At 42.2% G+C, this 70,754-nt stretch overlaps 5 protein-coding genes and 1 long non-coding RNA gene across 8 annotated transcripts; 4 read left to right on the top strand and 2 right to left on the bottom strand.

Annotated features, from left to right (window-relative positions):
- Positions 1-5,199: 5,199 nt before the first annotated feature.
- On the top strand, positions 5,200-6,985 carry LOC133891915 (uncharacterized). Its single transcript, XM_062332625.1, has 3 exons — positions 5,200-5,339; positions 5,459-5,519; positions 6,623-6,985. Exons 1-3 carry the CDS (start codon positions 5,228-5,230, stop codon positions 6,780-6,782), a joined length of 333 nt encoding a protein of 110 aa, XP_062188609.1. The 5' UTR covers positions 5,200-5,227; the 3' UTR covers positions 6,783-6,985.
- Positions 6,986-13,920: 6,935 nt separating this feature from the next.
- On the top strand, positions 13,921-18,638 carry LOC133893060 (sphingosine kinase 1-like). Its single transcript, XM_062334030.1, has 10 exons — positions 13,921-14,405; positions 15,527-15,649; positions 15,742-15,842; positions 16,030-16,102; positions 16,379-16,465; positions 16,586-16,663; positions 16,809-16,879; positions 17,409-17,711; positions 18,033-18,155; positions 18,251-18,638. The coding sequence occupies exons 1-10, from the start codon at positions 14,030-14,032 to the stop codon at positions 18,446-18,448; spliced, it is 1,533 nt and encodes a 510-aa protein (XP_062190014.1). The 5' UTR covers positions 13,921-14,029; the 3' UTR covers positions 18,449-18,638.
- A 13,999-nt stretch (positions 18,639-32,637) lies between these two features.
- Positions 32,638-41,934, top strand: LOC133892056 (B3 domain-containing protein Os07g0563300-like). 2 transcript variants are annotated; one of them, XM_062332804.1, is made up of 12 exons: positions 32,638-33,084; positions 33,384-33,465; positions 33,563-33,664; positions 34,345-35,150; positions 35,302-35,398; positions 36,057-36,231; positions 36,707-36,783; positions 37,342-37,722; positions 37,955-38,004; positions 38,604-38,717; positions 40,306-40,373; positions 41,027-41,934. In XM_062332804.1, exons 1-12 carry the CDS (start codon positions 32,747-32,749, stop codon positions 41,599-41,601), a joined length of 2,865 nt encoding a protein of 954 aa, XP_062188788.1. In that variant the 5' UTR covers positions 32,638-32,746; the 3' UTR covers positions 41,602-41,934. The 2 variants fall into 2 exon arrangements, with proteins under 2 accessions (XP_062188788.1, XP_062188787.1); XM_062332803.1 differs by having other exon boundaries at positions 34,345-35,159.
- Positions 41,935-42,436: 502 nt separating this feature from the next.
- LOC133892057 (uncharacterized) lies at positions 42,437-43,845 on the bottom strand. The gene is made up of 2 exons (XM_062332805.1): positions 43,104-43,845; positions 42,437-42,952 (listed from the first exon to the last, which is right to left on the bottom strand). Exons 1-2 carry the CDS (start codon positions 43,693-43,695, stop codon positions 42,573-42,575), a joined length of 972 nt encoding a protein of 323 aa, XP_062188789.1. The 5' UTR covers positions 43,696-43,845; the 3' UTR covers positions 42,437-42,572.
- A 14,559-nt stretch (positions 43,846-58,404) lies between these two features.
- LOC133892331 (uncharacterized) lies at positions 58,405-60,421 on the top strand. Its single transcript, XR_009904368.1, has 4 exons — positions 58,405-59,359; positions 59,440-59,495; positions 59,713-59,816; positions 59,915-60,421. It is a non-coding gene; the product is annotated as an uncharacterized LOC133892331 (long non-coding RNA).
- Positions 60,422-60,590: 169 nt separating this feature from the next.
- LOC133892330 (ADP-ribosylation factor GTPase-activating protein AGD5-like) lies at positions 60,591-65,772 on the bottom strand. 2 transcript variants are annotated; one of them, XM_062333029.1, is made up of 11 exons: positions 65,493-65,772; positions 64,770-64,828; positions 64,255-64,345; positions 63,589-63,643; positions 63,404-63,494; positions 63,102-63,297; positions 62,112-62,349; positions 61,767-61,945; positions 61,417-61,659; positions 61,281-61,336; positions 60,591-61,121 (listed from the first exon to the last, which is right to left on the bottom strand). In XM_062333029.1, the coding sequence occupies exons 1-11, from the start codon at positions 65,541-65,543 to the stop codon at positions 60,965-60,967; spliced, it is 1,416 nt and encodes a 471-aa protein (XP_062189013.1). In that variant the 5' UTR covers positions 65,544-65,772; the 3' UTR covers positions 60,591-60,964. The 2 variants fall into 2 exon arrangements, with proteins under 2 accessions (XP_062189013.1, XP_062189014.1); XM_062333030.1 differs by lacking the exons at positions 64,255-64,345; positions 64,770-64,828; positions 65,493-65,772 and adding an exon at positions 64,119-64,211.
- Positions 65,773-70,754: the final 4,982 nt, after the last annotated feature.

The following is a 70,754-nucleotide window of genomic DNA, read 5'->3' as shown; positions in this document are numbered from 1 at the left end:
GCTGCTTTCGATTGGCTGCTCGGCGACGGGGAAACACACGAGCGCGGATCTCCTGGCCGCTGTCCAGTTCAGGTCCCATGCCAATGATGCCATGATGCGTGACCTGCGGTCCTCGGCTGCAGATCTCGAGGCGGCGAAAAGAGGAAGACCAGGTGAGGGCTGTCGTCGGATTCGTGCAGTGGTGCGATGGCGATCTAGCTCCTGATGCCGTCTCAGCCAAGCATCAGTTCTCGCAATGTCTCACCATGGATAGGGTGGTCCAACCATCCGAAGCTCCAAATTACAAGAGCTTTTTCACAGTAGTCTATACTATCTACAGACATGAGGTAGTATAAATTTAATCTGATAATCCACGTAATTAGATATTTGTAATTATGGTAATTTTGTTAAATTACCCACCATACTTTTTGCTAATGGAAAGATAACGCCGCAAATATCGGATCGCTAACCCTAGATAATGGGTATTAAATGAACTCTCATGCTAAATGCAGATTAAAATGTTAAAATGGCAATGAAATATTGCTCTATTTAGAGATATATAACTGCAGTTAATTATTTTAATGCCACGTATTTTTTTCCCAAAATAACACTAATACTACCATACTACTCACATATACTACCTATATTACCGGTGAAAAATAAGTAGTATTCTGACTAATCTGGACCGTTAGACTCTAAAAATAAATAACTCATATTAATTTTAGATCATCCTAAAATTTCTCAATTCCAAACGACAAATCAGATGTGATATTGTATCGACTCCCAGCCATGCTTTATTCAGTTACAATACTCCACGTAATAAGCGGTTGGTGACAGGATACTCCATTGTTATTACTACAAACCTTTTGATAAATTTACTTTTTTTAAGGAATTTTGACAAATTTACTACTACTATATGTTGAACCTTTAGGCTGTTCTAAAGTAAAATACAGCGTTGGGCTCAACAAAATAGATGATCTATTTGAAATAGATATTTTGATCTACCACTAACTAGCTTAATGATCAACAGATCATAGTGGCCACCTCATGATGAAGAAACTGCGCCAAGTACACGAACTGCTGCACCTCGTATGGGCATTGAGCCCAAATGCCGTCTTGAACGAATGATTAGGTGTAGCAAAGCTCGGTCAGGATCATGAGAGAGGCGCCATCATTGCAGGCCTTGCTTGCAAGTGAGGGCGCACCGGGAGAAAAACGGCAAGTCGCTTTAGTTTTGAAGTGATATCAACAGGAACAAAAACTTTTCGTTTCAAGATTCACAAAAATAGAGAACGAGCAAATCAAGTAAAAAGTATCATCCTAGGTAAGTACACTTGTAATATGATAGTATAGCAGGGTTTTTTTTTTTAATTTTTCGTCACTCATGACAATAGCAGATTGTAGAAGTGAGATTGAGAGGTACATGTTATATATACACGTTGTTCTAAAAATAATAAGGAACGGATTAGTATAATTCTCTAGATGTATGGTTGGTTGGGTGTCCCCCTCCTGATTTGAAGGGGAGTATTAAACTACTCCTATATTGGTAACCTTTTCCTTATCTGTGTTTAAGGTTTTTTGATGAATTGATGATCCATGTTTACAGTATGCAAGACGAAAACGACAGGAAGAAATACAAGTCACGGAGAAAAGGAAAAGACAGGAGATATCCCTATCGCGCACCGTTCCGCCGCGGTTTCTTCAAGTGGATTTCATGGCAGCTGCGTGGCCACTCAGACGACACGGACGGGTGCATGCTTCGCTTTGCCGTTTACGCTTGTCGCGGCCGGCGTCCACAGTGGCGCGCGCGGGTGCCGGAGCCCCGAAAGCGCACCACGCTGCCTGCTATCTATCCGTCCTCTCCTTTTTTTTTATAGGTCGGACGCATACTTACTCTTAGATATATGAACATATCACACTTATACTTGCATATATACATATAGATACATCTAGTACACGTTTAAGCATATGTTTGATTGAGTTTCTACATATTACTATTTTGTTAGAAACATGTTGCTGATAGAAATTAGAAAAAACTAATTCTAACTTCTATAATAATAAAGATTACTTTTACTCATCAGAACCACACATAGAAGTCAATAAAAACAGACTATTTATTTGGATTTTTAATTTTTAAAAAGCAAAAACTCAAACAAATATACTAAATAAAATTAAAGATAAGAATAAAACTCAAACCTTAGTGATACCTAACCAACTCAGCTATGCACGGTTATCTGCAGGCTAAAGGCTGCTCCAGGATTGGTGAACTCGGGCAATCGTGACGCGTCGGTCGAGACGAAAGCGACGCGGCTTGTGCCGTTTGGTGAGCGCAGCGCATGGCGGAGCAGCAGCGCACTCGCTGGGCCAGAAGGAAAAGAGACGGCAGGTGAGAGGCTGAGAACTCGTGGGCAGGAGGACCTGGTTATGGCGGTGGTCATCCGAAGGCCTGCGCACTAGATCGCATGCACCAAGTGGACGCGAGGCGGCTGTGCGTACGTCCGAGTGACCGGGCAGCGTTGCGTCGTCCTCGCTTGCGGTTTTCGTCGGGGCAGGCGGTGGTGGTGGAGGGAAGAGTCGGTTGGGACATATGCCTCGTATTTGTCAGCCGGCCATGCATGCACGTAGGTACGTAGGATTTTGATCTCTGCCTCATCATCTCTGGTGATGCATGAGGTCGAGCGTTAGCTCCGATAGCAAGGTCGCCAGAGTGCCAATGAGCTCACCTGCGTTCGAGATCCGCTCCACGCATGTGCCCGCCTGTGTTTGGGATTTGTTTCAAGATGCGAGCAGATTGAGGATATACACGGATGCACCTTTAGTAGTACCATATGTTTTTCGCACATCCAAGATCTATTGTTCTCTAATATCTCCTAACGTGTGTAAGGACATGCATGCATACGTGTGTATGTACGTGTGGTGCGAGTAAGTTGTGCGTCGGTTATGTAAGTCTTGAATGTACCTCTTTTAAAAAATATCTGATGATGCATACGGCTAGGATGTTATCTGGTGATGCATTGATATATCATATTCTATCTAGTTATAAATACTTATCATTTTAATTAAAATCTGATTAAAACTTTAAAATTTTGACCATCAATAGTTTTTTAAAATTTTGTTTGAAAACACAAAAATCGTACGTGTAGATTTATCTTCAAATATATTTTTATAATATTATATTTTTATTAGATATTATAACTATATTCTAATAAAAAATAATGATTAAATTACACATTAAAAATTATATAAAATTAAAAGCAACTAGTATTTATGACCCGATGAGTATATGAAACTGTAACGCAGTGCCTGCCCTCTGGACCGCTGAAAGATCGAGAAACGTTTTTTAGCTACCGTGGCGTAGGTTCGAGCTCAGACGTGGCAGCCGCGCAGCCAACATGTCTGACTTCAGGAGGGCAGGCGACAACACGATCTGGGGCGCCTGCATGATTGTTTCTCCCTGTCGTCGTCGTCGTGGTCTTCTTTCTGGTTCAGAACCGGTTGCCATGTGGACATCTGTAGAGAAGAGGCAGGCGCCAACTGTAAATATTTTTCATGCTTCCAATGGAACCTGTACTTCGTGCACACGTAAGCGCACTTTTAAACGTGTGCTTTGTGTGTCTGCGTGTAAATTAAGTTGTACTGTACGTTGCAAAACATGTTCAAAATACTGACATGCTCTTGAGAAAAATATAAAGAGATTTTTTTGTGTGCTACTTAATATCAACGAAATCATCGATTCGCCACTGAGAAAATCATATCCCTCCTATATCACCAATTTATTTTTTTTCATCCTTTAAATACAGTTGCCATCACTGTTGCCATCACAACAGAGATGACGATAGTAGCACACATGAGATGAAAGATTTGGTCTTAGTCTTCGGGACGGAGTGGAAGAAGGGCAGAGACTCTCCAACGAGGTAAGTTTTTTCATCTTATGTGCTATTGTCGTCAACTCCGTTATGATGGCAATGACACAGAAAAAGGAAAAAATAAAGTGGTGGTATGAGAGAGATTATGATTTTTCAGTGATAATCGAGAATTTTGTTAAAATTTATAGCCATAGGCGCACCGGGAATTATCTTAAATATAAAAGGGGAAAATTAAAAGGAAATGGTTTGGCGCACAGTTTGGGTTAGGCCCAAGCCAAGCATGGAAGGCAGGAAACACGCATAAAGCCCAGCCAAAGTCATCACACATCCCGGACGGATTTGGCCCATAGGCCCATAACCAGCAAGCCTCGTTGTACGTCGCAGGCTCGCAGCTTATAATCGCAAGCTGCAACAGCTTTCGCTTCCGAGACCGTTCCAGAGGCGACTGGAGCCAGCGACTCCGGAGACAAACAAGGCCATACGTTGGTATTCTCGGCCGGCCTCCTCGCCTCGACGTGCAGTTGGCGTCGAAGGTTGAGGATGGCCTATTTTCCTTGGTGGACTAGTTTGCTTCCCCCGTTTTTCATTACTTATTATTTTTATCAAACATACATATTAAATATACCAAAGATAATATCAATTTAAAATGAAAAATGATAAAAGTGTCTTTAGAAAATAGTCCAAATATTCTAAAACCTACTGTAAATAGGTGAGTAAGAGATATTTTATAAGAATAAAATTAGAAACTACGTCTAAAAAAACGTGAAGTGATAAGTATTTGAAAACAAATAAAATGATCAAAAATGTCAAGTATTGAAAAACGAAGGAAATAATTTATTTTCTTTCTAGTTTAGTTTCTAAGTTAGTTTAGTTTCTTCTGGTGGATTTAGTAAGTGATCCATCGATGTTTTTGCTTTTCTTTAGATTCTTTGTTGTAGAGGAATCTACGAGATTCTTTTGCTCTTGATCCGCTAGTTTATCATGTTAGTTTTTGATGGTGTCGTTGTTTCTATTTCTTTTAAAATGAGAAGGCGTATCCTACCCTTCTAATAGGTTGCCCGGTATGTTTATCGTTCTAATAGCGTTTTGCGCTGTTTATAGTGGCTCAAAAAAGTTAATGCTCTTCATCTCGTTGGTACGAGAAGTATTTACATCAGCTTTCTCGATCTAGCTTGGCAGTGGTATTCAGAGCATTTTAAGGGTGTTAGTATCTGAAACCTATGGTTATTTTATCTTTTATTTTGTAGGTCTCTAGCTGTGTTGTGTTCACGCTTAATCGAATAAAATCACCCATTATATATATATAAAGCTTTCGCTTCTGAGACCACTGACCCAGGGAAACCCTAGGATGGCGGAAGCGGACAAGTCTGCACCGCTCAGCCATGGCAAAGAAGCGGAACAAGAAGAACAAGGCCAAGAATGGCGGCGGCGCCACCACGATGGACACCTCTGAGGGAGGCCCCTCGGCCTCCATCGCCGCGGAAGCTCCGCAACGTAATTCCCCCCTTTCTTTCTATTTTTTTGAGAGGTTTCGGTGGTTTCTTGGTGTTCTCCTCTTTCGCTTCTAAGATCGCCCGGTCCAATGTTCTTTTTTTCTCCTCGTTGTTCCGCAGCGATGGATACATCCGAGGGGAAGCAGGCGTCTTCGTCATCGGCGGCACTCAGTTCGATCAGGTAGAGTGCCACTGGGTGGTCATTATTAACTTGTCGGGTAGTTACGGTAATTGAATAGTAGAATTCGACCAACATCTGTAACAACGTCATTGCGTGATGGGATTCTAATTTTTATCCTGCCATTTTATGCTGATTAGTTTGATAACATAGGTAGGGATTCCTTTTGATATGATCTATGTGATGGGTTCTTCCAGCATTTATGTGAATGTTCTTGCTATGATCTTTATATACATGTCGAAGAAGCAATTCTATACAAGGAACACATGGGCAAGAACTACCTCCACATTTGTCTGTGGAGTCACGTTAACCATAATAGTTTCTGAATTCTGAAATATGTTATTATAATGAGTCGATTCATTGTTGTTAGGCAGTAGTAATCTCGTTTGGTTGTTGGCAATATCAGAACCATATACACGAAATCATTTTAGTTATTCGAATCACATGGTGTTCGGATATCTTTTTCTGTGATAAATGAATTGAATAAAGAAGCCAGAGCTGATTGAAAGTAGATGAGAAAACGTCAAGTTGACAAAGGTTAAACAAAAATAAAATACTTGGCATTGACACCGGCTACGGACTGATTGTCCTAACAAGCAAACTGTAAACTTGTTGGTACTCCTCATTTTACCATATAAATCCGGAAAATTGTCTTCTGTACCGTATATTTCACTCATATTCTCTTGCCCAAATAGCCTAAATCCATCAAGCAAAAGGGTCAAATGTTTTACCAGCTTGATCTACCAATCCAAAAAACCTTCTTATCAGTGTCTCCTGAACATTCGCATGTCAGTTTGGGAAGTAATCGAATGTTGACGAGATATCAACCCAAGTCAGGCTAATTTGACATTTGTTTCCGCCTAATTAATGCATATTTCACTAGTAGACTCCTACCCCCTTCCAAAACTGCCTGTAAAGGTTTAATTATATATTGCTAGAAGGGTCTCAGCAAATGTTCTGCAGTAATGTATGTGCATTTGTGCTTCACTTCTGGAATACTGGCATGGTCTAGCTGTCTTCCTCGTAATCTGCTTTGTTGTGGCTTGATACATGTTGTCAGTTTGTGATGAAAATATCTTTATCCAAGTTCTTTGTCTCTTGACCAGGAAAATAAAAAAAGGAGTGCTGATAAAAAGGTCCATAAATGCAAGGAAAATGAAAGCAGTGGCCAGAGCCATATCGAAAAATGAAAAGTCCGAGGAGAAGATCCAGAAAGCGAAATGCAAGAAGACAAGGATTCAATCTGCCAAATCTTTGTATGACTGAAGATTCAGCTGTAAGCAGAATTTTCAATTTTGTGTACCCATATGTTTCTGTCTTGTAGAGGAACCAAATCAATGCGTTTGAAAAAAAAGGGGGGCTTGCTTAGCCTGCATAGATAGTTGTGAGCTTGTTTCCATGACTCCTGGAATCATCTGGCACATACTGCCTGGTAATAGTAGCATATTAGGTTTGATAGGTTTTTCTGTTGCATTCTTTGATATCGATCTGAGGATAGTGATCAGGTGCAAGGTTAATTCCAAATTTCTAATGTCATTTTCTGTAGCAGCAACAGATTCAGTGTTTTTCCACAACGGGTAAGTCCCGAATTTCATTACGCATAGGCAATGAAATTACAATAGGTTCCAACATACAAACTACCGGTACTCGAAAATAAGAACCTGAACATACCCCCAAGATCAGCGATGCAGCACACAGGGCTGCTCGACAACAAAACATGCCCACTAAACCCACATGAACGATCGTCAGACCACCAGCTAATAGGGCCAACAAAGGTCAGTCTAAAATATACAGATGCGGAAGAAAAATAGGTAGCAGGACATTTAGACGCAACCAAAGGTGGCTCTCAGCGACACTGCCCACCAGACATGACCCATCTAGCTAAATTTGATGATAGCATCAACTTGGTTGATTGCATTTCCATCATCTTGTTTCTTGGGGTGAAAGAGAAGCGTCGTATCCTGAAGAGTCTGGACGCCAGTTAATAGCATGGTCTGGTGATCCCCGTCTTGGAGCCCTACCCAATAACGCAAAAAGGAGCAAGCATAACACACAATCTCAGTTGGGGATCTAACAGTTTTTTTTTATCGAACACCACACTATTTCCCATTCGCCAAATTACCCAAATAACAGCCACTAAGCCCACCATGTAGAGTTTTTCAGCATCAGGAAGGAAGTGGCTAACCCAAATCAGGTATTGTTCAGTATTTGTTGGCCGGCAGTTAGCCCCAATCATCAACCCTACAAGGCTCCACACATATTTAGCCGTGGTGCAACCGAAGAACAGGTGATTAACACTTTTAGACTCAGAACAGAAAACACATTTGATGTCCCCTCTCCACTTTCTCTTTGTGAGATTGTCTTTCGTAAGAATAGCATTTTGGTGTAACAACCACATGAAAACTTTAATTTTCAAAGGAGTCTTGACTTTCCAAATAATGTTACGTGGCAACCCATTCTAATTTCTGCATAGGTGTTTATACATAGACTTTACAGAGAAGGTTTTAGCTCCCTCCCAGTCCCATATTGGTTTGTCCTCCTACTGAGACAGAGCACAAGTTGTTAGCATATCTCTTAACTTTCTAGATTAACACTGGAGGTCTTCACTCAGCCATCGTCTATAAGAAAGGTTCCAATGGTTCGAGGCAGCGTTAGCTACAGAACTGTTTTGCTCATTACAAATCTCAAACAGGCTCTTAAATTTGTCAATAAAGGAAACTTCCCCACACCAAGCATCACGCCAGAAATCGGTTTTCTTACCGTTGCCAATCCTCATTTTTCTGGCAGCAAGATATAAATCTTTAACCTTTAATAAGTCATTTCGCAACGGGTAAGAAAACCGTTGGTAGGCTGCAACCTACCCATAGGCAAACCTTTATGAAGCTTCACCATTGAGCTAATTCTGTGAGCCTGGAAGGTGATGTGGTGCCACTGGTGTGTACACCCATACAGGGAAGAACGCTTAAGCATATTCCTGGTGGAATATTAATTTTGTTCCTGGTACAAACGGCTTTAAGCAAATATATGTTTGCTGAACTGGCTTGTTGCGATGAAAAAGGTAAGACAAATCTCCTTTTGTCCCTTTGGCTAAGAATCCAAAGAGCTTTTCCTTGAATTCTTTGAAGATTTTCATCTGCGTCTAGGATTTAAGGGGTGGCTTATTCCTCGACGCTAATTTGGTGTTAATTTACATTATCGACTGTCGAGTGCCGGCTACGTCGTACTGTACATTTGTCCCTTGCTCTGGTCAGCTTGGACGGTTGGTTGCCCAGCTTGTCGGTTGATGAGAAAGTGAAGTGAGGAGTGTTCCTCTCGACCTTCTCAGATCCAGTTCTTACGCAAGAGAACTCATAAGTACACAATAAAGATGTTTAAATGGATCGTGTCTATTGGGCTGATCCGATGTACGACACTGTAGCTATGGTCTAGCCACGGTACGGTCCGGCTGAGTCGGATCGGCACGGGCACGGTCTAGCTCAGGCTGGCACGGTCCGGCCCGACACGCATGGACTCAGCTATTTTCTATTTTCTATATATATTTATAATTTTGTAGTTATTTTTATCTATTTTTTATTTATTTTTAAATTTTGTAGCTATTTTTATTTTATTTTTTCGGGTTGGCTGTGCCGACGGATCGTCTGTGGCATCGTACTCGCCGGATCGACCATACACACCGGGCCGAAAATCGTGCCCGAACCGGTTCAGCATGGCACGATGACCGACGGATCGTGCCATGGACCGAGAGGAGACACACGGACCGATATGACACGGCATGACCCGTTACAGTAACTGGACCGTTGAACGTGCCGAGCTGAATCCTACCAGACTGACCCAAATAACCTATTTAACCATCTCTGACACACAACCTATCTATACTGCACCTCCAGCAGAGCTCAAAGTCATCTTACTACTTTGACAAGCATCGGTCTCATTTTTTAGAGAGAAAATATAAAAAAGACGCATCGTCTCTTGGCTCGTTACCTTCGAGAGCACCTCGCCTTGTTGCTCGTACAGATATCATGAGGTGCATTTTTTCCCGGGTACCCGGAGGACGACGACGAAGGCGACAAGGATGGCGCCGTCTTTGTTTCTGCACCGTGAGGGCTACGGTGGGGATCGCCGCGTTCCGATGGAAGAAAGCGATCTCTTTCCTTTCCCTCTAGATTTTTTTTTTTTTTTTTTGAAAAGAAGATTGATAGGATGGCAACTGACCAGTGAGTGATTATGTGGCAGTGATCAATTTCCGATTTTTTTCACTTGGCTGCTTGGCTCGCCCGGGTCCGACTCATCATACACACATGCCTACCGGTTTGAAATGTTTGATTTGCAACGCTAATTGTGGTTTAGGACTTGAAGAAATGCATTTTGGTTTAATCTGTAATTCTTTCATCGTTTGAACGGCATTTCCAAATTTGATAATTTAACACCCATAGGGAAGGTCTCGTCTGCAGCACGATAATCCATTCCTTTCATGTGAAATGGCCTAGCTTGAAATAGGTCCTTAAAGTTTTTTTTTAAAAAAATAGAAGAAATTATTCGGAAGAAGAATTAGTGTGTAGTTTACCGGTTTAACCCACCAATCTACCACCCGGACGCAACACAGCTACTTTGTGCGGCTGCACTCGCTAGTCATGTGTCTGATTAATACGTTGAATCTGTGTGATTACACATAGGTTATCCAACGGTGGATACACCGGGGAGCAAGAAAGGTTTCACTTACCGATTGAGATTCGGTTATCGAGCCTATCCATTAATTGAAAATTTGTGATTATCACGATAACGACTCGAAATTCGGACAAAATTTATTTGCTAAAATTTGCAATTTGGTCAAAAATTTGTTAGAATTGTCTCTCGGTAACCGGTCGAAACGATTTTCTTGATTTATCAAACGGTTTTCTCAAATTTTTCGTATTATCGGTAACCGCTCGGTTTTCTCAATTTATCGAACGGTTTTCTCGAATTTCAGTGAAGTTAAAAAAAAACCCAAAAATTGGTTCAATATTGTAAAATCAATAACTAATTCATCTTAGTTTCAAATCAAGTGAAACAAAATTTGTTGGTTTCCTTGTAACATGATATCCATGATAAAAGTATTTATACTTATAAAAAGTTGAAAATTTTCTGTGAGAAAATGTATTTATTAAACCAAGTTAAATGCATAATTTACTCTTTGCTAATCCAAAAATCATGAAACTAATTTTGTTAGTCTTCTTACATGATCCTATGTCTTTTAAAAATACATGAACTCATGAATTAATTATTGTAACATGCAGGATTATGTAAATGTGTTGCGATTAGATTAATTCATAACTGATCTATCACACCTCTAAAATTAGTGAAACAACTTTTATTAATCTATTTATACTATGATTTATGTAGGAAAAATAATATTAGACATGAAAAAGTTAATTACAGTGATGTTTCTTAACATACTCATTTTATGCTCGTGAACTTTGTAAAAATCATAGAGAAATTAATAAAACTCTAAATAAAGTGAAATCAATTTTAAAGATCCTCTTAAGATACGTCATATATAAGAAAAATATGTGTTTGCATGTTAAGCTTTTTTTTAATATGAGTTAATAACTGAGCCGCACGCTTCAACTTTTTTCATTTTTTCAAACTTCCTCCCTGTAAGAATATGATGCAAACGATATTATTTTTGAATTTTTTTTACAGAAGGTCTTAGAATTGTGTTGAATTTTTTAAATTCAAATTTGGTTTCCGCTTGGTTTCTAAAATCGAATCGGAGCGGTAAGCTCGGTAATCGTGAATTTTGATCGATTATCGTCGGTAAATTGAAACCCTACTAGCAAGGGGAGTCTTCTTAAGCCCTTTTTAATTTTTTGGTATAGAATAGAAAGAAAAGAGAGAAAGGAGAAAGAAGCTCTCTTTAAGTTTTTGGCATAGAATAGAAAGATAAGAGAAAAGGAGAATGAGGAGAAAGAAGATAAGAGTCTCTCCCCTCTGTATCCGCCACTGAGATTATCCGTAGATCCATCTAGATGTTTGATAAATCTTCATACGGTGACTTTTGGTCAGCATGGGAGCGGGCCCCACGGCTGAAGCCCCCTTTCAAAGCTTTTATGCGGAGAGGTCCAGATGTCCAAGAAACACAATAGGTCATCCAACGGTGGATACACCGGGAGCAAGAAAGGTTTCACTTACCGATTGAGATTTGGTTATCGAGCCTATCAGTTAACTGAAAATTCACGATTATCATGATAACCACTTGAAATTCAGATAAAATTCATTTGCTAAAATTTACAATTTGATCAAAAATTTGTTAGAATTGTCTCTCGGTAACCGATCCACCGAGCGATTTTCTTGATTTATCAAAACGGTTTTCTCAAATTTTTCGTATTGTCGGTAACCGCTAGGTTTTCTTGATTTATCGAACGGTTTTCTCAATTTTCAGTGAAGTTCAAAAAAAAAAACCTAAAAATTAGTTCAATCTTGTAAAATCAATAACTAATTCATATTAGCTTCAAATCAAGTGAAACAAATTTTATTGGTTTCCTTATAACATGATATCCATGATAAAAGTATTTATACTCATAAAAAATTGAAATTTTTTTTGTGAGAAAATGTATTTTTAAACCAAGTTAAATGCATAATTTACTCATTGCTAATCCAAAAATCATGAAACTAATTTTATTAGTCTTCTTACAAGATCCTATGTCTTTTAAAAATATATAAACTCATGAATTAGTTATTGTAATATGCAGGATTGTATAAGTGTGTTACGATTAGATTAATTCATAACTGACCTATCACACCTCTAAAATTAGTGAAACCACTTTTATTAATTTATTTATACTATGATTTATGTAGGAAAAATAATAGTAGATATGAAAAGATTAATTACAGTGATGTGTCTTAACATATTCACTTTATGCTTGTGAACTTTGTAAAAATCACAGAGAAATTAATAAAACTCTAAATGAAGTGAAATCAATTTTAAAAATCTTCATATCCGTATCCGCCACTGAGATTATCCGTAGATCCATCTTGATGTTTGATTAATCTTCATACGGTGACTTTTGGTCAGCATGGGAGCGGGCCCCACGGCTGAAGCCCCCTTTCAAAGCTTTTATGCGGAGAGGTCCAGATGTCCAAGAAACGTGCTTGCGACCTGCCCTCGTCAACCTCCGCATGGCCAGTGGCTGCTAATCTCTGCACCGTAGGCCACAAGTTCAGCGATCAACGCAACTATTCAAACACAGTTTGTCTTTTAAAAAAACTGTTCAGACACATGCAACACAATTACTCCGTAGCAAGCATGAATGAAACAGCAGAAATGGATGGATCGTACAATAATATGCATATCTCACGGAGTGACTGAATTCATGCTAGCAGGAGTGCGATTATGTTGTTTGTAGCATGTGTTGATCCGTTACTTTAAACATCATTCTGGTAAACATCATTCTGGTTAGGCACGTATCACTAGCAGATAGCACTACAATGTCAGATGCAAAAATGCTACTTTGATCCGTCATCCGGTCATAAATAGTTACTGTTTTGATTTTTTACGATTTTTAACGTGTAATTTTTATTTTTATTTTTTACTAGAAGATAGTTTTTAAGCAAATTTATACGTATGATTTTTATATTTTTAAATTATATTAACGATTAAAGTTTTAAAAATTTGATCAGATCTTAATAAAAATAATAAGTATTTATGATAAAAAAATAAAAACTATCTTCTAGTACTACTTGTTCTGAATCTATGTGACCCATTAATAACTAATGTGCAGTCATGGTGAAGCAAAACAGAGCACAGACACAACCATGATACATTGATAATCACCTGGCCTAAATCCCCATCTAAAGGAAAATACTTTAGGTATTATTTGCTTATAATCTACTCCCTTGAAGAGTGTAAAGCGTATTTTGTATTGAAAAACTTAAGCTTCATATATTTTGATCGATAATTAGTTAAATTATCTGCATATTTAGTGTACAAACTTTATTTTAATATATTTATTTTTAATGACTTCTTCAAAATAAAATATGTCTTAAATTCTTGAAAGGAGGGAGTATTATTTAAATCATCTTATTTTTTTTATTGGCTGCCATTGAAGTAATTCCGACCCTGGGAGGAGTCCTGCTACCAATACGCCGAAACACCTGGACCTCTTCGCCAAACAGCTCCACTGATTATTACACACACAAAACTATACGTACAAACACAAATCACTATACTCCACGTACACATACATACATACATACGTACGTACGTACGTACGTACGTACGTACGTACGTACATACATACATACATACATACATACATACATACATACATACATACATACATACATACATACATACATACATACATACATACGGTGATACGGACCCATAGCCGAAAGGCGCCAACGACAATATATTAACCGCCCCGCCACGTCGCCTTCTTCCTCCTCCCAAACTCCAAAATCTTCGCTAGCTTCGCTTCGCTTCGCTTCCAACAAAATCGATACTTCCCAGCAACTGCAAGCTACCTCCATCCATCATGTCCGATCTGCAGCTCGAAGCTGAGGTCCTGGTGGAGCCAGTGCGGATCAACGGCGCGGCGGCGGAGGCCACGCTCACGGGCGGCGAGCTGGCCTGGAGCCCCGCCGGCGGAGAGGGGCGGCGGCTGGAGCTGGAGTCGGAGGTGCTCGGGTGCCGGGTGGAGGGAAAAAAGCTCAAAGTCTCGACCTTTTCTGCGAGGGGGGACGGCGAGGAGGCGGCAGTGCGGTCGTCGTCCTCGGCGCTGGGCTGCAGCGGCGGGGGCAAAAGGGGAGGGGACGGGAGGAGGAGGAGGGGGGAGGTGGTGGTGGAGATGGAGAGCGAGGCCGCCGCGGCGCGGTGGGGGGACGCCGTGAGGGATCGCCTCGCCTCGCTCGGTAATTCACTGCTACTAGTAGTAAACTAGTAATTCGACGATTTCCCCTGCATCTTGCCAGTACTGTTTGACTCGTGGTGTGATCGATTTGGTCACACAAAGATTGCTTTTTTATTCAATCCCGTGGTTGGAGTCTTGGGGCGGCGATTGCGTCGCGGACTTTGGTTTAAATCGTTGACTCGATTGGATAATTAGGAGAGAAGTGATGGGTAGTGAGGAAAAACCCCAATCTCAAAGTATCTTTCACCTGTTTTGATTCGATCAAATGATGATAACTTTTTTTGCGAAGACAAATGATGATAACTTGAAGTAATTGATTCTAGATTGTAATGGTCGTAGGCATGCACAGTCCTGGCTCCAAATCTTTCTTGGTATGCATGCAACTGTGCGGTTGGTGACTGTTCTGGGCATGCTATGGTCAAACCTTCAAATGTACAAATGTATTCCTTAAAAAAAACTGTAGGAATGTAGTATGCAACATTTCTTGCAGAAACTTCCTTTTTTTTCCCGAGTTGTCATGCCGATCAACTTTTACTACAGAACTTGAAATTCTCCAAAAAAAAAAAAAAAACCGTTTGGTCTGATCCAATTTTTATGTTTTGGATCAAACGGACAAAGTATGATGGCACACAATACTTTGCACTTCCATTGTTGGTGTATCTTGGGAGCCGTCTTTCAAATTGATGCTTAGTGGTCAAGGAACCGCTTCTACCTAATATCTGACGCCCTTTGCATTTTGTGGCAATGACTTCATTTGTAGATCCATCAGATTTGCTCAAATGTTCTTCTCACTGTCACTGTTGCCATTTTGTACAACCTAGAGTTTCACCAACTCTCAACGAAAAAAAAAAATCTAAGCTGACTCCTTGCGTGCCCATTTATTTATCGTTGTCATTTGATAGGACAGATCCAAGTTTTTTTCTAAAGGACTACATCAGATCTGCCGATCCCCCCCCCCCCCGGCATAGTTCTCATAAGTTCTAGTTTATTGGTAGTTGGTATCAGTTCCTGCTTCTCTGCATTTCTTCAGAGAAGCATATACTCCTAGTTTAACAACGTAATTAGAATAATAGCTTTGCCTGTTCATGAATTCTTATATATTCCTCCTGCTATATGTCATAGGCCGGCCAAAGAGATTGTTCATTATAGTGAACCCTTATGGTGGGAAGAGAAGTGGACGGAGTATTTTCCAGAATGAAGTCCTGCCTCTCATTGAAGCTGCTGGCATTCTTTATACGATGCAAGGTTGTGATCTATGTTCAGTATTGTACTTTTGGAATCATAAATGTGATGTCCTGTTACTCTGTATCTAATTTCAAATTTTGAACGGTGTTTAGAAACCAAGCATCGCCTTCATGCTCAAGAGATTTCCCATTCACTGGATCTCAGGAAATATGATGGTATCATATGTGTCAGTGGAGATGGTATCCTGGTAGAGGTTAGCAAAATTAATAATTCCTGTATGCAAATGCAGTTCTATTCAAATTACACTCTGAAAATTCATCTATAAAAAATTGCACTCTGAAAAATCTCATGTTTTCACATATTCGAGCATTGTTGATTCTAGTTTGCCTCCTCGCTGTATTCTGGTTCTATCTCTTATTGTTATTTTATTTTGCAATTAGGTAGTCAATGGTCTCCTGCAAAGGGAAGACTGGGAAACAGCAATAAAAGTGCCACTTGGAATCATCCCAGCAGGTATATGATAATAGCAGTTCCCTTATCCTAGCGGCGTAATGTTGCACATTGGTGGGCAGTACTATGCCTTACATTCCTTTCCTTCTGCAATCATTAGAACAACAGCATGACCAAGATTAGTTATGAGCTTATGCTCTGCTGGGAGTTAGCGTGTAACTTCTTCTGTTTTACTTAAGATTGTAGCATTTGTGTACTTCATTGTCATTAGTACTCTTTTTTTAAGTGGATTGTCATTACTACTCTGAAAAGACTTTTCACACGTTACATGTGCAACAGGTACTGGAAATGGAATGGCAAAATCTCTATTGCACGCTGCTGGCGAATCATTCTCTATATCTAATGCCGTGTTTGCAATAATCAGAGGTCAGTCTTTTTCCCCTTTATTTTTTTCACTATTCATCTGGGTATCCATGTCATGGACCTTAAAACCCCTCCTTCATTGTGTTTCAACAATTGCTGATACAGCTTCTTTCTGTTGCACAGGTCACAAACGGGCCCTTGATGTTACTTCTGTTGTCCAGGGAAAGACAAAGTTTTTCAGTGTCCTGATGCTTACATGGGGTATGTGGTGTATTATCATGATGCTAACTCTTCACAAATCACAGTTGATAACATGTGCCGCCCTCTTCAGGGATTGCTCTGCCATTTTCTCTTCTGTAGCAATAAAATTTACTTCACAAGCCTGAAAATGATCTGTGAACTGCAGGCCTGGTAGCTGATCTTGATATTGAATCAGAGAAGTATAGGTGGATGGGAAGCGCTCGCCTTGACTTTTATGTATGCCTTCTACCCTACAACCTTATATCAGGCACTTGGTTTTTTTGTCTATATGTTTTCTCTCTCTTCTTTTTGCCATCATGGACTGCAGCATCACCACATAACACATAGATGTGCTTCAGAAATTAGATGCCCTTACTGGCTAGACCTGCACCAGTGCGAAACCCTCACCTTAAATTGCATGTTCCAACCGTGGAAAATTACCTTTTCATTCTTGTAAATGGTGTATAATTGTATATACATATGTGTGCATGTATTGTGGTCCTAAAAAAAAGATTATGCATTATATACCTGAAGGAATGAAACTACGGTGCATGCTTAGTCCGCAGAAAAGATTATGCATTATATACGGAAAGAATGAAACCACGCCGATATACTGGTTGAGCTTCAGTACTCAGAATAGATGTAGAGGATAATAAAATCGTATGTCCTACGTTGTTGTAGCATCTTTGTGTTCTCTTTCACAGGGTCTTTTGGATCTGTAAAGTTCACACTGTGCTCTGCCATGTGCAATACAACTTCATTTCAGTTCCTGCTCCGCGCGCTGAACCTGCGACGGTATAATGGGCGTGTCCTTTTCATACCAGCCCCAGGATATGAACAATTTGGTGATCCTGTGGAGCAACCTACCAGTTGTAGATCCAACGGGGTTAGCAATGGTGTCGAAGAAGACAAAGCAAATGACAGTAATGGTGAAACGTGTGGTTATGCGGGAGCATCAATCCACGAAGGTGATCTCGAGTGGAGATCACTGACCGGTCCATTTGTTTCAGTTTGGCTCGGCAATGTCCCTTTCGCTAGTGAAGACGCCATGGCAGCACCACAAGCAAAGGTTAAGCTCTCTCCATTTCAGTTTATCTCATCATATGTTAATTCTCTGGTAACTAGAGCCTAGAGGCCGGTAACATATTGACAATGTTTTGGGATGCGCTAATCAAGCTAGAAATTTGCATGGTAGTTTCATTGAGGTTCCCGTTGGCTCCGCGGCTTGATTCTTTTTTTTTTTTACACCGGCCCCCCTTACCTGGGGCCTATATTGGAGGACAAATCGGGGGTATGTGACACCCGGGAATCGAACTCGGGTGGGCTCGATCACATCCTTGTGTCTTGCCTCGGAGCTCCGCGGCTTGATTCTTCTTTATCTTCTGTGCAGTTTGCAGATGGCTACTTGGATGCAGCTATAATCAGGGACTGCCCGCGGTGGGATGTTCTTGGGCTGATGTTCCAGATGAAGGACGGCGCCTACGTCAAGTCCCCATACGTGGAGTACTTCAAGGTACGTTACTTACCCCCATGCATTGTGTCCCTGAACTGCGCTAAAACATAACGACATGTACTGGAGCGCCGTCTCTGCACTTGCTGTGACAACAGGTGAAGGCTATCCGGATCGAGCCGGGCCTGCGCGTCGGCAGCAGTACCAAAGGCGGCATCATCGACTCCGACGGGGAGGTGATCGCCAGAGGTGACGGCTCCCACGCCGGCGACGAGCTGGAGCATCCGATGGCTTACGGCCCCCCTATCCAGCTGACCGTCGACCAGGGACTGGCCTCCGTCTTCTCCCCGAGATGACGACGATTCTTTCCGTTCTTTCGCCCTGTAGTTTTTATCCCCTTGACTTCGAACTGTTCTTGCCTCCTCACGTCTGAAGTCACCTGTTATCTGTAAATACTCACACCACAATGCAAGGGCCAGTCTGCCAGGGGCCAGATCCAGGATGCAGACCTCTCTTAGCTGGGTACAATTGAAGTATTTTAGCACTTTTTTTACTTCTCAACTGGGTACAATTGAAGTATTTTAACATGTGCATACACAGCCCCCCCCCCCCTCCCCCTCTCCTCCACACACCCATGTGCACACAACAAACCTACACACTACCCACGGTTTAGACAATCCGTCCTTAGTGAGATCGATAGATTATCTAAGCTTCGCAAGCAACGTCGTATTTTCATTGTGGCTTCATGCATTAGAGGCAACATTATTTTTTGAATCGGGATTAGTACTTAACTCATGCACATCTAAAGTACTCGCGAGCCTAATCGGAGAAGGAGAGGCTGCTTTTTTCATCTTGCAGCAGTGGAGCACGCGAGGGGCGAGGGGCGAGTGGAATCTGGCAGAAGGCCTGAAACGCAGTGCATGTTCTGCCTTGCTATATTTCTTTCATATTCTTTTTATTTTTTTTTATCTTCAATAATTTATTTTTGAAGGGAATGTGAAAGAAAATGAGAGAATCACAGGATGGAGAGAATGAGAGAGAATTTCGTGTAAAGATAACCGTAAAAAACAATGTTAAAGCGCCGAAGGGAATAAGAATTTATTTGCGAAAGAAAACCGTTAGAGATGATGTTATTCTTAGTTGGCGTGGTGGTAGTCTTTTTCGGACGGAAATTATGTGAGATCCTCTACAGAAAGATCTTCGTAAGATCTTGATCCACGCTGTTCCTTCTCAATCTAACGATATATTTAAATATATATAGGAGAAATAGAGGATACGTATCATACGAAAACAGGATCTTTCTGTGGAGCTGATCTGACATAATTTCCTTCCACCTTTTCCTCCTCGCAGACGGGAACGGGGAGCTCAGCTGGCTGGGAAGGGAGGGGCCTCGTCTGGTGGTGCGGATTGGCATCACGCGGCGCGGGGTTCTTGGCCGTGAAGGGAGGGACCTCGTCCCTTGATTGACGTAGTCGCCTTGCGCCAACGTGCACGCGGAGCGGCATTATTGTAGCGTGCGTAGCGTACCCGGCCTGGGAGGAGAGGTGGGAGGAGAATCTCTTTATTAGAGGAGGGTCGAGCCCAGCCGCAAGCTAGTGATCATCATATTCATATCTGTTTTGCAACTCAGGATCGATGGTGAAAAAAGAGGAATCCTAAACTATCCACAAATTAAATACACGAGCTTGAAGAACCATGTAATTAGTGGAACCCAAGCAACTTTTAGCTATTATAAGACAAAGACTGTCACGTCAGTTAGGCTCGACACAGATTGCCAATCGGATGATGATCCGTCCAGGAGAGTACGGGTTTCTCTTGTTGCTGAGGGGCCATGGGCCATGGCTCAAGCCTACATGTTGAGTTTTTTTATATATATACTTCAGAATCTCTCGATCACTACCAGGACATAAGCATGCTTTCACTAAGTAAGTGAGCGTCATCCAGAAAAGCTAGCCACCAGTCGGCTGTATGAACCAACAGATATCTGTGCAGCTTTTCCTGGAAGTATTTTTAGCATGCTCATCGGTGCATGCATACTCATAGGTGCATGCATGGAGTAGTAATTTTGCGTGTACTGATACAGTCATACTCATAGGTGCATGCATGGAGTAGTTGGGCGCAATAGACTATGCATGGTACGACGAGAACTAGGTAGCACATGGCAGGTGGCACATGCATGCATGCATGCCTCGCTTTGAAAAGGTCATGTGGCATGCATGCGCGCAGCTGGGCAAATCCCCCGCATGCATGCATGAGAAAGAGCTGCCGTGGCAGGGTCCTCCTCTCTCTCACCCACTCATCCGGGCTGGCAGCTGGGACCGCAATGGGAGATGGCTACAGATTCCGATCAGCTACGGATGAAAACGATCGAAAAATGTTATAAATTATTTTCACTTTTATATTTATTTTTAATTAAAATTAGAAATGATAATATCGGAAACGATAACGATATCAGAGATATCAGTAACTTAAAAATAAAGCCATCTAAACGAAAACATATCGACTACGGTCGAGAATCGATAGTTTAGATCAGAAACACCGCACCGTAGAACATGACTCAAACGACAAGTGTCCATACTATGTCGAGATACATTTAAGTTTTAACTCGACCATATAACGACATAACGTATAATACGTCTATACAATAACACTAGTCTTAACTTGAGTATTCGAATAAGTCTTAGCTTGACCATATAAGATACAATATATTCACACTAGATAGTTTATAATTCATTCAATATATTGATACTACAATACAAAACTATTCTATAAATACCACAAAATATACTACAACATGAAAATTATAAAGAACTCATCAATTATATAAAAAATTATAAATAACTAGAGTGCAACTAACCATCTTATTATTTTAAGGCATCTTGCTTAGTATAGAGTGAAGCGTATAAAAATTAGAGTGGTCAAAGTCTAGAAAAATAGAAATTATTCGGAGTTTACTCGAAAATTTTCGGTGAAATATGGTATTTTAAAAATATGAACGGAAATTAGGCTAGATTGTTTAATATTATGTTTTCATATTCGTTGATTCAAAATCGGTCTGATTTTATATAAGTTCAAGAGAAATCAGAAAATATCAGAAAAAACCAAAAAACGATATAGGTCTGCTCAGAATTTTACCTTCCGTTTTCATGCCTGGTCAGCCGATGCGATCGATCTCATCCATTACTTGTCCAGCTGACCAGTTCCTATTTATTCTGCAAACGTGCAGGGGCGGACATAGTTAGTATATGGATATGGTACACATGTTCATCCATTTTTTTTTAAAAAACACACAATTACTCCCTCTATTTAGAAATAGTAACGGTATTTTTTAAAAAATCAAATTTTGTATATTTTAACTAATATTTAATCAAATTATAAAAATATTTAGTGTATAAAAATTATACAACTAGATTTATAATTTAAAATTATTCTATATTATATAGGTTTTATAGCTATAAATGATATATTTTGTGAAAAAAATCTTAATTAAAATCTAACTGTAAAGACCGAATTAAAAAAATGCACATACTATTTCTGAACAAAGGGAGTAATATATATAATACATGTGTATACTTGTAACTGGTCCAAATATGTATATCTGAGCATAAACTTGCTAAATAACCCTAGCCATCTGTTGGGAGTGGTACCATGTTGGTCCCTATTAGTTGACTTTAGCCATATCACACAACTCTAACGGCAAAATAGTAAGACTAATATCGCAACATATATATTTTTAATATGCTCCGCAGGGATTAGGCTGAATGACGTACGTCGGAAGATCGGAGGTTTGGGAATTCAAGCGACAATCCTAAAGGGAGAACACGAAGAAAGGAACACTAAAGTATGGAAGTGGTAGCGAAGCCCGAACGTGAGGCACAGGCCGAAGACCAGGCGAAGAGCAGAGAACAAAGTCCAAAGATGAAGGGATACAACGAAGACCAAATGACGAAGGATGAAGGAATGTAGCGAAAAGATATTCGGTGAGAGAACGAAGCATACCCTAAGAGGAACTTTGGATAACAAGAATTTGGTGAGAAGATAACTACAACGAATTCGCTAGTAGCTTCCAAGGGAAGTCCGATGTGGGCCCCTTGGGACATTGGTCGAGTTTAATTAAGTTAGGGCTTTATAAATATATATTGACTATATCTCAGGAATATCTTATGATTATTCCTAGTGTCAAATAAAATATTTCTGTGGACAAATGACGTTAAGTGTAATAGTGATTGGTGGGTTGAGATATGACTATAAATATTCTCCATCTAATTAATATAATATCAAGTGAACAATTATTGCACACAATATTACGAGTTTATTATTCACTATGTTGCAATCAAGATCCCATCAATATCGTCAAGCTTCTCACGGTGCTAACGGTCAGTCGAGCATAATTTAACTAAATCGGCCCGAATTTGAGATACAGTATTCTCTTAATAAAATCTTAGAGGACATCCTTCCCTCTGTGCTTCTTTTTTTAGATCCCATCAATATCCCAATCAAGTTGACGCTCCTCCCTAGCCATATATATATATATATATATATATATATATATATATATATATATATATATATATATATATATATATATATATATATATATATATATATATATATATATATTCCATACACATATCTTTTAATGGGAAATTAACCATATTTATAGAACCTCACATCAAAACTTTTGTTGAGGTGAAAGGATAAGATTCCATTAACCAGTGTGAATGGATAAATCTCCGGTCAACACACATGTTACAAAAACTAGGAAGCGATCGAGCCCAACCTCCAACTCGAGCTCACTCTTGACACCAGTAGCTGCATTATTACATTCTCTTGGATAGAAAAAAAATTAAAATAGGAATCAAATTTTAATCTCTGTAAATATTGTACCTGTCGGGGCCAAATCGGCTGGAACTTATCAACACTTATTGGAGGATTTACGAGTTAGTCTCGAATATTACTTTAGTCATACCCAGTGAAAGGAATGAGATATTGACTAGAGGGGAGTAAATAGATGTTTTTGAAAATTAAAATTTTGTAGTGGATTAAATAGATCTGAAATTTACAGGTTCAATCTAAAACTTCTGGTCTTATTCGAAAGTTTCAGACTCAACCCGGATATTCCAGCCACAAAGCTCAAAATTAAAATTAAACTATGTCTAATGAGTTCTTGCTCAAACTAAATGAACTCGTGTGTTCCAAAAGATGATTCCAAGCTGATCCATGAAGCACCTGCAATCAATTTTACACGAGCAAGTAGATCAAGCAAATAGTCACAAATAGAAAGCAAGAACTCAAGAACAATCAAACTAAGAGAGGAGACGCGAGATTTGTTTTTCGAAGTTCGGATACCTCCATTTGAGGTTCCTACATCTCCATTGAAGAAACTCAGTCACACTTAAGTCGGGTCTTTTTCAACTATTTTTCTCACTAAGGTAACACCACCATACCCCTTAGATTTACTCTTGATTTTTTCCTTGTGGAGGCGAAATCAGACTTTTAAAAACTTCTCGCGACATACCATAAGCTTGGGTGCTCGTTTGCGACTCCTAGCTGTATAGAAGACCTTGATCTCTAAGAGTAACAAACACAATTTAAAATTTGCTTGCTATGAACTCAAGTTCTCAATCTCACAACCCAACTCGCTTCTCTTATCAAATCTCACACTAAATTGGAGAGAAGAGAACTCAAATGGCTTTGGCTTTGAGTATATTCGTGGAGAGCATCAGCAACAGCCAAAGGAGGGGGTGAGAAGGGTATATATACCCAAACCCCCAAAAACTAGCTGTTACAGTGAAATATGGCTCATCCAGAATATCCGGATTCATCCGAAACTTCCAGACTGTCCTGTGTTAGCTTCACTCAAAACCTTGACGATTTAACATAATCTGGAGGTTCTGGATTCACCCGAACTTCTAGGTCCAAAACTTAGTTCAACCCGAGGACCCCAATCGAAAACAATCTGGACTTTACGAATATCATGCCCAGAATCTAGAGATTCTGGATCCAATCCGGAACTTCCAGATTTAGAAAGAACTTTCACTCAAGAACCCTATTTCAGAGAAAATCCAGAGGTTCTGGCTATCTGGAACTTCCGAATGAGCACAGAACATCCGGGTACAGTTAGCATACTAGAGTTTTCCAGTGTTCATATGTTGTTTTGTGTCTCTCATCTTTAGGCTAAATGGATACTTTGAGCATTGAGACATAAACAAAATTATCAACGTTACATCCCCTTAATAGAATGACATTCCTATACTTACATTCAAATAGAAAATCAATACCAACAGGAACACCTTCGTGCCATCTTCTTTCTTCACCTTGAGAGGCATTAACGTCAAAGTTATTTCGTCATTAGAACTATTCACCTTATCACAACTCATTGAGCACATTAGTCTCATATCATTTATACCTTTGCCTTGAGCAATACCCATTTTGAATTTTTTGCTTGATGTTCATCAAGTCATGAAATTTAACCTCTTTTATATCTTCAAGCCACTTGATTTCTTTAAACATATGAAGTCCAATATTTGCATTTCACTCCATGTCTTATTGCATTATTCATATAATTGATGCAAATCATCCTTAGCTTCTTATGGCCTCGTACGATCCATTGACGTGAAGCCTTCACTCGTGCTTCATCATCGTATTAGTCCTTCGGCACCAAGCATTTTGCTTGCCCTTCACCATCGGATGGTCCATCATAGCCGAGTATTATTTGCCCTTTCAATATCTTGTCATAGAAAGCCACTGTGTATCTAGCATCTTCAATTTCTTCAGTTTATCATTTTAATCATCACTCGATCTCCAGAAACTTAATGAAGCTCTCTTGATAGCGTCACATGCACCGCGTAGAAGACTTCTCTTTTCACATCATCTTCATATGGTTCATCACCAAACACATGAACCGTAAGCATCAAATATATAAGTTGTACACTAAACTTGTCTTAAACTTACTCTTCCAACTTGATATATTGAATATCTTAATTCAACTCATGTATTCTTATAGAACCTAACACAACTCACTATTAAACACAAAGCACATGAGTTAATCCATAAAACACAATTAACAATCTCATACCTTCAGTCACTTAATATGCACAAATGACTTTATCTTCATACTTCTTATCAATCTTCTTGAGTTTATCTTTTATCTCGTGACTATTACCTAAAGCTCAATTATTTCGATGCATTTATTTAATCTCACGGTATTTCTCAACGAATCCATATATTATCACTTATACATCTCCTAGGGATCCACCTACTAACAATTATCAATATAATTGTTAATCTATAAGTATTATCATTAATTACCAAAACCATACTTAGAGGCTAGATGCACTTTCACCAGGTGATCAACTTCCTATACTGCATGCATAAAATATATCAATTTTGAAAAATCTAAATCAATATTATCAGTCTAAACATGTAGCCTCAGCTATTGTACTTTAGACAAAGCCAAATTCTGATAAACCACTATACATTCTCTAATATACACAATAATGCATTAAAAATCCAATATTGATTTCGTTCATAATTTTTAGAATAAACTATAAATGATACAAAGTTATCTAAATATTGATATTTTTAGTGATGTTTCTAGATAAAAGATATCTAAGCAGCAAAGAGTTTGAAATCATGATATATATGGTAATACTGCAACGGTTATAAGTTTTGTTTATGTTGTGAATTTTGTAAAAAAAATTGTTTATGCTGAACACGCTGCCATCTGAATCCCTAGGATCACCTCAGCCCTGCCAGGCATAAGTCACTATGCCTCCTCACTGGGCTCTATGCATCCCACCTAGACACCCTAATGTCGCACCTCCCAAATGGGCTCATCCACCTCGTGTAGTAGCTCAAGGACTAGACCTGCCCAAATGGGCCAGGCCTAATGAAATGGGCAGGGCCTAATAGGCTCGCACGTGGCCCAGAATTATGGGCATGGCCCAAACATGACATGGCCTATTTAGAATTATGTCAGGCCTGAAACGTGGCACACCAGGCAGCGCAACATGACCCGTTATAGACCAGGTCGGCACCAGCAAGGCAACAATCTGGCACCCCTCTCACCTTTCTTATATTCTTCTCGCAATCTTTCTCGAAGTGTTGCAATAATTTGCCAAAATTCTAAACATTCAATATCCGAAGTTCAACTTCTTTGAAGCAATTTATGTAAATATTTTGCATCAAATTTTGTTGTTTTAAGTTTTTTTTTATTGTTGTAGTCCTAATATTTGTAATTTTGTTTATCTAGTTTCATTCATGGATCCTACATCCATCGATGTTGATTTCCTGCTTCAAAGAGAAGGTTGGGATGCTGACTACCCATTCTTTGACACTGGAGATGCAAGTGAAGCTGAAGCAGTTGTGGAGCACGAGAAGTTGGATCATCATGATCTACAAGTGCACACGCGTCATCAAGCACCGGGGCAAAAAAGATCAAGAGCCAGTACATCCAAAGTTTGTCAAGAATTTAAAAAGATGTATGAAGAAGAAAAATATATTAACTATAAAGCCTTCAGGAGGAACAAGGGACTTGATGAGGCATGTTAGATCATGCAAAAAAAAAATGGAGTGCACATGAGATGGACAATGCTGCAATACAACTCCGATGGCAATGTTCGTCATTAGGAGTACAGCACCAACAATGCTCGTACAAAGCTCTACCACTTAATTGCAAGGGAGGATCTACCACGAAACTTCGATGAGTCTACTGCATTTGAAAAATACATTAAGCATGCTCATAATCCTAATTTTTCAATGTCTCGAGACAAACAACAATTAGAGATCTTGTTAAGTACTATAATGAATGCCATAGGAAGTTAAAAGATCCTTTTCAAACATGTACTTTTTCTATGGCTTTAATACCAGACATATGGTCTAATAGGGTTAGAGGTGATTATCTTAGTGTAGTTACTCATTTTGTTAACGATGATCGGTAACTAAAAAAGAGAATCATAGGATTTTGATTTATTGAACAATCACACATTGCTGAGAATATTGCAGCATGCATAATAAAAGTGGTAGAAGATTTTGTCCTAATAGATAAAGTATTTGCAATTACTTTAGATAATGCTAGTTCAAACACTAGGATAATGGATATTCTCACTCTAGTTTTTAGTAGTATGCTGGATTCTTCTTGTTGCATCAACAGTGCGCTTGTTATATCATTAATCTTATAGTAAAATCCGATTTTAAAAATGATACAACTGTGCCTTTCAGATTTTTTAGCTAAAATAATATTATAATTTCTAGAACTCTTTTTTGATTCTACAATTACTTTATCTAGAGTTTATTATCCTACCTCTTGTTTAAACATGCATAATATTCTTAAAATTGCTACTCACTTAAATAACTAAGAAAATGACACGGTACTAAGAGAACATGTAGTTCCCATGAAATCTAAAAGTTTGAAATATTAGAGAGAAATTCATATGTTGTACGTATTTGCATTTATTTTAATCCTAAAGTTAAATTGCGAGGATTCAGTAATGTTCTCTCACTTCTAACTGATGTTATCGGTCAAGATTATTTTAGATATTTTTCATATGTTCATACTAAATTAATTGAAGTATACGCTAAGTATGAAAACAAGAACCAATGAGTTCTCTTGCGCCAACCTTCTCGAGCACCCACAACAGGTAAGAAGAAACCAATGTGGGCAAAAATATGGAGTGCAGGACCTGCAGGTGGTTCTTCGTCAAGGAGTTCATATTCTTTGTCAAGATCGTCTTCGGTAAATGTAGTGCCAAGTGGAGAACTATCTTACTACATCGATAGCGTTTCCATTAACTATGAAGCAGAAGATTTCAACATATTGTAACGGTGGTATCATCATAAGTTAACATATTCGATGCTTTCCATATTAGCACGAGATGTGTTAACATTTCCCGTATCAACAGTTTCTTCGAAGTCTACTTTCAGTCTCATCGGAAGATAATTGAGGAGTGAAGAACAAGTTTGACAAGTGAGATGGTGGAAATACTCAATTGCCAAAGACCGGGAACAAACTAAAGCACATGCGCAACACACGGTAGAAAACAAAGAATTGGAGTCAACATTTGAAATTTTGTATCTTGATGTAAATGAAAATGTGTAATTTTACAGCTATGTTGTACTCCTTTTCCCTTCTTAGGGTTTTCTCATATTAAGTTTTTACCTAGGAAGATTTTTAATGAGGTAGCCAAAATATTAGTAAAGCTCATTATTTAATTATAATATGTGTGTCTATGCTTTTTTCTAAATTTTCTTAATTTTTTTTAATTTTTTTCATGTGCTAACGTGCTTAACAGGCCAAAACAAACCTATCAGGCCTACCGTGTCATGGCCCGACCTTAAGGTGAGTAATGTCATGGACTGACCGCTCTGCACACCGGTTAGCACAATACAACTTGTTTAGCTAACAGGTCAAACCGAGCCATGCTTAAACGGTCCAAGCCATTACCGGGCTGGGCCGTCCATTTGGACAGCACTAAGACACGGTTACAAATATAGTCGGTAACCGCTCGTTTATCGCGGTTATCGGACGATTCGGTCTGTACCGCTTTTATAAACCGAGCAGTTACCGATCAAATTTAAATTTAAAATTAAGAAAAATAAAAAATTGACAAAATTCGATCAATTTCTACCGAATTTCACCAAATTACTGTATGGTTACCACGATAACTATAATTACATCGAGACCGGTAACCGTTTGCAAAACGGTAACTAAAAACCTGCACTAGGACCCGGCGTTGAATGTTGCACCTCCTGCTGTTCTGACCTCCCGTCGCTTCCCTGCCCTTCCTACGGCAGTCCTCCTACCGTCATCGTTGCTGGCTGGTTCCCCCCTCCATGGCCAAGTTCAAAGAGGCCAGCCGGACTCGCGCAGGTTCAAAAAGGTCCACCAAACAAAAGAAAAACATTTCTTTTGCAGCAATTTCTATCAGATTGCAAGCCAAGCCAAAGCTACTCTCGTACAGCGATGGCAACAGAGACTCTCGCCACAGAACATCTATGGCATGCGTCTTTTGCGGGCCATGCACCCGGTGCACGCACAGCACCCGTCGCGTCTTATTTATCGACCTCTTTGGTTTTTTTTCTCTCTAACAGTTATGTTTCTTTAACTTTGACGATTCCTTTTGGCATATCTGACAGAGACACGTAAACAAGAGAGCAGACTAGTATTTCTTTTCAATAATTAAAAAGACTGGATCGATACACGCATCGGCTGACGCGAGAGAGGTTGGTTACACGAAGTCCCTCTTAATTAATAGATATTTTAGAACAACTCATTAATAGATTAGCTTTTCATGCGGTGAGTAATTTAGCTACGACTAATCTATAGGTCGTGGTTGGAGTTGCATGCATGCGAGCTAATTAATCGATCCGGCCATTTGACGCACCTATTTGCTGCTGGTAGAATATAGATGGAGGTTTGCGTTTTTTCGATTGCAAGCTCCATAGTGGTACACACCACGTTCATATGCAAGCGAGTGCATATTTATCACACACCTACAAATAAATTAACTGAAAACGTTGATGTATATGTAAATCGTGAGTACAAAAATTTAAATATGTAGATAAAATTGTACACTCATATCTCCACATCATAGAGGTAATTTCAAAGTTTTCTTTACATGATGCAACAAGTTTTCTTCATAATCAACTCAACTCAATTTTGCGAAAGTGGTTAAAATGAGCGTAAGTCTGTTGACAATTCATGCATGGCTTAGTCAAAGCATGGAATGCGTAATTTTTGAGTTTGTTTATTCTAAACAGGCTTTTATGACGTCGCCTCTTCTATATAGACTTGTTTCCATGCAAAATTCAGCTTTGAATCCATTTGAGGCCGAGAGGGGTACTCCATTCCACCAAGGGAACCGACGAGCCGCTGCAGTTTCTTGGTATTACATGCATCAATGGTCGGTCTACTCTCTACAGCTCACTGATTTCGTAGCCAAAACAGTCGATTTAAATGACAAGAATAAAGTTGCTCTTTTAAGTATGTTTGATTGTTCGGATCCATCTTAACCTGATTCGATAGATATGTGTAATCTTAAAATTAAATATGTTTTATTATCCGTATTCACTATTTTAGTTTAGACCCACGGATACCAATATAAGGCCTCATACAAACCCTCTCCGTAGCCTGTCCTGACAGCATCTACTTATATAGACAGATCCACTCATCATTATCATAAATTATCTTTATATAAGTAATTAACCACAATATCAACTCTTACACCTGCTCATACGACCTTAGATTCAGTCAATCAAACAGAAAATTCAGCTCAGTCTGTCCACGCATATACAATCAACCAAACACTTTTTTCAACAATTATGACTGTTCAGTCTGCTTCACTCAGTCTACTTATACGATGTAGCTCTATAAAACCCTATTCAATGAACCAAACATACCCTTTATGAACCATGCTCATAGTCTCATGTATATGCAGTGCCAATACGTCTCTTAGATATATGTCACATTTTCCTTTATATTCTCTTTGTTCATAAATACATGTCGTTTTAAAAAAGATTTGATCAAACTTTTAAAGTTGTAACTAACAATAATTTTAAAAATATTTAGTTTGAAAATCTTAAAATCATATATATAGATTTATCTTAAAAAATACTTTCGTAATATTACTAATTCAATTGATTTTAGAAATATATTATAATAAAAAATAGTGATCAAATATTAAAACTATGAATTAAAGATAGTAACTTATTAAAATATATATGTATTTACGATCAGAGAAAATATAATTTTGATATCACATGAATGCTATGCAAACAATTTAGCGTCGCATGAATACACGCACAGTTTGCGTTGGGAGGCTCGCGAACCATGCGGATGCACAGAAGAAAACCACGAACCAAGAAAATCTACCTCTATGAAAGGGACGTGGATTTCGCGTTCGATGGTTATCAAGAGTACTAGAGAACGTACGTCTGGATTATTGGGCGTCTATAATCATTGTCCTAACGATGGAGAATAAATGACACGATAGGACGTAACCGTGCCCGTACATACGTACGTACGTACGCACACAGTTCGATCGGTCTCGAAGCACAGCAGGCAGGATCGGTCGACAGCCGCGTCTCTCACTCGCTGACGAGGGATGCCCAACCAATCTACTTACCTCCGCAATACGAGACTTTTACGTAAAGATATTGTAAAATTTTAATCTATATTTTTTTTCTGATCTAACGGTTAGCACGTGTGAAAGAGAAAAATGAAAATATATATCATATTAAGAGATAAAATCTTTTTAAGGACCTGATTCAGTACAATTTACTTCCGCACTGCACGCCGGCCTGGCATCGGGTTTCTCTCACCGATCTCAAAGCACGACGGGAGCGTCCGCACGGTGGGCCCGTGCCAAGGCGTGTAGCCTTGACGGGCGGGCGCGCTGCGACGTACGTGTCCGTCCTTTTTTCTCCAGGCCCCCTCGCGCAAAAGCCTTTTTGTATAGCGAACGACGCGCGTGGCCCGCGCCGGCTGTACCGTCCGTCCCAGCGAGAGCGCGCGCGGGGCACGAGGCGGCGGGTGCCCGACGAGCGCACCGAGCGGGGCCGTGAGCGCGGCTCGCCGCCGTCCTGCTCCTGTCCCCTCAGCCTCTGCGCCGCAGCGTTCCCCTCCCCCGCGGCCGGCCGGCCCCTCACGCCGTCGCGTCGAGGCACGCCAAGCCGGATTCGACGCTGCGCCGGCGCGCGCCGCTACGCGTACCAAGCATCACCACCCTCCGTCGATTGGCTCGTTCGAGCCTGCTCGCGATCGGCTCGTCCCGGGCGTAAAAGAACTCCATTATTTATTGGATCGTAAGTTAGCGTACGTACGTACTCTACGTGATTGTTGTCTATTCATATATAAATCCGTACGTCGATCAGCAATTACATGCTTACTTTTATGCCGTTTTCTGTCGTCGCTGTTGTTAGATGCGGTTCGCGTTGAGAGTTTGAGACTAGTATAAAACACCCGCTGTCCTTTTCGTCAGTTTATTTTACAGCATCATGCAGTCGTGTTAGAAGGAGGCGGCTTGGGATTGAACGTGCACGGTGGTTCGAGCACGTTTTCCTGCGTTTGACTTTGCTGTGGATTGAACAGAAGAGATGTCAACTGACGAGCATGGCAACACAGTCTTTTCTCTCTTGGTATTCTCAGCAATTTCCCTCTTCGATTGGGGGGGGGGGGGGGGGGAGGGTTGAAGACCTCCATGCATGCGCTGCATGGTTTCGCCTCCATACACTCGAACGTACAAGAACCTGCAAGTCGCTACGATGACCCAAGCAAATCGTTCGGCCTCTTGGCGGCCCTCGTGATAAATATCAACGGATCGGCCGTCACGTACACGACTACGTAGTGGTTAGTGATAAATAAAGAAAAAATGGGAGAAAAATACAAGTGCTACAGTGGTGGCAGTGGCATGGGAGGTGAGACCGAGGTGAGCTCGGTGTACACGTAGCAGGAGCGATCCGAACGCCGGCACTACTATACTACTGCTGCTGCTTTTCTGGGGCTCGCTTTAAAAGCCTCCCCCCCCGGCTCGCCCCCTTCCCCCTCCCCTCGTCTTATTCCTTCCGCCCCCCACGATTCCCACGCCCCACAAAAACTCCGTGCCCTCCCACCTCGCCTAGCCGCGCGGCGTGCTGGCTTAGGGTTCCCCCCGCCCATGTCGTCGCCGGCGCCGCAGCCGCCGTCCGCGCCCCCCGCCGCCCTGGTCTCCGCGACCCCCATCTCGGTGCAGCCGCCGCCCCCTATCCAGCCGAAGCCGCCGCCGCCACAGCTCCAGCCGCAGCCGCATCCAACAGGCGCTGCTTCGGCCGCCCAGCCGACGCTGACGCCGCAGCAGCTCCTGAATCTGGGCCCGCAGCCGCCGCAGTACCGGGGCCCGATCTGCTGGAACTCGTACTGCAAGGACCCAGACCCCAACTCCTTCGGCCGCCGCGGATGGAAGGTCCGCTCGGGGCCGCCCTTCTCCGTGTACGCCGACCTCTGCGGGAGATGCTAGTACGTACCGGTACCCCTTATTCACTTCTCCCTCCCTCCTCGCCCAATCGCGCCGTCGGCGAGGTGTCCCGCATGCTCGATTCGTGCGGGGGTAGCTCGCTCGTCGAGGGGCGGATTCGCCTATGGCGCCCACCGGATATACGTGGAGTGATCGCCACGTTGTTGCGATTTCGCGTGATACGCGGGGGTTTTGTGTAAAACCGGGTGGTTTTTTTGGGGTGCTTTGACTTGCGTGCGACTCCTTTGTTCCTGATGCATGCATGCATGTGTGCTTACTGCTCTCTGTTTTGTGTGAGCAGCTCCCAGTTTGAGCAGGGGATATACTGCGAGACATTTCATTCGGACGAGGGCGGCTGGAGGAACTGCGAATCCTGCGGAAGGGTACGTGCTCTTGCATGCTGATTATTCTGCTCGGTGGCCGTCATGTCTTGTGCCTGCTGATTTGATCGGTTCGTGTGTTTGTGCTCTGGTCGAGCAGAGGGTGCATTGCGGGTGCATCGTATCTATCCACAAGTATCAGCTGCGCGACGCCGGTGGGGTTGACTGCTCCAAGTGTGCTCGCAATACCCGTTCTGCCTTGGTATGTGCTGAAATTTTTCTTTGTCGCGGAGGATTTACTATTATTGGACCGATGAGATGGGGGTTGCTAAGTGTATACAACATGAGCCACTTGTACGCATGTCTGCTTGCTGGTTCTTTAAGTTGCTGAGCTTTGCCAATGTTGCAGCCATTGCTGGGCAGAAAACTCTTAAATGAGTGCATTTCGGTGGTTCGTTTTTCACTTGCATTGTAGTTATGCTATTTGGTTGGCAGCATTAATTAGGTGGATGTTATATTACTGATGTCCTGTATCTACCCTGCTAATGTCATTTACTGAAGCTCCTATTGAGACCCTGCTAATACCGTTTACTGAAGCTGGCAATTAACTTATGTAGTTATGTGCGGGATCTTTCACTTATATAGTTATGTGAAGGATCTTTCACTTATGTAGTTATGTGAAGGATCTTTCACTTATGTTGTTATGTGAAGGATCTTTCACTTACATAGTTATTATGTGAAGGATCTTTCACTTATGTAATGAAACCCTGCTAATGCCATTTACTGAAGCTAGCAACTGGTTTACATGAAGGATGTCTATTTTTGTATTGAAGATGCATGTATTTATTATATTAACTGAAATAGTGGGAGTCTGCGGCACACATGTTCTCTTTAGATTTAGTTCATGTTTTGATCCATCCCTGATGCCCTTATGCTTCTTAGGCACCACCAAGTCCAGTATGGTCATCCTCTATGCATCCGTCTCAAAATGTAGCTGACAGAAAAGACAATCCTGTAAAGAGCTGGAGACCTCCTGCCGGGCAAATTTCAAGTCAGTGGCGACAGACTAATCTGTGGAGTCTGTCCAGTATACAGTCAGACTTGCAGCAGCGTCTAGCTTATGAGTTTGATAGGCCTAGTGGCAGCGAAAAATTACTTCCAGGGCGCACTTTTATTCATGCCCAGGAAAGGAAATTTGATGACATGCATGACAGACCAACAACACCTGCCGGCATGAACCAGGTTATGAGGGAGAGAGAGGCCAATGGGCACAGTCAGCCCACCAGTCTGGATCCAGTGTACTCTTATACCCTCTACCACAGAGATGGACCACATCCAAATAGTCTTCATGATCCTAGTCACCATGGAGAAAATGACTCTATGTCTTCAAGGAGAGTGGCGATTCCAGATGCTTCTACAGGTGTGGATGCTGGCTTCAAGCTCGATTCACATCATCCATCTATTTTAAAGGATGATCCACCATCCCTTTCAGTTGGATTGGCTTCTAATTTTGCATCATCAAATGGACCGAAAGACCATATCAGAATTGCGCCTAGTCAGCAGCAATCGCAAATGGCTTCCTCCTCATTACAGAAACAGTACTATTCTCACACTGTAAGTGGTTATAATGAATTTCAAGCACAGCTGCGCAATGGAAGACCCAGAATGGATGCAAAGGCGAGATCTCAGTTACTTCCCCGGTATTGGCCTAGAATAACAGATCAAGAGCTACAACACCTATCTGGAGAGTATCCAACGTATTCTAATTATGTTCATGAGCAATTTCCTTTAAAAGATACTTCTCTTTGTAGTTGTAAATAATGACATTCTCAATTTTTATCAAATTGTTACTCCATTTATTTGAACTTTTTATTAAGTGCCCCCTTAACTCTCCTACAGTTCAAATTCTGTTATTACTCCTTTGTTTGAAAAGATGTTGAGTGCTAGTGATGCTGGCCGGATTGGTCGTTTGGTGTTGCCGAAGAAGTGTGCTGAGGTGAGTTGTTGATTGAATTGCATTTTTTTATATCTGTAGATTCTCTCCATTAGCAATTCACGTTCCAGAACCATGGCTTAGGCTATCGGTCTCCTTTTGCCGTTACTACTATTATTATATTTACCATTACTAGTACCTTTTTATTCTTTTTTGTTTTTCTCGTCATCTTTTTTGTTGGATCTTATTGGGTTTCATCTCTAGCCTACCCAAACGTGCTTGGGACTAAAAGGCTTTGTTGTTGTACCTGTAGATTCTCCGTAATTGCCTTTGTTGTTGCTGGCTAGTTCTGTCTGTATGTTGTTGTGATCTCTCCTTTTTCTCTTTACTAGGTTTGCTACTTATCTTGTGCATTGTCTTTTAGTTTATGAATTGATCTTTGCTACTTATCTCAAGCCATATCAGAAATTTTCAATATGTGCATTGACTAAATTTGGTCTGATGCATAACTAAACAATATAGTATTTTGTGTTATTAGAATTCTAAGCAGGTCTAACTTTTGTCCAAAATGTTTCAATCAAAAGTAGGGTTTGTTGAAGAAAAATCTGTTGTCATTTTATTCATGTAGGATACACAGCCACTATATGTACTTAGAATCGTCGATATTTATTTTGCTTGTCTTATTAAAAAAATCGTCCTAATGAAAAATCATTTTGAATAGGCATATTTCCCTCCAATCTCTCAGCCTGAAGGGCTTCCCTTAAAGGTTCAGGACGCCAGTGGTAAAGAATGGATATTCCAGTTCCGTTTCTGGCCTAATAATAACAGCAGGATGTATGTATTGGAGGGTGTCACACCTTGCATTCAGTCAATGCAGTTACAGGCAGGCGATACAGGTACATATCTTTTCTTAAACATACGGATGTTGGAGTAAGTCTACAAAAGATTCGTGGCATTAGTTTGCTATGTGACCTATGAACTTTGTGTACTGCAGACCTATTTCTGTTGCATAAAGATGTAGTGCGTCTATATAACAAAATAGTACTTAAAAAAATAAAATCTTGCATCCTGACATTACTTAGGACCCATTTAGTCCATTTGGATATGTTATAGTCTGATAAATATTTCACGGTAATGTGCCGGGGCAAGCATTTGTTACTCACTGATATTTTTGTATTTGTTGTTCTACGCCAATCATGCTGCATTTCTTAAATACATCACCTGACTTGAATATGTGATCTTGCACTGTTAATGTGTTTAATTTGTGTGATCTTCAACCTTATGTGTTGCTTTCTCTTTTTGTAATATTTTCATTATCCTTGTAGCTATTTTTCTTTTGCCGTTTTAACTCATGGTTCTATTTTTCCTTAGTAACCTTTAGCCGAATAGATCCCGAAGGGAAATTAATCATGGGTTTCAGGAAGGCGACAAATCTTTCTTCCGAGCAGGTATGCAAATTATTGTATTTAGTTAGCTCTGATTGTAGCTCCCATTTTTTTAGAAAAAAATCTCTAGTACAACTATTCCACTATATACTGTTAACACTTGAACAGATAAATTATATGCGCATCTAATTCCATTTGTATTTCATTATGTCCGATGAAATCTTATTTTAATGCCTCTCTCCAATCTTTGGATGATACACTGCATCCTGTATATGTTGTTTTCTCAAATTTCAAACTCCAATATTTTTTTAAGGAATCTGTACTAGCTGAAGTGAGATAATTATTGCAATACCCATGTCAGAATCCAACATAATTTGTTGTGATTTGTTTTTTAACCAAATATTAAGTCTACAATATGGTGGCTATATGTTCCTGGATTACTAAATTTGTTTATTTTCTTATTACTCCTGTGCAACTGTTTTTTTCTCAATGTGTAATACATGTTTACTACGATAGCAAATTGTTTGTACAAGAATTGACATGTTCACTACATTAATTTTATTAGAGTAGGTTGTTAGATTTTTGAAGTGGACCATCCTCATCCTTTGTCTCCTTTGGCAGGAGCAAACAACAAAGCCTGCCAATGGTGCCCCAGCATCTTCAGAGGCAAATGGCCAAGTTTCTGCTCCAGATTTGAGTCCAAATGCTGCAGTTTCCCGACAGAATAAGGTCAACACAGAGAGCAAAAGCCCTAGCCCTGTGGAACAAGCCATCGCCTCCAAATTAGCACAGAAGGAAGGGCCAGGAACGGGTCAGTCTTCCCCAGGACCTGTCAAGAGAAAAGCAACTTCTGTTGGTCAAAAGATTAAGCGACTACGGATGGATACTGAGGAATCAATGGAATTGAAGATAACATGGGAGGAAGCTCAAGAATTGCTTCGCCCTCCTCCTAAGGCCCCCTCCATTGTTGTTGTTGATGGTCATGAGTTTGAGGAATATGAGGTATGCCATGCCATTCAGTTTTCAGCAATTGACTTCTTGGACTATTGCTTTCTAAAATTGAAACTAGTTCTCAGAATCTATTTTTTTATGGATATTACGAAGTACCAATGAACCATAGATAATTCTGAGTATCCTGTCATCTTATTTACATGCGTAGCTTGTTTTGCTGTGTATAATTAATTGAGAAGAATAAAACACACATGTTTCTGTATTGAAATCCTGTGCTTTTCAGGAGCCACCGATACTTGGGAGGAAGACATATTTTGTGACAGATCAATCAGGGTAATGTTTTTTGAACTGGAAATTTTTGGAATATGCTTTCTCTATATGTGTGGAAATGGATGCAAAGAAAGTCCGGTTTTGTTGACAGTAATGCTTTTCCCAACAGTTGTGCTCACCATACTTATCTGTAACCTTTCTTCTGTTTGTTTTTGTGTTTTTACTTCAAGTGGTTCAAATGTGTACTACCTCCGTTCTCTTTTACTTGTCGTTTAGGACATCGACATGGTCTCTAACAAACACGTTTAACCATTACTTTTGACAACTACCTCTTGGTAAAAGTTATTAAAAATTAGATGTCAAAATATTTTTCATGACAAATTCACTACTATCATTTTTATGTGCTATCCTAATAGTTTTGTGTATATTAGTGGTCAAAGTTTCTAAAGTTTGATTGCACGCATTCTAGGACATCTATTTGAGAACGAAGGTAGTAATATCTTGTGTCAATGCGTCCTACTAGGAGTTATGAAGTGACTCTGCAAAACTGCAATTTGGATTTTTTTTGAGTTCAACCTGTAATTTTCCCAGCATTTGTGATCTTTTTTTTGGCCGTACAATAGTCTCTTTTCCACTTGCGTCTAAATTTATTTTTTTAACAGTGCGAATCATCAATGGGCCCAGTGTGAGGATTGTTCCAAATGGCGGAAACTGCCAGTAGACGCCCTTTTGCCCTCTAAATGGACCTGCTTCGACAATAAATGGGATCCAGAAAGGTGACGTTCTGTTAATGTGACTCATTGTTTCATCTTCCTTTCCGTTTTGTTTTCCCCCACTGAAAGTTAAAAGGTGAATCATCTTTACTATCATCGAGTCCCTCAAGGTATCAAATTATTTCAGTTCAAAACTTTTCTTTCAAAGTGGACCTACTTAGAAATAAATCTATAACAAAAGGCAACCTGGTCTTAGATATATTCTGTTAGTCACTACTAATAATCTATCCTATTTATGTGTAATCAAATTAGAGAGCAAAATGATAGCTTAAAGTTGTGATCCAGCATATAACTTAAAGTTAGATTCACAAGAAAAGGCATCGCGTAAAAGTGATCATCATTGAACATGTGTTCTACTAGGAAGGGCCGAACCATATAATGCCTGAAACATCTATGAAGTAGATGATCCGATTGCACAAGTACTAGAGACTACTACCTCCGTTTTCAAATAGATGTCATTTAAGAATGCGTGTAGTCAAACTTAAAAAACTTTGGCCATTAATACACACAAAATTTAGGATGCAAATGATGAGTGGATTTGCCGTGAAAAATACTTTCATATGAATACATGTTTAACCAATTTCAATAATATATAGTTATAAAAAGTAATGTTAAGACATGTGTATTGGAGACCGTGTTGATGTCCTAAACGACAAGTAAAAAAAACAGAGGTAGTATATGTCTATGCAGAACACCATACTGCTCTGTTCACTAGTTCAATGCGATGCTTATTTAAAAGCTACTGATATCAACAAAGTTTTGTCATCCGTAAGTGACGTGGCAGCCCATGATGTAATTTTCGTTGACATGGTAGTGCACACGTGGTAAGCAGACCCACATGTCATATTTTTCTCGCTCACCCCTCTCCTGCTGGCCTCTCTCCCTCCGGTCAGCCTCTGCCTCTTCTCCCTCTGGTCGGCCTCTCTTTGGCTTTCTCTCCCTCCCGCTGGCCTCTCACTCCCATCGTCCTCCCTCTCTCTCGGATCGGACGACTCAGGCCATATGTGACGAGCTCTGTTAGTGTCCAAGCTAACTCGGTTTCAAAACGAGAGAGAGAGAGAGAGAGAGGACATGGGAGCCATTAGCCACCTGGTAAGAAACAGGTGATGTGGCAGCCATATCATCAAAACCGCTGTTGCAAACCACTTTAGAGGGTTATATGATCCGGTATTTAAAGTTCAGGGGGTTAAATAAACGGTTTTAAAGTGGAGGATTATCCAGACACTAGGAATAGTTCAGTGGAGTAATTTGGACTTTTCCTTCAAAATTTGGTGTTGGGATCACTATTAACTCATCAAACTAAGTTTATAAAAATGTGGATGCTCAATCCAACACAACAACAAACATAGCTTAGTTGGTTGGCACCATTCTGGGGGAGGTATAGGTCCCAGGTTCGACTCACAGGTATACAAGTGAGAAAAGATAATTTTTTCACACTGGTTTTTGCTGCACCAATCCAGAGAGTGAACCAGACCAGCCCAGTCACTGGTTCTATTTTTTTCTTGTTAAACCGGTGACCCGGATCGTTTTTTTGTTCTATGATTTTAGCTATTTCAGCATTTCAGCTAATCGCCGCTACCTTTGTCTGTAGGTCTTCTTGCGAACCTGCACAAGAGATAAGTATGGAGGAGCTTGCAGAATTGATACCTATAAAACCAGGTATGATACACATGCCCTTTTAATTATTTATCTAGCTTCTACAGAAGTTGGATATTCATTAGTAGTTCTCTCCCAATAGAAATGCTGAAGATGAAATTCAGAAGGAAAAATTGAACAACTAGATTGCATAGAGCTGTGAGCTACATGCCGCAAGCCTACAAAAGTACAACCTGAGGTATGGACTGGAGAAGGGCTGAGCGCTACCAGTAGCTGGATGTGCCAAAGAGCTTCATAGTCGTAGTGCATGCTATAGTGAGGTACTTGGCAGCATTAAAAGAAAATTGGATGAGCGTATTATGAAATGTCGTATTAGCACAACCTGCTCAATCCCCTTCAGTGGGATTTGGGGGCACCCTGTACATAGCACCTGTTTTTTCTCCCCGTTCTTGTTGGGCTACATGTTGCTCCTATTGTTGGTAAAATTACTAAGATTTCGAGACCCCTTGCTTCATATAGTTTAGGTCATGCATCCTTAAAGATGGGCCCGATTCGTATGATGACCCTTTAATTATTCTATCTTAAGACCTTTGCATATCGTCTAGTACGTTGGAGCTAACATTGATTTGTGCAATGAGCTATAACTACTGCATTTAGTTAGCTGTTATAGTTACAGGTGCAAGTATGCGATCCTTGAAGCTTTTGCTGAATTGCAGGTCCAGGTGGTGCAAAAAAGCCCAAAACAAGGATAGAACCTGACACAATTGATGCTTCGGATGGGCTAGACACGCTTGCAAACCTTGCTATTCTTGGTGAAGGCGAAGCTCTCCCTTCCCAGCCAACGACAAGACATCCCCGCCATCGTCCTGGCTGCTCATGCATTGTCTGCATTCAACCACCAAGTGGGAAGGGCCCAAAGCACAAGCAGACATGCACATGCAATGTTTGTATGACGGTTCGTCGCCGTTTCAGAACACTCATGCTTCGGCGTGAGAAGCGTCAGACTAAGGATACGGATTCACCTCGCAAGAAAGAAGCAGGCCAATCCAGCGAGATGATATCACAAAGTGGATCTGGACCACTAGTAACCACTGCCAGTGCAACTAGCTCCCCCCAGAAAGCAGAAGCAAATACCGATGGGCCTGAAGACATGGCTGTCGATCATAAGATGACATCCTCTCCTGTCAAGAACCATATCGACCTGAACATTCAGCCTGAGCGGGAGGATGAGCAGTCACCGAAAGCTGATGCAGCTGGTGCAATGAGACTCCTCCGAGATAATCCGACTTAGGGTGTCTTGCGCCAACTGGTGGGATCATACTGGTTAAATTGGCGATAGATTACCGAAATGTCTATACCAATGAAGAAAATGTGTTACCCTGTATGTATTATAGGACCAGCGCTTCTGGGCTGCGTGTAAGCGGTAAAATTTTCATGTATCTAGTCCAATCCATCGCCTGATCATGCTGTTTCTTCCAGGGACGGCAGACACTGCCCTGTTGGTATGTCCCCTGGTCGGCATAAATGCGTTGTATGTCTCGCATGTTTTGGCATGTTCATTGATGTACTGATGATTGCTGTCTAGTTTACCAACAATCTGTATAAACGCGTTGTTCCCGTAGAATCTGTTTTAGTTTGATGCTAGTGGTGATGGCATTCGCTGGCAGGGTACAAAGACAGATCCTGCCTGTAATTAACGGGCACCCTGACACTGAACTGTATGCGTGCTTTCCGATTAGGAAGACGAGAAGTTCGTTGCCTTACGCACACTTGAGAAGTACTACTTGCTTTGTGAGAGGTTCATAGGTAGCGGTGGCAGAGAAACGCGAATCATTAACAAGCGATGTTAGGTGTCCACCCGATTGGGAAAGGTTAAGTTGGTCTGAGCCGCCGCAAAATTCTGCCCGTCGCCGTCGATTTCGCCTTTTACCCGCTCCATCCTGCAGCTGAGGAAGGAGGGGTCCTCACAGATTCAGAGTATGCCAGAACCCATCTTGGCAGCGTCTAGGCAGGCCGACTAGCGCTTACGAATATTTGAAGCATCGATACTTCGATAGTCACCCCCCCACAAGGAGGACAAAATCAGCACCTGTCACTGCTACCAAGTAGTATCAGACTGTCTCCCGTCTCTTGCGCAAAACTACCACTATCACCTTGTTGATTGACAAAACCATATCTTACACAGACCAAGAACCAAAGCCAAAATCGAGAACGAACACGAAACCAAAAAGGTAGCTTCTTCCTTGCGAGTTGCAACTATTTTCAGTAATGGCTTCCCCTGCCGAGCATGTCGTTGTAGTGCTTGAGCGACTCCTGCCGCTGCAGCCGCATCTCCATGTTGAACTTGTTGATGAACGCCTCCACCCGCCGGTTCAGCTCGTCCTGCCCCAACGATGGCTCCCTCCGCACCGGCGCCGGCGCCGTGCTCCTCCCGTCGTTGAACGTCTCCGCCTTCCGCATCGCAGGCTCGACCTCCCCGCTGCCGCCGCCGCCGGAAGGGCGGCGCCCGGGGCGGGTTTCCCAGGTGTCGGACTTCTTGAGGTGCCGCGCCAGCGGCGGCCCCCGTCCCTCCGTGATGGCCTTCCACGTGCCCTCCAGCGTTTCCTCCCTCCGCGGCCGCGCCACACGCAGCGCCCGACTCCCTGCAATGCCAAAATTTCCATTGGTACCAAACAAACCTCTATTTCTGGGCAGAATTCAAAAAAGGCGCAATTTTTATGGCTCAAAAACAGAATCGCCAAAGCCACAATATTCAAGGAAGAACTAGAATAGGAGATTGTTGATTCGTGTTACCTTCGGGGCTTGGCTTGGCCGCCTTCCGGCCGAACCTTGCCGACACCAGCGGCTTCTCTCTCGAGTTCGTCAGGTCCGCGAACGGCGCCACCTCGTTCTCTGCATCCGCCTCCGCCTCCGTCTCAGCGCCCCTCCACCGCGGCGTCCATGTAGACCTCGAAATCGAAAAGTCGTCATCCTCCTCCGGCACCGGCACCGGCGCCGGCGCCGCTGTGTTCACGTTCACCATCGGCTCCTCCATAGCAACGGCCTCCGCAGGCCACACTGCCACCACGGGCACCGCCACAACCGGCGCAGGCACCTGCAACGGAGCCGAGATCGCGACGTGCTCCGTCTCCAGCTCTGCCTCGGGGGCGGCGGGGCCGCAGGCCGTCGGGCGGCTACTGGACTGGAAGCGCGACGATGCGGCGATGGAGATGATGATGGCGTTGATGACGATGTACAGGTACGGCGGCGTGAGCCACGTGGCCGCCGCCGCCCGCGCGCGCGGCAGCCCGTCCGCTACTACTGCCGCCGCCGCGGGCGCCAGGAGCCGCACCCCAGCCGCCAGCACCGCCGCGGCCGCCGCCTTCACCGTCCGCGCGTACCCCATCGCCCCACCTCCTCCTCCTCCGTCGTTCCAGCTCCCCAACCCAACACGAGTGCGCCGCGCCCTTCTAGTCCTCGCAGCCTTGTGCGTGCGTGTGGTGCGCAGCAGAGCGAGCGAGCGAGCAGGGAGACTGGGAGAGGTTGGGTGGGCGCAGCGGGGCGAGCGATTTATAACGACGGGGCTGGGTTGACGGCGAGACGTGGGCCGTCGGATGAGGTTTTTGAACGGCTGATGACGGGGCTGGATTGCATGGATGGAAAGGTCTAGATGAGCAGCAGTAACAAGAGAGAGAGAGCGTGGCTCGTGTGACCGTGGGTCCTTGGCCGGCGGCGACCTCCTCCCGTCTCGAACGCCTGGTCCCTAGCTGTTACGAGACTTCGTGAAAGCTTTCTGCATCGGAATCGTCCACACGATGATGCTCACTGACCGTGGATACCGATCAGACGGCCCAGATCGAGTGTTGGAACAGTGCGTCTCGTAGTTGACAGCATAGTATTCGTGTCATGGCCACTGCATTTGCACAGTTCTGGGCCATTGGTCAGGGTGCATCTCGCAGCAAGCTGCTGTCTTTTGTACGTCCCATGTGGGTTCATTAGAGGCTGAGCTCAAACGGTCAGAAAACGAACCGTTGGATGCGGTGGGGGCGGAGGGAGAGCGGGCGCGGGGGCCCCACTCGCAGGACCGACCCGTTTCTTGTGGGCCTGCCACGTCTCCACGTATGCCGTGCATCCACTTTGTTCGGTCCGGGCCCCGCGCCGAGCTGGCGGCCTGGCAACTGCTTTTTCCAACGCTAACGTGTCCAGCTCAGCGGACGCAACACCACTTCTGATCGGGTGTCAGTGCTCGTGATCGTGTCTATCTTCTCTTCTCCCGTGCAGGTTCGAGACCAACAACTTAGAGGATAAAAAACTTAATTAATGGTATGAAAGAAATTATGATTTTTCATGATAAATTAAGAATTTTCTTAACATGCCGTGGCACATATGAAATCATCTCCCGTGCAAGTGCGGCTTGTGCAATAAATAATCTACAGTGCTACGCTGCCACTCTTACATAACTAACTGTCCATATGTTTGGATTGACAGTTCTAAAGAAAAGGAAAAAGATGTTTAGATCGACTTATCCTTGTTGATGGAAACGGGGTCCCCGCCTTCGAAGGAAAGATCACGAATATTGGCAATAAGTGGTCAAATTTTTGGACTTCAACTAGCAAAGTAGACAACATTTTTCTTAAGATTGTCACTTGAAAATGTTAACATTTGCTACCTATAATCAGAACAACTGATGGTCAGCGGTTTTTCGTTCATTATATGTATCGGTTTTATCTGTTTACGAATTTTACAGTAATTAAGGCGATCGATTCGCAAAGTAGCAGGAAATTAACCTCTTTCCTGTTGTTTTACTGAGCCCTGGTTATATTTTTCAGGAACGCACTTTTATCTCCTAGAAACCGAAGGAGCAGCAAATTTAAGCACACAAATCAATTAATGCTTACGTGCGCATGAATGTGCTCGCTTGCTACTGTGTGCAAAAGGCGACGCCGTGAAAGAATCGTGTCGGGACGGGACGTACACGTGCGCATCGTGGCGCAGCTAAAAGCTACGCGGTGCACAATGCATGACCTCACGCGCGCGCATGAACACGCGGGCATGCGGCGTACGGTACGGTGGTGGCACACGGCAAACAATACAGTAGCGCGCGCCTCGGTCGGTCGGTTCGAACCGCCTGCCGAACACGGCCCATGCACGCCGGCCGGCCGCGGCCGGCGAGCTGAGCTATTTTCCGTGGCCGGAACGGTCAAGCTTTGGTGAGCTGCGCCCGTGAAGTAACCTAGTTCGTCTTCCCTTGTGTACGCACGCACGTAACCTGCAGGTAGCTTTTGCCTACCTTCTGCCTGCCTGTTCACCCGCAACCACACAACAACGTGTGCCTGTCAGCCTGTGCGTCGTGTGGGCAGTAAGGCCAGAGACTTACGTCATTTAGAAATAGTAGACGTTTTATTATGATCTCAATCTTTAATGTTGAATTTTAATTAAAACTTTTTTATAAAACATATGATTTATAGCTACAAAATTTATATATCATAAAATCATTTTAAATTGTAAATATATTTGTATAATTTTTATATACTTGATATTTTTATAATTTGATTAAAGATTAATCAAATATGTCAACTGTTTCTTAACGGCGAGTCCCGCGCTGTCGCATGCAGTGGCCACGTCCGGCCGTCGCCGTACGTGGCGGCTCCGAAGCCTCTCGCGCACACCACATGCCCTTGCGCGCATGCACGGCCAGTAACCCTCTTCCCTTTTTTTCGAGACACTAACCCTCAACCTCAAGGTTGAGAACGTACGTAACTATGGTTAGCAAGGTAATTAGCGTACGTGAAGTGACATCGCCACAGAATAGCGGTCAGTAGTAGCGCAGGCGTGGTGCGTAAACGGGAGACCTGGGTTCTGTGCGCGCGACGCTATATTTTCGCCGGCTGGCCGTGTACGCGTGTCTACGCACGAGCTACTCGTGCACGCACGAAAATATATATGCATCGATCGCGCACGTTCGATCGGTGCAGTCACATATGCACACGTGCTCATTGAGTTGTGTAAGTATCTAAAAAGGAACAGTGCATACGACAGCGATAGATATATATACGAATTTGACTTCCTACGGAGCAAAAGTATCTAGTGTACGAAGCACAACATAATATATATACTAGTCATAGTTTATTAGTTAGGACTAGTTGTCTATCGATACTCTGTCAAAATTATAGCTACTTGCTAATGACTTTCTTTCTTCATCCTTCTCCAACCCCTTTATTCTTTCTCTTCTCCTTTTCTTCCTCCTACAAGTCCTTCCTCTTCATGAAGCACCAGAGGGTAGGGGAGCTTGAGCCCCCCGCACCCCTGAAGATCCCCCTGGCCCTGCCTGTCTCTGTGGCTTGTTCTGGTACACGATTGATTCTGCAGAGCCGGGCGTACATGTTGGACCCGGCGGATCTCCAGGACAGCGACGGTTCCCGAACCCGGCGACGTCTGTGGCCTCCGTCGGGAGCCGGCCGGCGAAAAGACGACCTGGCGCCACCATGCGACGCTTGCTTCCAGTCCGCGAACTCGTTCGTGTCTCCAAAAGGATGGAGCAGCGCACTACGCATGCGCGCCGACTTTGAGGTCGAGACCGCGCGTATGGATCGACTGAGCGATCGGCCTCTCTACCATACAAAGTAAACCTAACTTTCCCGTGTATGTATCTCAGCACATCTTGTGGCGCCTAACTGTCGCGGCCTCAAGAGTATATACGTACACCTCGAGGAATCTAACTGACACGTACGCACGTAGCGTAACACGGTGACTCGATCTGTCCTGACCAAGATTTAGTGCCCGTTTGTTTTAGCTTTGAATTCTGAAAAATTGAAGTTAAAATAAACAGTTAGATTGTACAATTTGTTTTTCAAAATTTGATCTATTTTCTATCACAATCTACGATCTGTGTTTAACCAGCTTTTTCAGACTGTGATTTTAGAAAAAATAAAAATACCCACACAAGCATCATGTAATTACCCACCAATGCCATTATGTTCTCCGAAACGTTTTCTTTCGGCCTTCTATTCTAATCAGCAATCTCCCATCGGCTCCCCCCCCCCCCTCTCCCGATCTCCCATCACCGATTTGCAGCCGCCGGAGCCCTCCGCCCGCCCCTTCCCAGCTGGCACCCGTCCAGCTGGCGCGCCCATCCAGCCGGCGCCCTCCAGCAGGTGCCCTCCAGCCGCCGCTCGTCCAACCGGCCGCCCCTCCCAGTTAATCGATCTGATCTTTCTGTTGCTTCTTTGGCCGAGCGTATCATCTATGGAGATATGTAGTTGTTGCATCTTGCAAATATTCAATCTTTGAAAATAAAGTTCCCGTGTAGTTGTTGCCTCGGAATAGTTGTTATAACATGCTTGCGTTATTTAACTGAACTATTTTGGCTATTGAATTTGCATAGAGCTTTATGTGATGTTCGATTCTAGCTTACCTACTGTTATGAAAAATAGATTGAGGACTTTGTGCCGGATAAAGCCAATTGGGACGCCTTTTACAATAGATTGTTTTGTGAAATTTGTGTGGAGGAAATAGATGCTGGGAATTACTTCCAAGGGCTATAAGAATCTGCATGAGAAATTCTTCGCTAGGACAGGAAGAAAACACACTAAACTACAGCTGAAAAACCGATGAGATGCACTGAAGGGTTTGTACAACTTTTGGTTAACCATTAATAAAGCTACTGGACTTGGATGGGACAATGCTAAAGGAGCGGTTGTGGCAAGCGACAGTTGGTGGAAAGACAACACAAAGATAATCACTTTTTACCTCATTTGTTTCTTTTCAATTTATTATAGCCAAGCTTAACATAACATTACATTTTTTGATCTCCAGGGACATGCAGAATGGAAGAAACTTCGGAACGGTCCCTCTGAAAATCTCTTAGAACTAGAAAGGATGTTTGATAATAGTCATGTCGATGGTTCTTCCTCTTATGTTCCTGGTGAAGGAGTGGGAGCAAATGTCAATAATGAGGAACAATTGAGTGATGTAGGCGTTGAGGAAAATAACATCAATAGGAAGGGTGCCAATATGTTGAAGCGAAGTGCTTCTGTTAACAATGATAGCCCAAAAAAGTATAGAAAGAACTCTATGGTTAAGATAATGAAAGGCATAATGAAAAATATGCAGTCTTCTAGTGTTGTAACCAACAAGGTGTTCCAAGGTGAAATGAGGTCTGAGTCAATTAAGAAAGTGATGCGTTTGACTGTCGAGTCTGGAGCAATTGAAGGAAGTGACGAACATTTTATGGCTACCAAGCTTTTTGTCAAAGCCAAAAACCGCGATATGTTCCTCACTTTAACCACCAAAGAAGGAAGGCTCAATTGACTAAAAAGATGGTGTGAGGAAAAGAAAAAGGAGTAGTTGTTTAATTTGGAAGTAGTACTACTATCGTTATGTAATATTGCTAGGAACAATGGTACTATTATCGTTTTGTTATTTTGCATGGAATAATGGTGCTATTATCGTTGTGTAACCTATCTTTATATTTATTTGTAGATGCGTTCAAGTGGTAATTCTGATGACGTGGCAAGTGATGATGATGATGCAATATTTGAGCTTGCTCGTAGTCAACAAGAGTGCCTTGCATAATATGGAGCGTTAGCATGCGTTTTTGGTACGTACTATGGTGATATTTTCTTGAACAAATCTGAAAGGAGGGAATTTGGTGTTTCAGATCATGTTTCGGTTATGGAAAACTTGAATGATCCAAGAGAATGCTACAATATGTTTAGGATGAGTAGACCACTTTTTGATAGGCTACATGACTTGTTGGTGACAAATTATGGTTTGAAGTCAACTAGAGTTATGAGTTCTATTGAATGTTTAGGTATGTTTTTATGGATTATTGGGGCTCCACAATCATTCATCCAAGTTAAAAATATCTTCAAGAGGTCAACCGAAACAATTAGTACGAAGTTTGTGGAAGTGTTAGATAGTATCAATCTCCTTGCAGCAGAGATTATCAAATCAAGAGATTCAGAGCTCAGAACGGTGCATTCTAGACTTGAAGATTCGCGGTTTTTTGCCTCATTTCAATAACTGCATAGGCACAATAGCTGGCACATATGTACCTGTTGTTGTGTCTTCGTCTGAACTGGTTACACATGTGGGACGTCATGGATATTCCACTCAAAATGTGTTGGCGGTATGTGACTTTGACATGAGGTTCACCTTGTTGTTGCTGGGTGGCCAGGCTCAGTTCATGACATGAGGTGTTCAATGATGTACTACGCAAATATGGTAATAAATTTTCACATCCTCCACAAGGTATAGTTGCACATTAGCTCGTTGTCATCTCATTTACCATATTGTCACAACTGTCGCTAATATGACATATTTTTTCAGGAAAATACTATCTTGTTGACTCGGGTTATCCTAATCGAGTGGGTTTTCTAGCTCCATACAAAGGGGAGAAGTGTCATTTATCAGAATTTTGACAGGGCCCACGTCCTAGTGGTAAAAAGGAAATATTTAACCATCTACATTCATCTCTGCGTAATGTGATCGAACGATCATTTGGTGTTTTGAAGATGAAATGGAGAATATTATTAGACTTGCCGAGTTATCCTATGGTTAAGCAAACAAACATAATTATTGCATGCATGGCTCTTTACAACTTCATTCGAGATAGTGCTTTGAGGGATGAAGACTTTGACATGTGTGATCAAGATGAAAATTACATTCCAAATGTCGGCCAACAATCTTCTTCTCAAGAAGGTGGAAGCAATGCATTAGGAGATGAAGATGGAGACATGAATGCATTTCGTGATAATATTGCTAATGCTTTGTTTTCTATGAGAGGGTAGATTGACGATCCGTGTTGTAATAATTGCTATTTTAGATGATTTTTTATTACTTTTGTGTTTATTTAGAAGCTCAAAAGGACTCCGCCAACTATGCATGCATGTTGATTTATTTTAATCCAACCACATGCATGATGATTATTGTAGGTTGCTAGATGAATATGATCTCCATGCATGACCACTTTAATATGAAATATCGCATAGCTAATTTAATTTCAACTCGTGCCTGATATGCATGAAAGAAAATATACTATGCTCAAAATATACAATAAAAAAATCTTAAATAGACATAATTATACACTTAGAAAAACTAAGGGTATTATGGATATTACGCAACCAAAGCCAAATAATTCTTAGCTTTTGGACCCTCAGCTTTTTAAAATCTAGAATCTAGAATCTGCTTTTCAGAATCCAAAACTAAAACAAACAGTCCCTTAGCCTCTTAATTTTTATTACTTAAATTCTAATTCAGATGCATGTATATGCATGCTCTAGCCCGTACATATTCTAGCTGTGTATGTGTGTTTTTGTGCACATGTATGAGCGTGGTGTGCTTCTTACTTGCAAAATAATATTCTTAACTTATCGCACTGTTATATACTATAGGGGTACAGAAAATGCTTCGTGTATATATATACTCTTGGATCGTAGGACCAGGTTATTTCAATCGGAGCCTGCTACGAGAGTGGGCAGCAGATCTTGCCAATCCAGGGCCACGGCCGGCGGGCACAAGGCGTACTTTTGGACGCGTGGATACGCTGTTAGGCGCGTGTTGGCGTCCTCGTTCGCCGCCACTTGTGCTAGAAAGCATCGTGCGCGCGGTCGGCCGTGCACCAGCTCCATGTGTGTCATGAAGAAATGGAAACCGAAAAGGAGAACGCCATGGACAGTCCGTTGTTCGATCTATGGGCCTGACCTGTACCTGCCTACCAACCCATGAGTAGTTTGTCATTTCTGGCATGTGAGCTAGCCGACCGGGAGCAGTGAGCCGGACCCATGTGAAGGGCCAAATTTAGTAATGACCAGGGATCATGCATGGATGGTGTAGCTTAACCCATGCATGGTGCATGGATTATTCGATTGGGTTATCAAAGGAACATAGTACTCCTAGTCATCAAGACAAGATCGGATGCGAACTTGTTTGCCGTTTACGATGCATCGGTGAGAGGAAAAGGGTCGTGTGATGCGGTAGTATTTGCTGAGGAACGAGAACGAGTACTGGTAATGAGTGGTTGCGACTGCTGTTAACGCACGTCCATGTGTTGTGTTGTGTTGTGTTGTGGCGAGACTTTTAAAGCGTTCGTTTTCCGTCATATGGGTCTGTGCACAGGTCAATCAGTAGTACGTATTACGTGTGCCGCCTAGCTACTGATTCTTGGTCGTAAATTGCTCTGTGATTAGTCGTAATTTGATCTCCGCCACACGTCCCGGAGACGTGGAGGAATCTTTTTCACCGCCCAGCTTTAGCGTGCAGCTGCTTTATCTGGAGAAGAAAACTTTACACCAGTATCTCAGCTGTTACGTGTGCGAACTAGTTGTGCGCGGCTAGGTGGATGCATGCCAACGCACATGAATTGCCGGTAATTGCTCACTTTACACGAGACCGATCGATCGAGCCGGTAATTGCTCACTTTACACGAGACCAATCGATCGAGCCAGTAATTGCTCTGACTATCACATGCCCTTTGCATACGTGCCCAAACCATGTGGAGTAGGCGTGCATGGCTGCATGCAGAGCAATATGCAACCAGATCAACCAGGGTTTGGTTGTAATTAAAGAACGCACTTGATGTCGAAAAGGTACTTTAAAGATGACGTGATAAGCAATTTAAAGATGATAGAGAATAAATTTGTTTCTTATACAGAACTAGTTCTTTGAATAATCCCAGATGACTGTGAGACAATAAATTACATCAAGAGTCTAAAAGAACTAACAACACATTAGAAGCTTGTTTGTTAATAACAATTTCTTACTCTATTTTCTTAACAGCAATTCCTTCGTGCACCCGGCGGCCACACAAGCCATATATGCATATGTACTCACAAGCACAGAAAACAAGATAAGAAGGTAGCAACGCATTGGTACGTGTAATGAAGCTCGCCCATGCAAGTGACGCCGTACACAACTAGCCATGAAGTCGTGACGATACGGTGGCTCCATATCTATATCCATCTTACCGCTGCATGTGAACATATCGATCGATGGCGTTGACCTTGGAAACTTAGGCACGAGGTTAGTCTGTTGACGAGCGCTTTAATTGCACCGATCGATCAGCAAATCAACTGTAAAGTGTAAAGCATCCAGTATCACATAGATTCGTAATCTTATCCACAGACCGCTAGCGATGTCTCCTAACTTGCTGGCAGCCCTCACGCGCCTCGCCGGCAGACCAAACGCTGCTCGACGCTTGCACAAGCGGCCGGCCGTGCGCCGATCTAGCGCGTCGGGCCGGGGCACCTGGAGGGAGTCCTACTGGGCCATGCAACGACAACCGACCAACCCAAGTTAAGTTTTTGCGCGTTTCAACGAAACCTCTGCTCATCCAGCCACTAGTCAGGAGTGGTCAAGCCAGTCGTCACTGCAGTGCGGCCACACACTGCAACTCTCTCTCTCTCTCTCTCTCTCTCTCTCTCTCTCTCTCCCGTCGGCGCACGCAGGTCTACATGCATGTGTTTGATCAGAAACAGTTCTTCGGTTTTCAGTTAACTTCTATTCTGTCATGACCTACACGGCTACACACGATGAGACAGCCAGTGGAATGCAACCCTGTCTATTGTAGGTTTGTGCCGACTAATAAGTGGCGTGGACTGTAGTACCTAGCCCAACGTATGTATGGCCCGTACACCAACCCTCCAGTACATGCACAAATACAGTGTGATTGTTCATGTACTTGCCTGTAGTACTGGAAGGGAAATTTTCGCTAAGTGTGTACACACCTACTATTGCACCGTATGTATATTTTCATGTAAGAATCTTGAAGCAAACCAAAAAAGTGCTGAAAAGAGCCACACTTTTTGGCTTCTTTTATGATGTTTTCTTACTTTTTTTACGTTAATCCGAATCTCAAAATACTTTAACAACTCAAATAGTAGATATGTGCACATCACTTTGTGATCTTTCATTTTCCATGTAGTACTACTCGACAGTGTCATTATTCATGTACTTGGACGTGTACAGAAAACAAGCGGTCACGTCAACGCGCAAGCTATAGGTTCGTTAGTGTGCTACTACACACACGTCTCGCAACGACAGGGTGCAGCACTGCTGGGTATATCCACGCACGTCGGCAAAAGGGACTGAGGTAGACAGAGATCCCTGTTGTGATGAATATTAGATGACAGGATAAGTCTAAGCTCAGTTAATCTCCACTTTACCAAAACATATGTTGCTACTGGAAAAAAAATTATATGGTCAAAACATCCTCTAATAATATTTCAAGTACGTGTAAAATTAACAAGGTACGTAGTAGTGGAATAGAATTAATGACATGGGTATATTTTGTGGTGGTTTTGTTGAAATTCATGAAAACAAAATGGCCGGTTAAAACCGCCATGAATTTGGCTATGGTGTGAGTAGTAATATGAAAAATAGAACGAAAAATCCTAATCTCAGAAGAAAAGGGTAAATATTTTTCTTCCCGTCGGGTTAAGCCTAAGCAAAATTAGGTTTTCTGAGTCTCAGTAAGCTGACAACAACACAAGAGATGATCACTAAAATGTATTATGTTAAGTTGTTTATAAGTGTCCCCATAAGATCTTAAGATGTCTCTTAAAATATCATTATATGCGTGACCTACAAATCTATATATGAGGGACCACAAGACCCAAGAGCCATGCATGCAAACAGGCAAAAGTAAGAAGATAACAACGGCATGGAGCCAGGGACGTCCTTGCAACTGACGCCATGCACGGCTAGTCCAGACCTATCCATATATTGCTTGTGTGATTATGAATATATCGATCGTGTTGACCATGGAAAGTTGAGCGCTTAATTTGCATCAGCAAATCAAGTGTAAAGCACGGACGTTTATCCAAATCTTACACGGATAGATAGATGATTCTTAATCGCTTCGAGATGGACACTAGCTGGAACTGTCTCCTGACTTCCCGGCTAACTGCCACATCGCCGGCGCGCGAGCAAAACGCGCGCTGCTCGACACTTGCACAAGCAGCCGGCCATGTACCGGTCGATCGAGCGCCGACCGGTGGCACCTGGGCTAGTGGGACAGATCCAACGACCAACTAACGCAAAGGATTGCGCGTTGCCACGACTCGTCCACTCACTTGTCAGAGGTCAAGTCACTCGATCGTCAGAGTGCACCTGCAGTACACTTGGTGCAATGCGAGTCTCTCTCTCTCTCTCTCTCTCTCTCTCTGTGTGTGTGTGTGTGTGTGTGTGTGTGTGTGTGTGTGTGTGTGTGTGTGTGTGTGTGTGTGTGTGTGTGTGTGTGTGTGTGTGTGTGTTTGATCAGAAACACCTCAGACTTGTATGACGCCCCTGCACACGATCATAGTACTGGCAGTGAAATGTAACCGTGCCAGTTGTAGTTTTGTACCGACTATATGATGCGTGTATATAGTAGTCGAACGTGTTCGTGTACTTGGAGTATCCTGTAGGATTACTCTCTAGTGTATATACAGGAAGCAACCGTCATTTGTCAACGTCGGCGAAAAGGATTGAAGTCGACAGAGACACGAGCTGGGATGGAGATTGGATAACAGGATAAGTACAAATGTACAATCTACTTAGTACCTGGACAATCAGGATCAGGATATGTTAAAAAAACCTCTAATAATATCCTTTTCTCATAGGAAAAAAACGAGGTAGTACAGCATAGAAAAAAATCGCAAGTGTTTTACCAAAATTATTTTCCAGGCTAAATGATTGCGTGCTCATTATGGTGAAGCATTTCGTCTGGCGGGCCGGATTCACCTCTTTCTCCCGAAAAAGTTGAGCCACATGGGCCGCCTCACCCCAACCAAGCGGATGCAGCCCGCTCCGGTGGAAACGCCGGACACGGCTTTGTTCCTCCGCCCATGGGGCACAGACGGGGCCGTTCGTTCCACCGAGGTGCAATTCCACCGTCCAGGTCCGGACCGGCGCTAGGCCTTCAAGCTTCCTCTTTTTTTTTGTCACCATCGTCCTTTTCGTCGTCGGCGCCCGCGCCGCTGAATCGGCCCTCACGAGGCAGGTCTTGATTAGGGATGACAACGGAGCCGATTCTCGTCGGGAATGCTTTTCCATTTAGTTATCGGAGAAGATTTTTCCTATTTTCATCCTCACGGTGAATTGTGCGGGAATCAGGTCTCTAATGGGATGTAAAATTGAATGATATTTGATTATTTTTATATATTAACAATGTATACGTTAAGTAATTTATTAATGCATACAAGAGCAATTAATACAAGATTGATTAAATATCGTAGGTTTGATAAAAAAATAAGAGTAATTTATTATTTACTCTATGTAATATAATGTTTGTACATTTATATACTAAGAAAAACGTGTATATATGTGATATCGGATATAGCGGGAAGCGGAGTTGGGAGTGGCTTTCCATCCCTATCACCATCCCCATATGAGTTCGTGGAGGATAAAATCTCTCCATCCCTATTCTCTAATAGAGGAATTCCCTGGTGGAGAATCGGGATCGGTCCCATTAACATCCCATAGTCTTGACAGCCTGCCTGTCCCTCGTAGTGGGCCTCCTCCTCCTCCCGCTGTCCGCTCTGCTGGTACTTGACTGGCGTTGATTGGGGATCTGTCGGGGCTTGGAATTGATTTCTTTCGTCCGTAAGAACCTTACCTTCCTCGGATGCAGTTCTCGGGAGTGGATTTTGTTCTGGGTCACCGTTGAGATTCTCCGATGAGCAGTCGAATCCAAGTTCTCATTTTTTCCATCGATGGGTGGAGTACTATTCTAATCAAGCATCCATTTTTTCTGATTCAGTTCGATTAGGCCCTTCTTCCATCTTCAACGTGCGCAAGATCGATCGGTCTTAGTTGGCGGCGCACGACTTGGCATCCAAACGTGCGGGTGCAGCTTATCCTCCAATAAATTGGGGGTTCATCAACTGAACCCCATGTCGTCCGCCCCGAGGAGGAATGAATATTAGGGATGTCAATGGGGACCCGATCCACGATTCTCTGCGGGGAATTCCTTTATTAGAGGACAGAGATAGGGAAATTTTGTCTCCCGCGAACTCATATGGGGACCGCTCCCCGCTATATCCCGATATCACATATATAGATTTTTTTAATATATAAATATACAAATATTTACATTACGTAGAATAAATAATAAATTACTTTTATTCTTTTTTGTCTGACCTACGATATTTAATCTAACTTGTATTAATTACCCTCGTATACATTAATAAATTACTTATTTATACAATATATACATTATTAATATATAAAAATAATCAAATATCATTCAATTTTATATCCTATTGGAAACTTGATCCCCGTAAATTTCTCGCAGGAATGAGGATAAGAGAAATCTTTCTCCCATAGCTAAATGGGAATAAGGATAGGAAAGTATTTACCGACGGGGATTGATCCGTTGCCATCCCTGAATGATCCACAAGTCACTCCGGGGCCTGTGGTGCCTCCGTTGGTTCAGACTTTCAGGCCTGCTCATGGCACGAGTGACGCCGCCGCAGACCCGAGGTTAGCGCGGCAGTCCTGGCCCGGCCATCTAGTCCTCCTGCGTCCATGTGTGCCTTGGCCTCCTCATGCTCCCGTCCCGCTTCTGCTGAATGCTTCAAATCCGCAGCAAAATAGGGTACGCTCTCGCCTGCCGTCCTTTCTAACTCATTTTGTTGAAGAATAATGCTTAGCTACCGGCCGTGCTGATGCCAGTTCTTGATCCGCAGGATGCGGCGGCAGATGTGGCTGCGGCTGATGTTAATCCTGCCATTGATAGCTGTGACGAGAGTATGTTGCCGAAAGTGAACATGCCATTTGATGGTGAGAATGATGCATATGAGTTCTACAACGCATATGCGGAGAAGGTGGGCTTCTTTGTCCGGAGATCGACACTCTGGACGACATCGAAGAAAATAATCACTAGGAGGACTTTTGTCTGCTCGAGGGAGGGTTTTCGGGAGAAGAAGAAGGGTGCCAAGGAAGCAAAGTGCCCACGTCCTGAGACACGAAGCAGGTGCCCAGCAAGCATGACCATTAGGCTTACTTCCAATGGCAAGTACCGTTTGACGGAGTTTGTACCGAATCATAACCATCGGCTGGCAACAACATCTACAATTCATATGCTGAAGGCAAAGAAAAATTAGGCGCAAAGCACGGGCTGTGAGAGAAAATCTGGTGGATGATACCACGAGAACGCCAGAATTCGAGAATGAAGATGAGGCTTATGAATTTTACAGCATGTATGCAGGGAAAATTGGTTTCAACGCGCAAAGGGCAAGCATGACAGTGAATGCTGAGAATGTTATCACCAGAAGAATGTTTGTTTGTTCAAAAGAAGGGTTCCGTGAGAAGAAAAGAGGGGTGCAAAAAGAAGCCTCGTCCAGAGACCCGGACTGGTTGTCCGGCATGTATGGTCATCAGGCTTGCAACTAATGGCAAATATCATGTCACAGAATTTGTTACCTTCCACAATCACCAGCTTGGGGTTGCAGCAGCTTCTGATCTTGTGATGGCATCACAAAGTACAGAAAATGATCTAGATGATGGAGTTGATCTGGCAGATAGATAACCCGATGATTCTATTCACAAGAAAAATCTTATTAATGAAAATGCCTCTCTAAACAGTCTAGAAGGTAGAAGTTGCAAAAGATACAAGTGTACAAAGACTCCGAACTATGGTGATGTTGGTGCTACTCTAGAGTACTTGCAAAAGATGCAACATGATAACCCTTCATTCTTCTATGCTGTAAAATCTGATGAGGATGGGAACTTAACGATTTTTTTTCTGGACAGATTCAAAGTCTATCATGGATTTTGTCCATTTTGGTGACGTGTTATGTCTTGAACCAGAATATACACTGCAAGGCTATGGTAGGCCACTTGCTTTGTTTACAGGTTTGAATCATCATAAGCAAACAGTTGTCTTTGGTGCTGCGTTGCTCTATGATGAAAGTAATGAAGCTTTCAGATGGTTATTAGATACTTTCAAGATGGCAATGAATGGAAGCCATCCCAAGACATTGTTAACTGTTAGATGTGCTGCAATAAGCGAAGCTGTTGCAGCCGTGTGGCCTGCTACTGCCCATCGTTATTGTGTTTGGAAAATTTACCAAAATGCTCTTCAGCAGTTGGGTCAAGCTTTCCACGGTCCAAGAACTTAGTAATCTACCAGAATGCAACTTCAAGAGATGCTTATTTGACTGTGATGTCAAGGATGAGTTATTGGCAGCACGGAAAGAAATGTTGGAAAAGTATGACCTAGAAGATAATCAATGGCTAGCAGAATAAAGGAGAAATGGGCACTGCCATATGGTCGTGAGGCATTTTATGCAGATATGAAAAGCGTCCAGCAGAAGGAAAGCTTGACTAGTCACCTAAGAAAACATTTATCCTTAGAGTATGACCTTGTGAACTTCTTTGAACAGTTTGAAAGACTATTATGTGACCGTCGATCTGCAGAGCTGGAAGCTGATGTGAATGCTAATCAGAGCACAAAGAAGCCACCTTCCATGCGAATATTACGGCAAGCTGCCAATGTTTATACGCCTGCTGCCTTTAAAATGTTTGAGAGGGAATTTGAGTTATACATAGATTGCATGCTATACAAATGTTGTGAGATGGGCACAATTTCTGAGTATAGGATAAATGCTGAGGACAAGCCAAAAGATCACTTTGTTAAATTTGATTCACTCAATTCCATGGTGAATTGTAGTTGTAAGTCGTTTGAGTTTATATGTTGAAGGTACTCGACACAAGGAATATCAAGGACCTCCCTGCTCAGTACATCTTGAAAAGGTGGACGAAGGACGCCAAATCAGGATCTTCAAATGGTGATTATGCTTTCTCATTTGATGGTGATTCTGAGTCTGCTCAGATGAAACGTTACACTCCATTGTGTCGCATATTCAGTATCGCAGCAGCTAGGGCTACAACCTCTGCAGAATCATTTACATATATGGAAAACCAGTCAAGCATACTGATGGATCAAGTAGAGCAAGTTATTCAAACCAGCCCCCCTGACATAGCTGCTCTTATTGGTGCTTATTGTGATCGAACTCAAAATTCAGTTGACAATATTGCCACCGGAGGCATACACAGTCATGCTAATTTTATTAATGGCTCTGCTGATGGTATGCGTTTAAGTATTGATTCTTTTTCCCATTTGAATTTTTATTGTTGCCACGAAATAAGTGTACTACTTGCATTGCAGGTTCTCTAACTTTTCCGTTCACATTGAGTGCTGGTACATTGGATTACCGCTAACAGGTAATTATTGTTCTTACAAGTCATACTGCAGTAAACAACAGCGCATTTTTGTTTTGCCATGCACCCTTACGCATCATCTTAACGTACTGTTTCTTACATATCAATGAAACCATGGTTGTATGATTGTACCATTTGTCATCAACCTGTGTGGACAATGTTATCTCCCAGCAGAAGGTATTTTGTTCTGTTCCTTTGCTTACCAAGTTGTTTTAAGCAGGCGTCGAGTGACATACCTGGATTTTGTACTAATTTGTTGGTGATTACACATTAATTTCGGAGCCGCAAAAAACTGTTGGCGAAGTACGCACAGGTCCATGGCAGGTAGATTACTAAATTGCTGGAGATTATCCGTTTAGTAATTCTTCTTACAAGAATTCTAAGAAGCCACTAGCAACTTCTGACTACTCACAACATTGCAGGCCTGATATTGTTTCTGCCATAGCCATTCGCCCGAAGAAAGTTGGCATTCTTTCCCCTTCGCGAGCATTACTTGTATATACTAGCTAGGAAAAATCTTTCATGATATGGAATAAGCAGCCAGCTGCGTTGGTCGTGGCCTCGTTTAACAGCCTCGTGGTTGCACAACTTGTTCCCGTAATTTCAGGGTCTTCCTATGTTGCCAGTTTGGTAAGGTGATGATTCCTGCTGAGAGCTGCCGATAACTTACCAATAATTCTGGTTCCTGCCAGTTGGGACTTAAACTAGTCTGAGCTGTTGCATTTTTCACCCGTGTTGTACATGCTGCTTCAGTAGCTTATTTGTCACATACTCACATTTGTATAATGTATATAATGTATGGAGTGAATGGTTGCAGCATCAGAACATCAGTAATTTCACATTTGCTAGTGACTAGTAGTTACGAGATTTTTGACCAATTTGGAGCCTGCCATGGCATCGGTAAATGCCAAAGCTTGGCAATTCATATTCGAGTACCAACTGCCAAGCAGTGTGTGTTGCTAACACCAATTCTTGAACAGATTCTAAGGGAAATAACATGAATCTCTGTGGACAGTCGAACTATAGACATGTTGGTACACAAAATGGTTTAAGATATATATGAACAATGCCTACTTCAACCTCACAACAATACAGACATGTAGAAACAATAAAATCCAATTGTTATTGTACAATACAAAATAGTCGGTATCACGTATTGCATCACAACCAAGAGAATGAAAAGGTTGCATTATACTCTTATAACTGACAAAGCGTAATCCTCTTTTTGAAGGGGTTGGCATCACTGACAAGAAACTCTAAAATTGTAGGAAACAACATGAGCAAGATTAATGCCATATTGCCCCTTTTATTTGTCCGGGACAGCTACAAAGTCATGTAACTATGTATCCACCAGAAGAAAAGCTGCCTCAATTGAAGTGTGTACAAGGCCCTAGTGTCCTCCCTAAATCAATCTGTCGTGTTCATCATCATACAGAGGCCTGTTGTTCAACTTCCAGGTATGGCAAGGGCGTTCATCTTTTGGAGAACATTCCTTGAGTTAACGAGGAGAAATCGAAATCTTTGCCTGATTGAGAGGGGAGGGTGGAAGAGGCAGGGGATGCTGTGCTCTTGTTAGCACCTGCAGCCGTGGCCCCATTGGCTGGGACAGCTGAACTAATGTTGTACACCCTGCAATCAACAAGGCACATCAGAAAAACAGGCATATGATTAATTTGCTGAGCTCAACGCACATCATCTAAATTTTGTTTGCAAATCTAGCAAGGTGCAGTTGGAGATCCTCACTACCACAAGCTACATGTAAAGAAAGGTCAAGACAGTATAGCTTACCCAGGTGTACCAAAACCGAAGTTCCCAGAGGAGTATTCTTGATTGTTGTTCCCAACCTGCCAACAAGAAAGATGAACAAATGGTAAAACTGGTAGTCAAGTGTGCATAGATCTACTGATCATCTGTGGATCTTTACCTTGGTGGCACCATTCTGTGCTGCTGGAGTTGACCCGGGGATTTGATAACCAAGATTTGGCCAGCTTTGGGTAGGTAAGTTTCCATGAGGGGCATTAGAACCGTTAGCATTCAACAGATTGGCATTCCCCGAAATCATTTGGGGGGCATTTCCAGATTTAAGAGCAGCCATAAGAAGAGCTTGCTGCTGGGACATAAACGCGAGCTGCTGCTGGTGGACAGCGAATGGTGATACCATATTGGACTGCAAAACACAGTTATTTCTTAGACAGACCATAAATGTGCCCCTTCTTTGTGGATAGAGCCACTTGTCATGAACAATTAGTTTGTAAAAGGAGTGCTAGTGCTCACCTTCTCAAACAAACTCATGATATCATTCTTCACATTTACTTGGGAAACAGCTGGAGCTGAGGATACTGATACAGATGGCGAGTCTTTAAATAAATCTTCTATTCCTGATGTAGACTGGGGTTTACTTTCTGCTGGTTTTGCAGAATCCTTTTTCTCTGAGCTAGGTACTGGTGCTGCAGCTGAACAATTTTAAAAAACCCATGAGCAAGAGCAAAATAAAGTGACATGGCAACCCATAAACAATGTACCGAAGTAGTAACCCCAACAGAAAGAGGAAAAGATATGGTTAAGTCCCTACAGAAATAGAAGAATTCTTCAATTGGAAGATCAGTCACAAGAGCTTACATTGGAAGCCATCCCAGGCACTATCATCGTTTGAAGATAGCTCTGATTCTTTTTCGGTTGTTCCGTCCATTGTTAACATGTTAAAAAGATCAGTAGCATAATCAACTTTAGGAGGTGGCGCAACCGATGGCTTTTGAACTTTAGGGCGTGTTGCATCAACTTGAGCAGGTGATTTCTCTGGCTGAGGAGGTGAAGCAACTTTGGGAACTGGTGGTTCTACTTTTGGCTGAGGTGATGCCTGCTTCACATGCAGTCATTCCAAAACGAAACTCAAAGTTACTGACTAAATAAAAATCTTTGTAGAATATAGCAAGTAAAATGAAACCAACTTATTATAGTCTCTAAAACTACTCAAGCAGTATTCAAATGGATAATGTACAATCTTAATGCAGAACAGTTCACTAATTATAAGTTTATGTTTGGTTTATCATACACGATTAAGATGCTAAACACATTAACTAATTTGACCAACTATCAGACTTGCTAAACGCATCATACACGATTAAGAGATGACGGTGAGCGAGGAAGACCATGTAAGCCAGTTGAAACAATAAATACCACCAACCTTGGTAGTCAAGGCAAAGCATGAGAGAACCAATAAACATGCCCTGGACTGCAATCTATCTTATAATGGTTGCAGAGCCATTATCCACACCCACTCAGGAAACATCCATTAGCATGCTATTACACATCACCACTTCAATTTTTAGATGTCTGCCAATACACAATTTATGCACTTAACCGTTTCGAGCCAGTATGATCTAGAGCATAGCGCCTCATATGAAGACTTGCAGTTATTTCTCCATCTCCATTAATCAATCATGTATAAAAGCAATTGGTAGTAAACTAGTAATAATTGGTGACAAAGACTTTTGCAAGTGATAATAGTAAAAAAAGAATTTCGGCTTGAGTTCAAGAAAGAGTGTTCATATTCAAAGTCAGGTGTGGGATTGTTGCCAGGAAAAGCTTGTGGTAAGAAAGAAGGGTTACCTGGGTGGGCATCATAGAAGCGACAGGAGCAATTTTACTCGTAGCAGCTAGTGAAGCACGGTGTTGCTCAAATGAAGATCTTTGACCATGTCCACTCCTGGTAGCACTAGCCTGAGGCTCTAAGTTCTTCTCATCTCGGGCACCCGAGGACAGTCGTGATGTTCCATTCCTCGGTATCCATCTCTTGTCCTCATACCTACATTTGAGGTGTAATATAGGTTACATGTACTATTGAAAAAGAAAGCAGATGAAACAAATCACACTAGATCCCAAGGCACTGAAAGAGTTGGCAAGAATCATACTTCGCACGTATGAAGTTTTCTATCCCAACCCTATCATAGTTAGGGGGCAATTCCGCTTCCCAATAGCTATTTGCCTTTTCATTTCCCATTGCTGCAAGATGATAAATACAATCATGAGAAAAACCACTATTTTATTTTGTGAGAAAATATTCTTTTTTCAAGTTCCAGGAGAGAGTAATCCATACATTGAATGAATGCAACTTGCTCTGGCAACCATGTATCCAGGGTAGCAGATCTCACCTGCATTAGAGAAAAAATGCTTTACTAAAATTATAAAAGCAGCAGGCTAATTGATCGCTATGCATAATCGGCCATACAACATGAAAGAGAGAGAACACATGTGTGTTCTCTCTTGCTAACATACACAAATAATTTGGTTTCTGCACAACAAAATATACTTAAATGCAACAAAATCGGAGACAATACAATGGTAACCATAAAAACATTAGCGCAAGACTAAATGTCAAGGTTCTAGCATGATGAGGATAACTAAGCTGACACGCTATATTGGGTCTTGCCATAGGCATAGTAGCACATGATGGTAATTCCATTTGATTGTGTCATTCCACATTTGAATCAACTTATTCCAACTCTTCTTCATGCAATGCAGGGAACAGATCTAAAAATTAAGAGTGTGAAACATAGTATAAATTTCAACTTTAAAACATTTGACGTTGAAAGATTGGCTAGTAGATTGTCCTCAAAAGTTGTTCACCTCAAGCCATACATCAACCTTGTGGCTTCAAGTCCATTTTGACGGAACATCTATGAAGGACAAAAAGTCTGCCAGCGACACTGATGCTGAGTTGGAAAAGTAAACAGTGAAGCTCATGCACATGATATGCACTGACCTTAGATATGTGTACCCCAAGGCTTCTATGAATCCCGGAACATGTCATGCATATAAAGATCCCTAGGTTCACACTTGCCCATCGAGGACCCCTGCAATATAGTCAAACAGTTAGTGAGTGTTGACTTGAACAAGAGCTGTAGGCACAAATATCTATCCATAGTAAATGCAGAGATACAGAATTCAAAGCACACAAGGAGGATTAACCAGCTATGAGCCTATGACAAAGAAATGTATTTTTGCATATTTTTTGGTACAGTGAGTCAGTAACACAGTGACCATTCCGGTGTTCCTGCTTTGGTAAATACCCTTTCCTCTAATTAAACATCTGTTTACACATGAGAAATGTATGCCAAAACAAAGTAGATGCGTTGTAACAAGAAATAGGACATGGCTGGTTTCGCTTTTACTAATGGATCAAATAATCAATTATCAATATATGTCATGTCCTCAAAATGATCATACTTGTAACAAAGCTGCCATATTTAAAATAACCAATTGCACAGGACCACTCACTTTGACTTGCAGTCTGCACATTCTCTGTTCTCGGTCAGCCGAAGAAGACACTCCAATATCTGGAAATCAGCAAAGAGAAAATACAATGAGTTGTAAAGGCTATATGTCGAATAAGACCAACATGCAAACCAGAATGATGCTAAAACAACATAAACAACACATGATATGATGAGCGGGTTATCAAAGCGATGACAATTTGGAATGAAGACAGCTAGTGAGATTACTTGTACTGAGAACTAAAGAAGGAAAGAAAGCCAACAAATACCCTTCCTTTCGTATTACCAGATAAGAGAAAAGACAGAGAATCTATAAGAGACTAGCAGACAGATACTGATTGCAAATTTGGAATTAATTCACAGAGCAGTCAATCATCAGTCAAATGAATTCACCAAAGCCCTATAATCGCTTCCTTCAAACTTAACTAACATCTGTGCCCGTTTGTTGGTTCCAACATGAACCGAAGCAAAACGAAACGGAACAGAGTTCGGATCTGCGCCCTTGTCAGCAATTACACAGATCAGCGCAACTATGAATCGAATCCTGGAACAAGAAATCAACAACGACATCACCGCAGATCCCAAATCTCCAACCCATGACCCACAAAAATAATAATTTGCACATCGTAACGGATTTTCCTTCATTTCCTCCTCAATCAAAGCAGCAGCGCACAATCCCGATCTAAGTGAAATCGGCGAGGAAGAAACGAGCAGGAAGAAGCGAGACCTTCTTGTGCTTGGCGTTGAGCTCCTTGGAGACGGACGCCTTCTCGTTCATGGCTGCGCCCCCGAATCCTCCAACCCGAACAAACGCAAGGCCGATTGAGGGATTAGACCAGGATTCGGGGTTAGGCTTGGGATTTCGGGCTCCTCCTCCTTCCTCTTTCTCTCTCCTCCCTTTATTTGCTTTGCCGCGTCGGAAGCGTCGAGGAGAGAGAACGGGAGAGGAGAAGGATCTGTGCTAGGCGTCTCTCCGCGGCTTGGACCTTCTCGCTTGCTTCCTCTCTCTGTTTTTTTTTTGTTTTCTTTATGAGTAGGAGTAGTTTATTTTTGTGGTTTGACAATGACGGTGGTGTGAGGGTTTGCTGGCCTAATCACGATTAGCTAGTTGATTGGTGTGCCTACACTGTGCCTGTTCTTTTACATAGCGTGATTAAAAAAATTAGGTTTATCAATTTTAAACATTTTAATATTTATTTGTGAATTTATCAATATTGAACACATTCATCTAATTATAGGAAAGCAGTAGTACTTTCATGCATGCGTATAATTTAACATGTAGACGACAGTAATACCAACCTAACAAAATTTGTTTTATTTTTTTTTGAGTTTTGAATATTTTTCTTTGCATTTTAGATTATTTCAGTCAATTTACCAATATAACTAATATTACTTTCCACATTTTTCTGGAATTTCGCAAAAATGAAAATTATATTATACATAAACGCATATATATACACATAGATATACGTGTGTGTGCGTATATACATATATGTATGTGTATACGTATAGATATTCATATATGCATATATATACATATCCATATATCTATATGTACACATGAGCAAGACTCATTGCTACAGTAGCTACTGTCATCGCCACCGTCCTGTCCGATCGGATTGGCTACCGCAGGTCATCCCCACCGTCAACGGCCCCTTGGTCAGTCGTGCTCGGATCCGGCACCGGGCACTATGGCCACGACAGCATCATGAGGGGGTACGGAGGAGGCGAAGGCCTGGCTCCCACAAGAAGCAGCATGTCCACAGGAACTCCTTGAGGTCTCCGGCGAGCCGCTCGACGCCACCGAGTACCACTGATGATCTACAGGAGGTGACTCGCGCTAGGAACGAGTGGTACAAGAAGGGCTGGTACGGCGAGGCGCTGTGGCACTATGGCCGTGCCGTGGCGCTGTGCCCGGACAGCGTCGAGTGCCGCGACAACCATGCCGACTCGCTCATCAGGCTCGGCCGCCTAGCAGAAGCACTCCGCCTGGACCCGGCGAGCGCCCATGCGCACAGCCGCCTTGCCGGACTATGCCTCCGGTGAGATTCTTTTCGCTTGCCTACTGCACTGGAATGGCATGGAACTGCATCCACAGATCTCACCTTTTTTCTTCCGCTTTGCTATTGTGCAAATCCAATATGTTATTCCTTTTGTATCAGTTTTTTTCTTGTTTATCTGATTGCATATTAGTACCGTAATGGTGTGTCAGGGTGATCATTACCAGTTGTTTTGTTATTTGCTTTGGAAGTAAAATCGCTGATCTTGCATTGAACGAGAAACATAGAGACATTTGTATCTTTGCTTGGTATGTCGTAGTGACTTTAATGTGGACATGACACAATGCAGCTGAAAAGAAGTGCTTACCTGTATTGTGGACTGTATTTTGATCACAATGCGCATAATTGCGCATTTATCATAAAATTATAGTCCTAATTGTTCGATGTTTACATGTATATTCAATGTAATGTAGTTGTTTGAAGCTACTAAAATGGCACAATAATGACGATATTTCAGTCTTGGGATGGTTGACAAGGCAAGAATGCATTTTACGCTGGCTGGGAATGCAAACCTTTGTGATCCTGCTGAGTGGCAGAAGCTGCACGAGGTGGAAAGCCATCAAGAGAGATGAATGGATGCAAGGAAAACCGGAGACTGGAAGAGTGCGCTAAGGGAAGCACATGCGACCATTGCCAACGGAGCAGACTCCTCTCAATTTGTAGCCCCTCCTTATAATTATGTTCCAATATATAACACCTTTTTTGGTAATTCAGTCATTTTCAAGGGAATCACATTTTGCCTGCACCTTCTTGCCTTGAGGTCGGAAGCACTTCTTCGGCTGCACAAATTGGAGGCTGATTCAACTGCTGCGAGCTTCTTGAAATTGGACAATGCATCACTACCTTCACTAACGGGTCGTAGATGATCTCGACCTTGGACGAATTCAGGAATAGGGTAGGTCATAATAGGCTCTTCCCCAAGGGAAAGGGTTCCACAAAGTGGTCTGTATTTTCTGACCTGACACGATCAACTTAGCCACAGAGGTCGGCCACAAATTACATAAACTCGTGGAACATGAGTTCTATGTGTAAGGTTGCTTGAAGACAAAATTGTTTTTCTACTTTGCAGGATCTTCCGAACGAGTATGGAGCATGGCTTGTAAGTTTTTTCAAATTCAAAAATTAGACTTTGTTTTGCAGGATAACCCGGGTATGAACGGTCTCACCAAATTGTAAGTTTTTCCAATTCATAGGCTTGACCGCCTGGTCGACAGTTTTTCGATCGATTAGATGGTCAGGGGCTAGAGCTTTTAGGATCTGTAGTGTGTTTTTATGTAGCGTACAAGTTTTGTTCTACCTGATTGATCACATCGATTGAGTGGGAGTCAAAATTGTTGTTCGCGCAGTGTCGAAGGTATGGGCGTTTGTGGGATGACGATCACAACGCCGCAAGTCCTAGATCGGGTCGAGCACTGGTTACCCCCGAAGGGCTTGTCGTGCTAAGGGTCATCCTAAGCACCAGGAAGCTTGCTAGCAAGCACCCTGAACTTACTTGCTACTCAAACACATGAGAAATTTATATGAAGACTGGTCATTTCATTACAAAGTGACCATTCAGGCAGCTCCCGGGGGCTATTTCTAAACAATCTATTTAGTACACATAGGAGCCAATAACATAGGGCAGTGGTTCGAACCGAACAGACAAAAGAAGGGAGGGGACTGCAGGCAGATACGAATTGACAAGGTCGTGGAGCTCCTTCGTGGTCTTCATGGATCCGCCAAAACCCTCAGAGACCGTTGGGATAAGGACAATATCTGGAAAGTACTCGTGGACGTAGGCTAGGGCAAGACAGGCACCGGTGGTTCTGACATCCAGCAAGTGGTCGTCCACTGTCACGCGTAGCCTATCCTCAAGGCCACTAGTCTCCTCAGAGGTCTCCGAAAACCAATCAATGTGACTGGTCACGGTGTCTCTAGGAGAGGGGTGAACCTGAACAACAGTAGTCCACAGTAGCAAGTCAAACGGTGCAAAAGCACAGTTGAGGTGATCGTAGAAATATACCCACCGCTGGTCGCTATCTCAGGTTATCCGTTCCAGGTCTCTCCGTACCACGAACAGCTCCTCCCGACAAGCTGGTCAAGAAAACAAGTCGCAAGCCGTGCAGGAGTCACCTGATCGAGCCTCACTTGTTCAACCAAGGACTACACATGACTAAAGAGTGATATGACCGGCGCACCTCTGAGATCACTCTGCAAGATCTCTTGTTTGACCGCAAACCCAAGCTCAACTCGGCCACAACTTTCAGACTACACTAGTCAACAAGGTCATCGGTCGACGTGGTCGGAGGCTCCGTGCGAGCAGGTGGGCTGGTCGGTTCTGGCCGCACTCCATGTACAAGCGTGGTTAGGGATTCAACGACCAAAACACCGGCGTAGTCTCATCAGAGAAGTTAAAAGTGTTATTTAGATATATTACAAAACCTAAGTTACAGTCCAGTCTTTACTCCTCGGTGGCCTCCACCCGAAAGATATACTCCATGTAATCCACCACCCCTCGACACTTCTCCTATAGCCTCTCCTCCGCTTTTGGTCTGGTGATCATGTCCCCCTCCCGAATAAGGTCGAGGTTGAAGTTGGGATCGCGGCCGTGGTAGCACCAGAGAACGTACCCCACCGCGTCCCTCACCGCATGCGCCACATTCTCAGCGGCCCTCATCGCCAGAATACCTAGGAGCTATGAAAACTTCTCCGAGAGAACCTTAGTAGCGTAGACCCAGACCTAGGCTATGCACTGGTCCTTCGGCTCGATGGCCCTTAACCCAAGGCTCTCCAAGGGATCCTTCAGCACCTTAAAGGCCTATTGGAGAATGTCGTGATTGGTGCGCTCATCCTCCTTAAACCGGGAATGTTCGGCGGTTGTGAGGAACCATCCAAATAGTATTCCAATTAATCATCAGGATGATCATTTGCTTAACCATGACCATGATGATTAACCGAAATACCATCCCGGTAGTCCCGACACGTATTTTGTGTTCAAGATCGGAATACATGCCTTTTCAACATATAACATCACAACGAAGCTTAAGAAAGAGCGAGTAATTAAATTCTATTACAAGTTCTTAAGCATTTAACCATTTACAATAAATTACAGTAAAAGATTAGAGAAACTATACAGCGGAAAAGTAACACCTATCAACACCAAAAGCTAGGTGAAGCCATATACCCTTAGACTTCATCCAAAAGTATGTCACACGAGTAGATAGAACTACTCTTGCAAGACGCTAGCATCGGCGGACATAAAGTAGCCAACAACTAACCTTTCCTCGCCTGTAAACCTGAAAGAGCAGCGTGAGTACGAAGGTACTTGCAAAACTTAATACATATTGGGTACATATAATAACCCGACTCCAAGGATTATACAATTGAACCATTAGCAAGGAGTAGGCCACAAAGTTAAGTAAATTCATATGTGTAAGCAACCTTAGCACCTATGTGAGCACCTAGACTTAACCACATATATCTTTCTACCCTGTAACCAACAATAAGAATATAAAGGTAACTGGAATCATAACAATCACAGCTGTGAACATAACCATCTCAATCACAACCCAACATACCCTACATTCCCAAAGTCGAAAATGTACGACTGTTGCAAATGGATAGAAAGCATGCTTATAATCAAGAGCGCGGTAATTCGAATTATTTTTACACCCTATAGGGGGTACTCCTAGACCCACACGACATGAGACCACCGCCCACAGAACCTGTCAATTGCGACTGATGATTCATGTACCAACCGTTCACGTACCCACCTCGAACCTTTGTTCTCATGTCAAGTAATGTGAAGGCCACCTAGATCCCAAGCGTACGAAAACTTACCAAACACGATCTTAGGCGCCCCTAACAACATTCTCGCTCACACCTCAACTCATGGGTCAAATGAACGTGGCAACTTATGGTACTTGGCTTACCCGTCCTATATCCAGGTA

Source organism: Phragmites australis, chromosome 15 (genome assembly GCF_958298935.1).
Source record: "Phragmites australis chromosome 15, lpPhrAust1.1, whole genome shotgun sequence".
NCBI lineage: Eukaryota > Viridiplantae > Streptophyta > Magnoliopsida > Poales > Poaceae > Phragmites > Phragmites australis.
The sequence above is the reverse complement of the archived record's forward strand: the minus strand, read 5'-3'. Positions and strand labels throughout refer to the sequence as shown.

Excerpts from the sequence above, each read along its gene's own strand:
- LOC133891915 (XM_062332625.1), top strand. The coding sequence starts at position 5,228 with ATGGCAAAGAAGCGGAACAAGAAGAACAAGGCCAAGAATGGCGGCGGC. Across the intron at positions 5,340-5,458 it reads CGCCGCGGAAGCTCCGCAAC|CGATGGATACATCCGAGGGG; the intron begins GTAATTCCCCCC and ends GTTGTTCCGCAG. Across the intron at positions 5,520-6,622 it reads GCGGCACTCAGTTCGATCAG|GAAAATAAAAAAAGGAGTGC; the intron begins GTAGAGTGCCAC and ends TCTCTTGACCAG.
- LOC133892330 (XM_062333029.1), bottom strand. The coding sequence starts at position 65,543 with ATGAACGAGAAGGCGTCCGTCTCCAAGGAGCTCAACGCCAAGCACAAG. Across the intron at positions 63,644-64,254 it reads TTGGGGTACACATATCTAAG|GTGAGATCTGCTACCCTGGA; the intron begins GTCAGTGCATAT and ends TCTCTAATGCAG. Across the intron at positions 63,495-63,588 it reads GCAAGTTGCATTCATTCAAT|CAATGGGAAATGAAAAGGCA; the intron begins GTATGGATTACT and ends ATCATCTTGCAG.
- LOC133892057 (XM_062332805.1), bottom strand. The coding sequence starts at position 43,695 with ATGGGGTACGCGCGGACGGTGAAGGCGGCGGCCGCGGCGGTGCTGGCG. Across the intron at positions 42,953-43,103 it reads GGCCAAGCCAAGCCCCGAAG|GGAGTCGGGCGCTGCGTGTG; the intron begins GTAACACGAATC and ends TTGGCATTGCAG.
- LOC133892056 (XM_062332803.1), top strand. The coding sequence starts at position 32,747 with ATGTCGTCGCCGGCGCCGCAGCCGCCGTCCGCGCCCCCCGCCGCCCTG. Across the intron at positions 36,232-36,706 it reads GTTACAGGCAGGCGATACAG|TAACCTTTAGCCGAATAGAT; the intron begins GTACATATCTTT and ends ATTTTTCCTTAG. Across the intron at positions 40,374-41,026 it reads ATTGATACCTATAAAACCAG|GTCCAGGTGGTGCAAAAAAG; the intron begins GTATGATACACA and ends GCTGAATTGCAG.
- LOC133893060 (XM_062334030.1), top strand. The coding sequence starts at position 14,030 with ATGTCCGATCTGCAGCTCGAAGCTGAGGTCCTGGTGGAGCCAGTGCGG. Across the intron at positions 16,103-16,378 it reads ACTTGGAATCATCCCAGCAG|GTACTGGAAATGGAATGGCA; the intron begins GTATATGATAAT and ends CATGTGCAACAG. Across the intron at positions 18,156-18,250 it reads CATACGTGGAGTACTTCAAG|GTGAAGGCTATCCGGATCGA; the intron begins GTACGTTACTTA and ends CTGTGACAACAG.